The 69,934-nt window shown below is 49.3% G+C and overlaps 4 protein-coding genes and 1 non-coding gene across 7 annotated transcripts in view; 1 reads left to right on the top strand and 4 right to left on the bottom strand.

The window, feature by feature from the left end:
• Positions 1–9,844: 9,844 nt before the first annotated feature.
• LOC128102782 (small Cajal body-specific RNA 2) lies at positions 9,845–10,098 on the bottom strand. Its single transcript, XR_008215539.1, has one exon. It is a non-coding gene; the product is annotated as a small Cajal body-specific RNA 2 (non-coding RNA).
• A 13,307-nt stretch (positions 10,099–23,405) lies between these two features.
• On the bottom strand, positions 23,406–25,347 carry LOC128102159 (protein FAM209-like). Its single transcript, XM_052725710.1, has 2 exons — positions 24,863–25,347; positions 23,406–23,706 (listed from the first exon to the last, which is right to left on the bottom strand). The coding sequence occupies exons 1-2, from the start codon at positions 25,109–25,111 to the stop codon at positions 23,443–23,445; spliced, it is 513 nt and encodes a 170-aa protein (XP_052581670.1). The 5' UTR covers positions 25,112–25,347; the 3' UTR covers positions 23,406–23,442.
• Positions 25,348–29,303: 3,956 nt separating this feature from the next.
• On the bottom strand, positions 29,304–59,055 carry Rtf2 (replication termination factor 2). 2 transcript variants are annotated; one of them, XM_052723838.1, is made up of 9 exons: positions 58,915–59,055; positions 55,357–55,451; positions 54,392–54,485; positions 52,929–53,068; positions 52,053–52,131; positions 35,202–35,315; positions 31,862–31,916; positions 31,664–31,759; positions 29,304–29,943 (listed from the first exon to the last, which is right to left on the bottom strand). In XM_052723838.1, exons 1-9 carry the CDS (start codon positions 58,981–58,983, stop codon positions 29,765–29,767), a joined length of 921 nt encoding a protein of 306 aa, XP_052579798.1. In that variant the 5' UTR covers positions 58,984–59,055; the 3' UTR covers positions 29,304–29,764. The 2 variants fall into 2 exon arrangements, with proteins under 2 accessions (XP_052579798.1, XP_052579799.1); XM_052723839.1 differs by having other exon boundaries at positions 29,304–29,940.
• Positions 35,322–52,046, top strand: LOC128101064 (beta-1,3-galactosyl-O-glycosyl-glycoprotein beta-1,6-N-acetylglucosaminyltransferase 7-like). Its single transcript, XM_052723837.1, has 3 exons — positions 35,322–45,395; positions 46,441–46,536; positions 47,715–52,046. The coding sequence occupies exons 1-3, from the start codon at positions 44,426–44,428 to the stop codon at positions 47,936–47,938; spliced, it is 1,290 nt and encodes a 429-aa protein (XP_052579797.1). The 5' UTR covers positions 35,322–44,425; the 3' UTR covers positions 47,939–52,046.
• Positions 59,056–66,099: 7,044 nt separating the features above from the next.
• Cass4 (Cas scaffold protein family member 4) overlaps positions 66,100–69,934 on the bottom strand; it is a 40,504-nt gene continuing 36,669 nt past the window's right edge. For both annotated transcript variants that reach the window (XM_052725731.1, XM_052725732.1), the window contains one exon: positions 66,100–67,683. In XM_052725731.1, the coding sequence (XP_052581691.1) occupies positions 67,291–67,683 (393 nt within the window). In that variant the 3' untranslated portion in view covers positions 66,100–67,290. The remainder of the gene's footprint in view (positions 67,684–69,934) is intronic.

The raw sequence follows: 69,934 nt of genomic DNA, 5'->3' as shown, positions 1-69,934 counted from the left end.
TGCCCCATCTCTATCCATACGCCACACCAGGATAAGGCTTGGATGTGTCCCTTAAAAGTCTATGTGCTGCAGATTTGACCCCCAAATTATATGTTAATGAGATTTCCAGGTGCAACTTTGGGAGGCAATTGGGATTCCATGAGGTAAGGGCAGGGTCCCAGGGTGGCACTGAAGACTTCATTGTATTTTTGGTTTTTCGGGACAGGGTTTCTCTGTGTAGCCTTGGCTGTCCTGGAACTCACTCTCTAGAGCAGGCTGGCCTTGAACTCAGAGATCTGCCTGTCTTTGTCTTCCGTTCGCTGGGATTAAAGGTGTGTGCCACCACTGCCTGGCTGTTGGTGACTATAAAACGAAAGAGAAACCTGCAGTGGCATATTTATTCTGCCCCACTGTGGTCCCCTCTACCACATCACAACACAGGAGGAAGACCCTGGTCAGAACCAGGCAGAGGTGTAGGTGGATCCGGATCTTTCTCTCTCCCACCTGCCAGCTCCCAAAGCACAACACAGAGACCTACTACTTACAAAAGCTCAGCCAACAGCTTAGGCTTGTTTCTAACTAGTTCTTCTAACTTAAATTGACCTGTATCTTTTAATCTACATCCTTTTATGTGACTTGGTTACTTTACTTTGTAAAGCCCATGCTGCTTGCTCTGCATCCCTGGAGTCTCCTCATGACTCCGCCCTTCTTCTTCCCAGCATCCTTTCTGCCCTGAAAATCCTACCTATGTATTGGCCATTGAGCTTTTTATTAAACCAATCATGGTGACATAGATTTATACAAGGGTAATCATATATCTTGCAACACAGAGGTCAGCCTCTTGCTCATATATATCCCAGATCTCAGAGGTAGAACACATGCTTACCATGGCCCAGGCCTTGGCTTCCATTCCCAGCACCACAAAAAAACACAACATAAATAAACGTAACAACATAGATGCTTTTCTGTTTTCTGTTAGTTACCTGATTTCAGGGATTCTGTTTTAGCCGTGTGAGATGGACTAAGACAGAAGCCAAACCAGACGAGCACGTGTGATGGTTCAAATGTCCCCGCAGGCTCTGGGTTGAGTACTTTGTCTCCAGTTGGTGGGGCTGTTTGGAGAGGACTGGCAGGCTTGCTGGAGATGCGTCACTGGGGCAGCTTGAGGTTTAAAGACTCCACACAGCTCAACAGTTAAGATCATTGGCTGCTCTTCCATAGGATTGGGGTTTGTTTTCCAGCACCTTCGAGCTCACAACCACCTGTAACTTCAGTTCCAAGGAATCCAACACCTCTTCTGACCTTTGTAGGTTCCTATATACACATAGTGCACATACACACCTGGCACACATACACACAACATACACACGCTCAGTGCACATTCACACACTTAGTGCACATATGCACATTCAGTCAAATATAAAAACAAACAAACAAAAAAGACTCCATTTCCAGGCTGCTCACTCTGCTTCTCACTTGTAATTCACTCAGCCTGCTATCCCCACTCTGCCATCATGGACTCTAACTGTCGGGGACCGGAAGTTCAAATAAACCTTTGTCTAGCCGTGCGGTGGTGGTGCACACCTTTAATCCCAGCACTCGGGAGCCAGAGCCAGGAGGATTTCTGTGAGTTCCAGGCCAGCCTGGGCTACAGAGTGAGTTCTAGGACAGGCTCCAAAGCTACACAGAGAAACCCTGTCTCAAAAAAACAAAACAAAACAAAACAAAAAACCTTTGTCTATAAGTTGGTGGTGGTGCTTTATCTCTATAACGGACATGCAAACTAATACAGCATACAATTTAATGTGGGTTTTTGGTTTTTATTCTTTGCTTGTTTTGGCTTTTGTTTTTTATTTTAAAGATTTATTTATTTATTATGTATACAGAAGAGGGCGCCAGATCTCATTACAGATGATTGTGAGCCACCATGTGGTTGCTGGGAATTGAACTCAGGACCTCTGGAAGAGCAGTCGGTGCTCTTAACCTCTGAGCCATCTCTCCAGCCCCCTTGTTCTGTTTTTTTGAGGCAGGGTTTCTCTATGGCTCTGCTGTAACTCACTATGGAGAACAGGCTCACAGAGATCTGCCTGCCTCTGCCTTCAGAGTGCTGGTATTAAAGGTGTGCCCCACCATGCCTGGCATGGGTTTCTTTTATTTGTTTGTTTATTTATTTGTGTGTGTGTGTGTGTGTGTGTGTGTGTGTGTGTGTGTGTGTGTAAGCACGTGTATGGAGGTCAGAGGACAACTCTCAGGAGTCAGTTCTCTCCTTCCACTCTGTAGGATCCAGGGATGAAGCTCAGGTGGCCAGTCCTGCATGCAGGTGTTTCTGTCCACTGAGTCATCTTGCTTGGCCTTCGTTTTGTGGTTGTTTGAGACAGCTCTTATGTAGTAACGTTAGTTTCTTTTCTGTTGCTGCATTAGTTAAAGCGCCATGACCAAACACAACTGTAGGAAGAGCTTCCTTTGACTTACAGTTCCAGAGGGTGAGTCCCTGTGGGGAGAACACAGGTGTGGCAGTGGGCCACTGGCATCCTGGCAGGAGCAGGAAGCTGAGAGCTCACATCTTGACCCACAGCACAAAGCAGACAGTGGCACAAAGTCTTTAAACTCCAAGCTCACCTCCAGGGACATGCTTTCTTTAAGACTGCACCTCCTAAGCCTCCAAACAACGCCACCAACTGGGGACCGATTATTCAAGTATTTGAGCCAATGGGGGACATTCCCATTCAAACTACCACATTCCACTCCCTGGCTCACAAAGGCTCATGGCCATATCATGATACAACATGCATTTAGTCCAGCTTCAAACGTCCCCTTAGTCTTCCACAGTCCCAACACTGTTGAAAAGTCCAAAGTCTCTTCTGAGACTCAAGACAGTCTCTTAACTGTAACCCCCTGTAAAATCAAAAGCAAATCATATACTTCCAACATAAAGTGACACAGAATATACGTTACCATTCCAAAAGGGAGGAAGGGGGCACAGTGGGCAAACACTCGATCAAGCAGGACAAACTCCAAAACCCTGTAGCTCCGTGTCTGATGTCAAAGGCTTATCCCCTCCGTCTCCGCTGCCTGCAGCACATTTCTCTCTCTTAGGCTGGTTCCACTCCCTGCCTGTCTGCAGCTCTTCTTGGTGGACATGCCATGGCTCTGGCATCGGCAACATTTGAAGGTCTCCAATGTAACCCAGGCTTTCACAGTGTCACACAAAGGCCTTCTACCTTCTTGGGGACTTCGCACAGGGACTCCCCTGCCACATACTGCCTTGCTTAAATGGCTCTTTAAAGCCATGGAAGAAAACTCAGTGACACTTTTACATCTTTTACGTCTCTAAAGTCAGCCCCAAGTGGATGACATGACCAGCCTGGATTCTCACCTCGTTGAACCACATTGGCAGTCGATTTTGTTTGCAGTTTCTCTGTAGGGGCAGAAAATGCCTTGGTCTTTCCCTTTCACAGGTTGGAAATGTAGCTGTCTGGCACTCTTCGAGACCTGTCTTGGCCATTACAGCCTCTTTTCTGCCTTGGCAGGAACATTAAGACCTTCTTGCTACTTTTCTCCCCAAACTGTACATGTTGTACTTTTTTCTGCCCCGGTTGCACTTTTTCATTGAGAACCGAATAAGGGTTGTTAATAATGACCATGCCTCAGATTCAATGCTATGTTTCCAAGTTCCCTCTGCCAGGGAAATTGGTCAATTAGCAATAGGTTTTTCTTTTCCTTCCTTCCTTCCTTCCTTCCTTCCTTCCTTCCTTCCTTCCTTCCTTCCTTCCTTCCTTCTTTCCTTCCTTCCTTTTATTTTAAGATTCTTTCTTGGAATAGAAAATGCTTTAGGCCTTTCCTTTCACAAATGGATGTGTTATGTGGGGTCTTGGCCTGGGAGAACTGTTCCATTTGATCCAATCAGATCATTAAAGTCACTAATCTTAACAATTATAGCCTGTGCTCCAGCACATACCTGGGATGTAACATTAAGTTTGTAACATTTTTTAAAACTTAGCTACAGGCAGGTTCTCAGGTCATGGGCAGAAGGCAGCCAGATTCTTTGACAAAACATCACCTAAATGGCCTCTAGCTCAGTTGCTAATTCTCCCGCTCTGAAATGTGCCTCCCTGGTCCACACGGCTCTCAGCACTACTGTCTTCTGGGATATGTAAATAAAGTAGTAGTCCAACTACTTTTCTAGTCCAAGTTCCAAAGTCTCTCTGTCTCTGTCTCTGTCTCTGTTGTAGTGGGTAGCCATTCCAACCTTGATCTGGAAGTTCCAACCCCCAATGAGGCTTCGGCAACTGTCACGCCTACAAGGCAAGGCCAAGAGAGGACCCTGAAGATCCGAGATCCAGATGTGTCGTCTCTCTTGGTTCCTGGACCCTGGACGCTGGAGGTAGACCAAGCAGAGTTCTCCAGAGAACACTACTGGACTGCACTACGTCTTTCCCAGACCCTGGGACCTACCTATCCCTTCACTTGTAAGTTACCCCACTAAATAAACCTCCCTTTTAACTATGTGGAGTGGCCTTAATAATTTTGCCACTATCTGGCACTCACGTGGGGCAAATTCCAAAGGCCTGGGCAAGCAGGACACAAGGAAAAGTGACTTCTGAACTCTGCTAAGACAGGGTAAGATGGTCTTTCAGAATTCCTGCTTCTGAAAATGGTCTGTCAGATACTTTAGGCCTGTAGCCAATTTGAATGCACCAACAATGCTGAGAAACATTAGGTGACTGTCCAGGCTGCCAGCTGTCTCTGTCTACTCTTGCAAGACTCCCAAAAGTTGCTTGCATCCATCTTCCATTTCTCAGGTACCATTATATTCCTTCTCAGGTCTTTGATGGGATTGAAGACTAGCAGTTATAGTTACAACTTAGTAGATAGAACATATTAAGTATTAGATTCAGGTTCTTTAGGATAGGACACCTTTTGGAATGATCTTTGTAACATACCATTTACCTATGCTCTAGACTTCTCTGGATTTTAGTATGTGTTTCTTGCTTAATAGTGTTCACATTGGTTGTAGTTCCATCTTATCTAGGTCATTAACCCTCTTTACCCCTGGACAATATTTGATAACCTTTCCTTGTATATAGTCTTGTATTAGGTTAGAACTTTCTTATTTAGACAAAAAGGGGGAGATGTAGTGGGTAGCCATTCCAACCTTCATCTGGAAGTTCCAACCCCCGTTAAGGCTTCGGTAACTGTCACGCCATCAAGGCAGGGCCAAGAGAGAACCCTGAAGACCCGAGATCCAGATGTGTCGTCTCTCTTAGTTCCTGGACCTTGGATGCTGGAGGTAGACGGAGCAGAGTTCTCCAGAGAACACTGCTGGACTGCGCTACGTTTTTCCCAGACCCTGGGACTTACCTATCCCTTCACTTGTAAGTTACACCACTAAATAAACCTCCCTTTTAACTATGTGGAGTGGCCTTAATAATTTCGCCAATACTCTCTCTCTCTCTCTCTCTCTGTGTGTGTGTGTGTGTGTGTGTGTGTGTGTGTGTGTGTGTGTGTGTGTGTTGTGTTTGAGACAGGGTTCCTCTGTGTAGCCTTGGTTGTCTTGGAACTCACTCTGTAGACCAGGCTGGCCTCAAACTGACAGACCCACCTGCTTCTGCCTCTCCAGTGCTGGGATTAAAAGCATGTGCCACCACCATCTAGCATTTTTCCAAAAGCTAACATGGTTAGCTTCTTTACAGCAATGCCCACGCCTGTTCTCTACAGCAACACTGGAGTTTGCCAGGTGGTAATGGTGCACACCTTTGATCCCAGCTGAGAGGCAGAGGGAGGTGGATCTATGTGGATCTCAGCATGTTGAAGGCCAGCCTTGTCTACAAGGTGAGTTCTAGGACAGCCAGAGATATTACTCAGAGAAACTCTATCTCAAAACACAAAACAAAAAGACAAACAATCAAAAAAAATAGAGGAGGGAGTTTATTTTGGCTTACAGTTCTAGAGGTTCAAGTCCATGATGGAGACATGATGACAAGCCCTAGGCATGATGAAGGAACAAGAAGCTGAGAGCTTCTGTCTTGGACCACAAGCACTACACAGAGAGAATGGGCTGGAAGGGCACAGAGTCTTTAGATTTTCAAAGCCCACCTCCAATGACACACCTCCTCCAACAAATCTTCACTGTTAAAATCTCCCCAAATAGTTCCACCAACTGGGGACCAAGTATTCAAACATCTGAGCCTATGGGGGACATTCTCATTCAAACCACTAACTACATTAGTCCAGGCTGGCCTCAGACTCACTAAGTAGCTGTGGCTGGCCTTGAATTCCTGATCCACTTACTGGGCTTTCTGAGTGTTGTGATTACGGGTGTTTGCCACTACTGGGTACGAGTGTGCTCTTTAAGACACATCTTCATGGCAATGCTCTATCCTCTACATGTGATTGCTATCCCTGGATTGTGGAGATGGTTCAATCACCAAAGTGCCTGCTAGGCAAGCACAAGGACCTGAGTTCAAATCCCCAGAACTCACATTGAAAAACTGAATTTGGCAGTGCATATCTGTAATCTCATTGCTTCAAGGAGGAAACAGGAAATGTGCCGGCCACCAGGGCTGGGAGAATCAAGGAGCTTATGGTTCAGTGACAGATTTTGTCTCGAACAGTAAAGATGGTGATTGATAAGGACACTCAAGGTCAACTCAGACCTCTACCTCCACCCACATGCTCATGTGCACACACAGATGTAAGCAAGCACACCCCACCCTCACACTAACTTTTTTGTATTTTTGGTTTTTCGGGACAGGGTTTCTCTGTGTAGTCCTGGCTGTCCTGGAACTCACTCTCTAGACCAGGCTGGCCTCGAACTCACAGAGATCCACCTGGCTCTGCCTCCCGAGTGCTGGGATTAAAGGTGTGCGCCACCACCACCCGGCTAGGCTCAACTCTTAATGGCCACACCCCAGTGGCAACACAAGCTGGTGACTGCTCCTTCACCATTGCCTTTAGGGTCCAAACCCTAACATTTAGGCAGGACTACCTTCTGTCACTTAAAATGACAGGTCACGGGCTGGGGAGAGGGCTCAGTCAATGTAGTGCTTGCTTTGTAAGCATAAGGACCTGATTTTGTCCCCAGATCCTAGATCCAAAAGCTGGGAGTGTTGCCATGCCCCTGTGACTCCAGTGTTGGGGAAGCAATGACAGTTGGATTCCTGGGGCTCACTGGATTCCTGGGGCTCACTGGCTAGCTAGCCTAGCTGAACTGGTGAGTTCCAGGCCAGAGATCCTGTCTCAAAAGAAAGGGCTAGATGGCTCCCAAGGGATGAGACCTGAGGTTGTCCTCTGGCCTCCACACACACGCACGCGCACACACACACACACACACACACACACACACACACACACACACACACGTGCTCCTGGACACATGAGTGTGTGCAAGCATGTGCACACACACACAGAGACAGATTCACACATAGAGAGAAACCCACATGTGGCAGACTGTGTTTTCCGAAGATAGTCACATCAATGACACCTGCCCTGGATGCTCTCTGAGGAAGAGGTTTGTCACTATATCAAGGGAACGATGTGATGTCCCACCTGTCCTTACAACTCCAGCTTCAGCCAATGTGGAGGACATTTTGTTTGTTTGCTTGTGTTTTGTTTGCTTTGAGACAGGGTTTCTCTGTGTAGCCCTGGCTGTCTTGGAATTCGCTCCATAGACCCAGCTGGCCTCAAACTCAGAGGTCCTCCAGGCTCTGCCTCCCTAGTGCTGGGTTTAAAGGTGTGCTGCTGTGGGATGGTCTGTATGGCAAATGTGTTGCTGATTAGTAAATAAATAAAACACTGATTGGCCATTGGCTAGGCAGGAAGTGTAGGCGGGACAAGGAGGAGAATAAAGCTGGGAAGTGGAAGGCTGAGTCAGAGAGACACTGCCAGCTGCCATGATGAGAAACAGCATGTGAAGATGCTGGTAAGCCACGAGCCATGTGGCAAGGTATAGATTAATGGAAATGGATTAATTTAAGCTGTAAGAAGAGTTAGCAAGAAGCCTGCCACGGCCATACAGTTTGTAACCAATATAAGTCTCTGTGTTTACTTGGTCGGGTCTGAGCGGCTGTGGGACTGGCAGGTGTCAGAGATTTGTCCTGACTGTGGGCAAGGCAGGAAAACTCCAGCTACAATGTGCACTACCACACCCGGCTTGTGGAGAACATTTTTTACCTCTTCCATCAACAGAGAAAATTAGAACGAGCAAGTTATGATTCCAAGGTGATGTTATAAATGTACCATGGGCCTCTGCCGTCTTCTCTGTGGGGTCTTATTCTTAGGACCTGGGTCATGCTGTGAGGGAGTCAAATGGTCTGTGCAGAGGCAATTGCTCTTTCTGTTTTAACTCAGAGGAGGTGGTACAGCCCCTGTTCTGTCCTCTGTTCTGTCCCATAGGTATACAAGCCTTTGTGGTATTCATATTCTTTATACAGAGTGCCCAGGGCAGCTAGGAGGCTGGCTCAGGAACCTGGGCGTAACTCACTCACTCCGGGCTGGTCAGGTATGTCACTCAGCCACCCCCCGCCCCCACCTTTCTCTGATCTTTGGAACATCAGTAGTCACCATGTTCTCACATGCCTGTGAGTTTGTCTCTTGGGAAGCTCTGAGCATGATCTGTGTTTAGTCACGCTTGTGTGAATTCACATACGTTTCTATGTTGTAGGTCACTCCTGCATGTGGGACAGAAATCAAGCAACCACCACAGAGTCTATCAGGAGGTTCTCCTGACTCCCGGTCCTCCTGCCTCCCAAACTGAGGAGGTTACCTCATCCTTTAGTGTAGTGATTTTTGGAAACAGTTTCCCCCATTCCAGAACATACTCCTAAATGCTAGGGACACATCTGGATGTTGAGCCATGGGAGGATGATGCTAGCTGGTGAGTACCAGTCAGGGATCACACTAAAAAGCTCCTAATGCGCAGGATGCTGTCTGCCGACAGGTAGGTCATCTATTGCCTGGTTCCAGGTGTTTATGGTGCTGAGCTGGAGCAACTTTATTCTAAAGGGAAGTTACACACGTGAAAACATGTGAGTACCTTCATTCATTATTTATTTTTGTCTTGCTAAGCATCAAGCACACAAGCTTGTGCCTACTGGCAAGTACTCTACCACTGAACCATAGCCACTCCTGCGGCCTTCAGAGGCAGGGCCTCACTGTGTAGCCCAGGCTGGCCTTGCTATCCTCCTGCTTCAGCCCAGAGTCCTGGCATTAGGGGTATGCCTAGTCTGGGAGGACTGTGAGGTTTTGGTTTGGAACTCCTTTTCTCCATCTTCCCCTCCTCCTTTGGATGCCAGGGAGGGAACCCAAGGCTCTGTGCCAACTAGGCTGGAAGTGGCAAGAGACTCCCTGCCACTGAGCAATCCTCTAGCCAAACTTTGCTCTTGAAACACAGATGCCGGGGACTGGAGAGACGACTCATCGGTTAAGAGCACTGACTGCTCTTCCAGAAAACTCAGGTTCGAATCCCAGCATCCATTTGACAGCTACAATGGTCTTCACTCTAGTTCCAGGGGATCTGGCACTCTTTTCTGGTCTCCTCAGGCACTGCATACATATGGTGCATGGTCACGTATATGCAGGCAAAGCATGTGCATAAAATAAAAATAAAATACAGATGTTAAATCAAGTATGGTGCTACACACCTGTGCTTCTAGAACTCAGGAGATGGAGGCAGAAAGACCAGAAGTCCAAGGCCATCCTCATGGATGTATTGAGGCCAGTCTGAGCTACAGGAAACCGTGTCTCTAGGCAGATGAGATACAATAGAAGAACATAAAATAGGATGGAATACAGATAAATATGAATTTTTTTATTTTCCTGTTGATACTGCCCTGGGGTCTCACTGCACAGTACTCAAGAAGGGGAGTCAGAGAAATTTGGTTTTTCACTTTAGGATGGTCCTGTGGGCTGGGGGTAGGGGACACAGGACTTACCTGATCAAGTAGGATCAAGGTGTAGGCACAGGGAAAGACATGGGTATAGACACACACTCACCTTCACACTACACACACACACACACACACACACACGTTCACTGGTCTATCCAGCCCACACTCCTTTCATGCTGTATTGCAGCTGTCCACGCCATCTATCACTCCAGCCGAGCTTCCTCCCACTAAACAGAAGATATTCTCTGACTTCAGAGGGTGCGGCTTGACCTTCTCACTCTACAAGCCGTGTGAAAGTGTCCACACAGTCACAGTTTTGCACTTTGAGGAAATTCAATGAACAACAGGAGTATCAACCACTCTACTCTGAAACAGCTGCAGTTCGACGGCCTGGCCCCTCCGTGGCTGGCTAAGACGAGATGCTCCATGGCTTTGCTGTGTCCAGGGCATTCCAGGAGGGACTCTGTCTGACGTGGAGTTGTCCCAGGAAGAGTGAGCTAGAAGTCCCACAGATCAGAAAACTCGGTGTGCACTGTGAGAAGGAAAGCAGGCAGAACTGAGACATGCTCAGAGAGGCCTGAGGGGAGGTGACAGGGACAAGAGATAGCAGGCCTGACTCTGGCAGGGAAGAGGAAGTGAGGTGAAGGGACCATCGGGTCCACGCTGGTGACGAGGCGGAGCAGGTGAAGGGCTCTGCAGTGCTTGGTGTGCAGAGTTAAGGACAGGGAACATCAGCTGGAGCTTCTCTGCAGAGTCGACAGACTTTCCTGAAATCTAATTCAAAGAGTAAGCTGCCAGCACTCCGGAGGCAGAGGCAAGTGGGTCTCTCTGAGTTCGGGGCCAGCCTAGTCTACATAGTGGGTTTTAGGCCAGCCATGACTGCACAGTAAGACCCTGGGTCAAAATAAAAAATGAAAGAACAAATGCCCCCCTCTCTGCCCCATTTCTATCTACTCTTTGGAGCCCATCCAAAGCCCTGAGTATATTTGTCCTGACTTTCCACAGAGGAGGCAAAACGGTGTTTTGATTTCTTTTAATTACCTTCTGGAGAAGATGCATCTCTGTCCTATTACATACAGAACAGATGGACCAAAACCCATTTATTTATTTGTTTGCTTGCTTGTTTATCAAGATAGGGTCTCACATAGCCTCAAGCTGTTCCAGACCTCGAACTCCTGATCCTTCTGCCTCTACTTCCCCCGTACTAGCATTACACCTGGTTTGTGCAGTGTGGGGATCGAACCTAGGGTCTTCTGCACACAAGGTAGGCTTTCGACCGATGGAGTTACACCCCAGCCCAGGCCACTCTGGTCTGTTCTGGTTACCACGCATGTAGTGAGTGTAAAAACCCGCCTTGCTCACAGCCAGAAGAGGCGAAGGGTCTTGCTGACTCCGCTAGATGGCTTTCCTAGCCGACATTATGCTCTGAGAAGTTTACAGCTGACCAGGAGCATGGGTAAGCACCCCTGCCTCAGCTACACCCCCAGCTTGGTTTTGTTTTTAGACAGGATCTCTACATAGCCCAGGCTGGCTTGGAACTTGCACCAACCCTCCTGTCTCAGCCTCCCAGATACTGGAATTAGAAACGTGTGACACCAGGCTTGGCCGAGGCAGGGACTAGTTCCGGGCTTCCATGACCCTCTTGTTTCAGTTCCCTGGGTAGTGGGGACTCCAGACGGCTTGTGTCCCCATACCTGGCTTGTCCAACTTCTTTCCCATGTTCATTAACTACTGGTTCCTGCTTCCTTCGCCCTGACACACAAAGTCCATTGCCTGCTGTCCCAGCTAAGCGGCTCTCGGGGCTTCTATCTGAGGACAGCTATAGAACCTGCCCCGGACAGTTCTGCCTGTGTTCCCCCGTAGGAGCACCCCCAGCAGGCTTGGTTGGTGGGCCCCGACAATATCACACACCAGCACCTTTTCAAATTCGGAGAACTTAGAAATAACAATTGTAGCTTTATTCTCCAGTCCCCACCAATGCATCTGAAAGTGAGTGGGGAGGTGGTGTTTGCATTTGGGGTGTCTCAAGAAAAATGAAGACTAGAACCACGCTGGAAACTCCCATTGTTGGTATGAGAGGCCCCTCGGGGTCAGGGGAAAGCGCTGGTGACAGTAGCATTAAGACAACTTGGCAGAAGTCCAAGATGACGGGTGCAAAGCGTCTAACTCCTCTCTAGTAAAGAAAGAGAGGAAGGCCGCCGAAGAGGCCAATACTTTCCAAAGACCGGCTTCTCCACGGGCCCCAGGGGAGCCGGTGCCACCTGCAAATTCCTGTGGGGCTGCTACCTAAGAAAGGCAAACTGAGGGAAATCGGCTGATAGAGCCCAGGAACCAGAAAAACTGGCCCCAGCTCGGGGTTGGAACTGTTTCCTGGATTCTGCCACCTGCCCCCTCCCCACCTCCCCCAGCCCAGCTGGATCTATAATGGCCTCCGGCAAGACAGAAATTCTTTACCGCCAGTAAACCACTGCAAACTGTAATTACGGGGGAGGGATGATCTCAGGGAGTTCTTGGTGCACAGCTGCTTAGAGCTACAGCCTCATAAGCAGGGGACTCAGTCACAGGGAACGGGAGACCACCCTGCACGCCAGTGTGGGGGCCAACGGGGCTCACTCCATGGAAGAACTGATGTACAACTTGCAATTCCTGTTTCCTTGCCTGCCAGAGCGCAGACATCAAGGGCTTGGTGGCAGGTCACACAGGGCTTGGAGATACTGGGGGAGCTGCCATGAAGGGAAGCAGCATGCAGCCCTTAAAAGTGGGGGTGGGGGTGGGTTATTTACAGATTTGGAAGATGTTCTCCAGCTGTGTCTGAGGCTCAGTGGTAGGGCACTTGCCTGGCATGCTCAAGGCCCTGGGTTCGATTCTCAGTACTGGGAAGAGCATATGTGCTCAGTGGATGGGAGTGTTGGCGGACCGCCGCTGTGAAGAACCAGACAGAAAACTTGGGTTTCGCAGCCCAGATGGTCCCAAGAACAGTGACAAACAGTATGTAAACAGTACAGCGGAGTGATAGTGACAGACACAGATGGTCGGCAGAGCCTAAAATATTTACTGTTTCTGGCAGATCGGAGACCAAGTGTGAGGAACTCTCAGTGGTTCTGGGTGGATGGCAAGCCACAGGAGCGCTAGGTTCTGCCGGTGCCACCAGGATGAAGGAACTGACTGTCCCTGAAGATGGCCCACAGGGCTGAGCCTCTCATGTTCTCCCGTGAAAACCGGCCTGCACTAGGGAGTCCTGACAAGGGGCCTGTTGCGAGAGGCGCTAGATTTGGGCCCGTGTGACACCCTGGATCTTGAGCCTGTGACACCCTGGATCTTGAGCCTGTGGCTTGCTCTGTCTGGGGCTTTGGCTAGGTATTCGATCAGATTGTGGTCCCCACCTGCACTCACCTGTGAGCGTGTGTCCCCTGAGGACCTGGGGAGGTTGGCCAGAGTGGACCAGCCCCACTGCACTCCCAGGCTTCTGCTTGTTCCCTTAAGACAGTGCCTGGTGTTAGCCTCACTCTCCGAACTGGGGTTCCAGATGCCTGTGAGCCCCCACGTGGGTGCTGGGAATTCCTCTGCAAGGTCAGCCAGTGTTCTTAACTGCTGAGCCATCTCTCTTGCCCCTTTGTGCCCCGCTCGCCCCAATATTAACCTTTCATGACACTGAAAAACTATATGACAGGAACATCTTAGGAGGAAAAGGTGCATTTTGGCTCCACGTTTCAGAAAGACAGAGTGAGTGGTGAAGGTTCCTCATGAGCCAGGAAGCAGAAAGGGCCATGGAAACCGGAGTGGGAATAACCTTCAAAGGCTTACCCTAGAACCTGCTTCCATCAGTCAGACCCCACCTCCTATAAGCCTCACATCCTTCAAAATATCTGGAGATGGAGCATTCAAAACTCAAAATGTGAGCCTATGAGGGTCATTCTAGACTGAAACCATAGGCTGGGGTTATAGTTCTGTGGTAGAGGACATTCCTGCCATGCACAGGACTCCAAGATCAACTCCCCTGTGCCACCCTGAGGGTGGGCAGACTCACAATCCAACATGAATGACATTCTTAGAGGGAGAGACACGGACAGACCAACACCATGAAGAGAGTGCTTGTTGAGGGGAAGCCCACGTGGCCATCAAAGCAGAGGTGGTTGGTGGCCATCTTCCAACGGACACCAAGCGTTGCCAGACACTAGGAGAAAAAGGCAGAGAACATCCTAGAACCTTCAGGGGCTGGGACTGTGGCTCAGTTGGTAGAGGGCTCATCTAGCATGCGTTTAGTTAGCTCTGAGTTCCATCCTCAGCACCCCATAAACCAGATGTGGTGGCACAATCCTCTAATCCCAGCGCTCGAGAGGTGGAGGCAGGAGGATCAGAAATTCAAGATCAGCCTCAGCTACAAAGTGAGCTCAAGGTTAGCCTGGGTTAAATGAGACCCTGTTTCCCAAAAAAGTGTATGGAGACCATACACGGACTCTATGTAAAACAGTGGATCATTTTATATAAAAGACTTAAGTATTAGAAATGCTACCTTCCTGGGTTTGAGGTGTGTGTGTGTGTGTGTGTGTGTGTGTGTGTGTGTGTGTGTGTGTACCATTCTCTCCAAAAATGGGGGAGGACTCTACTTGGCAAATGCTTTCCAAGAAGTAACAACACAGTAGAAAGAAAAGAAAGGAGTTGAGCATCTGGGTTCAACTTGCTCACATAAAAGCTTTGCACTGCTGCACACTGGGGCCCAGTGGATGGAGCAGGACTTCTGTTCCAGAGGGACGACAGCTTCTTCCTTAGCCACCCTCCCAAGCACCGCTGTCACCCAATGTAGCCATTGCCGGTCCAGGTGCCTCACTCCCCCTTGCAGACTCAGAGGACAACTGAGCTGTGGGTCTGCCTTTCTGACCTGGTCACCCCAGAGGATTCTCAGAGGCCTGAGTTAGGGGACTGGGGGCTCCCGGCATTCTACACTGGAATACGGCCGGGAGAATCAGGCAGGGCTTTTGGTGCCTGTGTGGAACCTACTGCACAGAGAGGAGGGGAGTGAGGCTTTGACACAAGAAGAAGATCCGTGTCATCATGTGACATCATCATATGACCCCTGTGGAGGAAGCAGGGTGATTCACTCAAGAATGAGTTCAGCAGCTGGGCAGGAGAAGATGCCTGTAATTCTGGAGTCCAGGAGGCTAGGATTACATGGTCATGATTTGGAAGCTAGCCTGGGCTACATAGGGTGCTTGCCAAAAGACCATCAGTGAACACAGATAACTAAAATGTAATTTATCTATACCATGGAATATTATCTATCCCTGAAAAGGACGGCCCCTTCCTCCACACTAACATACTATAGACATAAAGGGCCATGTACTGTGAGAGTCCATGTGTGTGAAATGTCAGGAGGACGGTCCAAGGGACAGGAAGTAACCAGTGGCTGGGAGAGAGGATGGAGGAGGGGCTACTAAGGGGTCAGAGCTTCTTCTCTTTTTCCTAAGACTCCACACAAGGTGTTTTTTCAGAGAGATGGTGTCTCATATAACACCCCACACCTAGGTCAGAAAGGAAAGACAAGGAAACAAGGACCCTGGGGGCAGTGGGGCAGGCAGGAGGGGTACATGTAAAGAATGCAGCGTCTTCCAGGGCAAGACACACGGTTCCAAAGGACGGGGCAGCATGAGTCACCCCTTCTAGGAGGGGAGAGGCTCCACCATCAGGTTCGTCTGTTTTATAAAAAAAAAAACAGGATGGAATCAGCAGTGTTCCTACATCAGGCAGCTCTTACAACTAAACCCTTGTAAGTCTAAGTCCAGGGAACCGAACGACTGCTCCTGGTCTCTTCAGGAGCATAGGCCTCCATACTCAGATACACGGAGAGACAGACACACAGACATACACACCCAGAGAGGCACACGCACACACACACACACACACACACACACACACACACACACACACACACACAGAAATACGGATACACACACACACACAGAGACAGACACACAGATACATACATAGGCATAGACAGACACATAAACACATACACAGACACAGAGAGAGACACACACAGACATAGATAGACAGACACATACACACAGACAGACAAATAATAAAAACAGGCCAGGCATGGTGGTACAAGCTCTTAATCCCAGCACTTGGGAGGCAGAGGCAGGGCAATCTCTGTGAGTTCGAGGTCAGCCTGGTCAGTGAGTTCCGGGCCAGCCAGGGCTACAAAGAAAGAGTTTGTCTCCATAAAAAGTAATAACAAGCCCGACTCCGTGGTGCACACCTTTAATCACAGCACTTGGAAAGCAGAGGCAGGCGATCTCTGTGTGTTTAAGGCTAGCGTGGTCTACACAGTGATTTTCAGGACAGCCAGAGCTACACAGAGAAACCCTGTCTCAAACAACCATTTTTTTGTTTTTGTTTTTCAGTCCACCTGCCTTTACCTCCCCAGTGCTGGTGTTAAAGGTGTCTGTCACCACACTCCTCCAACTTATATCTACCTGCCCTCCTTTAAGTGCCCTTTGCCCCTCTCTGATGGTCCCTTCTATCTTCCCGGCCTCCCAGGGTTCAAGGGCCCTCGAAGAGAAACAGGATGTAAGAGGTTCGTGCGATGCTTGGTTTAGCTTTCTGATCGGCCCTTTGAATCTGCGAGGGCTCTCCACACTGCCTTACAAGATGGTCAGGTTGTTTCCTGCTCCTAGTGAGAGTCACCAGGGTTCCTGTGTCTTACCTCCTGCACTTGTGGCTGCACCCTTAGCAGCAGCCTCAGCCCTTCCTCCCTGTCTGTCTGTCTGTCTGTCTGTCCCGTCGACAGCAGGCAGCACCCCCACCCTTCCTGGCTTCTGTCCTCCTGATCTTCTCAGCTAAGTCCTCAGTTTATATACTGAGGCGCTCACAGACTCTTGTTTTACTTTATACTCAGACTGGCTTCAAACTCATAATGCTCCTGCCTCAGCCTCCCTGGTGTCGACAGGGTTTCTCTGTGCAGCTTTGTGCCTTTCCTGGATCTCACTTCGTAGACCAGGCTGGCCTCGAACTCACAGAGATCCACCTGCCTCTGTCCCTGGAGTGCTGGGATTAAAGGCGTGAGTCACCACCATCGCCCGGCTTGACAACAAATAGGCAAAGGACTGTCTGATTGGAGAATGAGAGAATCCATGAGAGTTGGTGACTGTCCAGACAAGATCACGTGAGGCTGCTGGGCGTGCTGAGGGGTCCAAGTCAGAGTCCCCCATCCCAGAGTGGCTGTACATCAAGCAGCTCCCCTGGCCTCCTGGAATTCAAAGGTTTCTAAAGTGTTTGTTCTGTGGACCCAGTGACTCTGCCTTGATTTGCAAGTCCAGTCCTGGTGTTCCCCGCCCCGGCAGGCTCCTTCCTCACACCATGTGTAGGCTTTGTAGAGGAGCTCTTCACCAGAGCTCAGAGCCCCAGAAGGCAAGGCAGTGGGCGTGGTCAAGGAGCTTAGGTGGCCATGCAGGAAGAAATGGGGCTTTAGGCTTAAGGCCACCAGCCCTGAGACCCATCTGTACATCAGGCCCTGTGATGTGGCCCTGCCCCAGGGGCTGTCTCCTGTGTGCACCAGAGTCCTGGCCTCCAAACTCTGTCCAACTCATCTGCTCCTCCATACCCCCTTCCACTCTCCTAGGTAAGTTTCCCCAGGTTTTATTTGGCCTGTGACACCCCAGGGAACTAAAACCCCAAAGGCCTGATCCAGCGCCAGCCACCATTCCTTCCTCCGTTCAGGCTTTCTCAGTGGGGTCTGGGATGGGAGTGAGTGAGTCTCTTGGAACATGCCTCATGTCTTTATTTCCACAGTCGACCAGTCCAGAAAAACTTGAAAGAGGAGCAGTTTTTAAAGGCATATAGACTCCCAGTCCTTGTCCGCAGATATAGGTTCCAGCAGCCTGACTTACCCAGTTCACTGTTGGGGAAGGGGCAGTTAGTCATTGCACATGGGACAAAGAGCAAACCTGGGCCAGGTGGAGCTGTGTGGTTCAGAGGCAGGTGCAAACGTTCAGACACATGCCACTTGGGCATTTTTGGAAAATATTTTTATTTAAATTTTTAAACTAATTTTTTGTTGTTTCTGGTGGGGTTGGAACCCAGGACCTCAAGCAAGTTAGGCAAGCGTTCTATCACTGATCTACATACACGGTCAGCCGAGAATTCAGTTGAGAGTGTGTGTGTGTGTGTGTGTGTGTGTGTGTGTGTGTGTGTGTGTGTGTGTGTGTTTATAAACTGAACTCAGGGTCTGAGGACCACCAGGCAAGTGCTGTCCACTCAGCTTGGACCCTCTTCTTGTGATTTTTTTTTGGCTGCAGTCAGTGGCACCCAGGACCTCGTGTGTAGGTAGGCTCACCATGGAGTGACACTCCAGTCTTTAGGTATTTGCTTACGGTCTCTCTTCCCCACAGCAGAATGACAGTTTTCTGCAATGATTCGTCTTCTTTTTTTCTTGTTCACAGTACCTAGAACAGATCTGTGTCTGTGGAGTAAATGAGAAGACCGTGACTGTGGGTTGTTAATGAAAACCCCAAAGCCTGGCTGGTGGTATGCCCATAACTCCAGCACTTGGGAGCTGAAGGCAGGAGGGTCAAGAGTTCAAGGCCATCCTCAGCTATACAGCCAGGTAGTTTGAGATCCTCCATCTCCAACAAATGTGGAAGCCAGGTATGGTGATCCACACCTATAATATTACTATTCAAGAGGCTGAGGCAGGAGATCACAGGTCCAGGGGCAATCTGAGCTATAAAGTGAGTTTCAGTCCAGCCTTGTCTCAAAACAAAACAAAACAAAACGAAAGTCAAGATTTCTATGCACTTTAAATGCTGGCTCCTATGTTCCGTTTACATACCACATGATTGTAGTTGAAAGGCCTCCCCTCAAAGCCCCAGCATAGGTTTTGGAAACGGCTCACTGTTCCAGTGGGCTTTGTCTGCCACCTAGTGGCTGTATAGTAACTGCAAGCCACGTGCGCTGGCTCTAAAGTAATGGACTTTGCTGTGTGAAACGTACTTGCCTTCAGACACACACTGCTGCCATACTTGATCAGACAACTGTTCCCGTGCTCCTGGCGAGAATGCAGATGGGTACAACTCCCCCTAGAGCAGCGGCTCTGGTTCTCAACTTGTGGGTCGCTACCCCTTTGGCAAACCTCTATCTTCAAAATATTTGCATTACAATTCGCAAATGTAGCGAAATTACAGTTATGAAGTAGCAACAGAAATAATTTTATGGTTGGGGGTCACCACAATATGAGGAACTGTATTAAAGGGTCTCAGCATTAGGAGAGTTGAGAACCACCGCTCTAGAGGTAATGTGGAAACGCCTGTCAGAGTTTCCTCTCCCCCAGCAGCGCACCTGCAAGAGACTACCTGGCCATCACACCCTCAACCACCCAGACACGTACGAGGTGTTTGTGGTTACAAACGACTAGAAACTCCCTGAGAGTCCCCGTAGACGGGTGTGGCAGGATATTCAGAGGTAACCTGCACACACATGGGCGGTCCCGAAGCTGGTTGGAAAACTGAGATGTGTTCTTAGGAAAGCTGTGAAGGGAAAGAAAATGGCATCCAACAGAGGGTGAAGCATGAGAAATACCCAGTGATCAGAGCAAAAGGAAAAGACACCGGATGGAAAATGTAGCACAAACTGCAGAGACCGACTGCCCTCAGGGCTGTGCCTGGGAAGCCATGGAGAGAGAGAGAGAGAGAGAGAGAGAGAGAGAGAGAGAGAGAGAGAGAGAGAGAGAGAGAGAGAGAGAGAGACGGCATCACAGGAGGAAAGAGAGGTGCTTCCTCGGGACACTTTCTCCAAAGCTTCGACTCTTGGAGCCTTGGAAACAGCTCACAGGACCTCATGTGACTTCAAGTACATAGACGATCATCAGAGCCAGACAGAAGTGGGGGTCCGGGATGGACTGGAAATACTGCCACAGGGAGGCCACCGCACCGCACACACATCTCGGGGTTTTGTGGCAGCTTCTCTCTAGTGTGGCCGTTGACCATCTCCCACAACTCCGCGCTCCCCGGATGATCCCACCCACAGATGATCCCAGCTCATTTTGGGAGTCCCAGCCATGCCAACCCACCCACAGATGATCCTTGGTCATGTTGGGAGTCCCAGCCATGCCAACCCACCCACAGATGATCCTTGGTCACGTTGGGAGTCCCGTGAGTTTCTGGAGCTGGGTGCTAAGGGGAAGATGATCCTCGTTACGTTATAAGTCATAACATTTCCACACTTGCTTGTAGAGGGACTGGGCAAACAGGAAGAGGTCCTAATGAAACTTCTGCCTGCACAAAAAGTAAGAGGCAATGTAGTGAGCAAGCATACTAGTGTGCTGAGGCGCAGAGGGTCTCCTTTCTGGCATGCCAGGAAGGCCTCACTGGGACTGGCTGCTGAGTGGAGAAACTGGAGGGCGGTGGGGGGGGGGGTGCAAGGCAGTGCAAAGGTCGGAGGCAGAAATGAGTTTGGCTAATAAGCATAGTTGGGAGGAGACTGGTCTCAGAGCCAGGAGATCGAGCCCCTCAGGGTCTCTCAGGCAGGGATATGGGATGATATCTGCAGCCCTGTGGGAGAAACCTGAGAGAACTGAACCCAGATGGGAAACCTCCCACACTATAATAATTTGCATATTGTAATTTGAATATTATATTTACTCTTTTTTATTTTTTTTTATTATTTATTTATTTTAGTATTTTGAGACAGGGTTCCTCTGTGTAACAGTCCTGGCTGTCCTGGAACTCACTTTGTAGACCAGTCTGACCTCGAATTCACAGAGATCCACCTGCTTTTGCCTCCCAAGTGCTGGGATTTAAGGCATGTACCACCATGGCCGGCTTTGTTTGCTGTTTTATTGTCTGTTTCCCAGAGAATACACTATAGCATAATGTGAAATTGCTTTGAAAATGCTCACCATTAACTCAAAGGTTTTAAAAAATTGTACAGGCCAGGTGTGGTGGTGCACATCATTAATCCCATCACTTGGGAAGCAGGTAGGCACATCACTGTGAGTTCAAGGCTAGCCTGGTCTACATAGTGAGACGTTGTCTCAAAAAACAAGAAGCAAAAAATTATACTGGACTAAAGAGTATTCCAGTCATGTGACCCAGCCAGTGCCCTTGAGCATTTCTGCCAAGGAATGAGAACGTATGTCCACACAGAACCTGCCCGTGCACAGCCCTCTGTGGCACCTGTCTGTAAGAGTCAGCACCTGGAAGTGACCACAGTGTCCCTCCACATATGGGAGGCCACATAAAGCAGGGGCCTGGGTGATTAGCCTGTTCTCTCCACGCTCTCTTCTGCAGCTCTCAGGAGGTGCTGCAGCTAGCATATGGGTGGTTCAGAGTGCAGGCTGGAACGATCCAGAGCCTGGCATGGGCATCCAGGAGAGGCTCTGTGCTAGCTATCCATGCTGGAAAGCAAAAGGGCAGAGAGCATAGGACACAGACCCCTTAATCATGACCTTGGCAATTGTCCAGCCCACCTCTTCACATGGTGGCAACAGCCTTTAAGTTTCAGCCTAAGTATTAGAAGACACTGTCAAGCTGGGCAGTGGTGGCGCACGCCTTTAATCCCAGCAGAAGCAGGTGGATCTCTGTGAGTTCGAGGCCAGCCTGGTCTATAGAGCGAGATCCAGGACAGGCACCAAAACTACACAGAGAAACCTTGTCTTGAAAAACAAAACAAAACAAGACACACACACACACACACACACACACACACACACACACACACACACACACAAAGCAGTTTCTCATACTTGATCCTCAGCTCTTTAATTCTTTGCCCCATTTCTATGTCTCAAGGCCCAGTAGAAGGCGGGGTTGGATGTGACGTATCAGAAGCAGCCTGTTGCATTACCGACACAGTCGACTTCTTTTCTATTGCTAAGAAAGAAAACTACCGGAAACCTCATGGCTTCAAATGACACAGTCCCTCTGGGGCCAGGGGCTACCCCCAGGCCAGAGATTCCCTGTTAAAGGTCCCCCAAGTCTGCAGCAGGTACCAGCTTCAGCATGTCACTCAAAGCTCTGTTCCTCCTTCTGGGTCCTGACTGTGGCGAATCCATCCTTGTTGGATGGTAAGAGCCCCGTTTTCTTTCTGTTAACTGGGGACTCCTCTTGGATCCTAGAGGCTGTCCTCCACCTGCCACTTGACGTCTCTCAGTATTTCAATCTCCTTCCCAAGGGCCACCAGGGGGAAGACTATTGATGAAGTGTGTCACCATCATCAACGGAGCTCAGATGAGAGCAAGCTTTCTCCGCGGTCGCTCAGGAAACTCTGAGAAGCATTCCACTCTGTTGCAGCTACTCTGCCTGCCCTGGTGGCATTGAAGCAGCCACCAATGGCATTTAAGTTAACCAGTGTGGCTAGGCTCTGGGGAAAACTTGGACACTGACATGTCATTTTGTGTCATAAGGGATTATTTGCTTTGATTTTTTTCCAACCACTTAAAAATATAAAAACAATGAATAGCTTGCAAAGCCACAGAAAACCAGACGCGGGCCAGGTTTGGCCAAAGAGCTTGTGTACCTTGGCAGCTGCAGGTATGGCGACTGGCTGGAGAACATCAAAAATCTACCCGTAAGGAAACATGGAAGCCACCCTTAGCCCTCCCAATATTACCATTATTCCTTTGCCTGGCTGGATTCTTCAGTGTGTGCTGTGAAAATAGCCTCACGTCATCAGCTCCTCCCATTTTTTCCACCCTCTAGGCTAAAGCAAGCTCAGTTAACAATCACAAGGAGGCTCACAGGCACCTGCAAGTCCAGTTTCGGGGATCCGGCGCCCTCTTGTGCCCTCTGAGGTCACCTGCATGCTTGTGGTGTACATACAGACAAGCAGGTACACACATATACATAGAAACACATTTTAAAAAGACTAATTTGAGAACTCTCCCTTAGTTCATCTATTTCTTAAACCCACAGTCACAGAAGGCATCTCCCCCCCATCCCTAAGTCCACGCAGCCGACCTTGAACTTGGGATCCTTGTGCAAGTGCTGGCCCCCACCCCAGTGCTGGGACTGCAGACACAGGCTGCCACACCCAGCTGTTTGTCTGCTCTTCAATCCAACTACAGCATGTGGAATTGCTAGTTTGCTAGAAGAAAACAAAAGTTTGCAACACCTCAGGTCTGTGGGATGGAATGAATAAAAAGATTTTCCTGGTTGTGAGAGAAGCAAATGATTCTAGAACTCTCTCTCTTGACTAATCACCGTCATTTTAAATCCACAAAGTTAGACTGTGGAATGGAATTAATCATTTTGAATTGGGTATTTGCAGATAGTATATAGAAACCAACTGTGTCCAGGAAAATGATGTCTGCACCTGCCGCCAGACTCGAGCCTGGCAAACCCCAGGCCCAGGGATCTGCGTTCAGGAGTGTCCTTGTGCACATCCGTGGATAACTGGGAAATGGAACACAGTAATGGCTCCCAGGGCTACTGGGACTTGTCATCTTAAACTCCAATTAAAAACAAAAGGGGTGAGGGGAAAAGATCTCACATGGGGGACTCTTTCTTCAGAATAGTCTTTATTAGTTTGGATACTGTCTGTCAACACTCGACTTATCTTCTCTCATACTTTGGTAGAAGCCCATTCACTCAGACTCCTCCTCTCCCCATATCTCATATATTGTGACATTATTATGCGGGTCCATGGGTATATCTGGGATCTGCAGCCTGGGGTTACTGCCAGTTGCCATGGAGACTTTAAGATTCCGCACCTTGGACACAAATTTCACCAGTTCCATCTCGAGCTGGGTTAAAGTATTGAAAGTGAAGTCTTTGCTGGGGGAAACATTTTGAATTTTCTTTGGTGGAGAGCGAAATTGACAGCTGCGAAGGCCAGTAGGAGTCTGCTCCTGTCAAGAAAGACATTAGGGTGAATCGCTCCATTGGCCTCACTAGTTCCGACACAGTTCCCAAAGTTAGGCTCATCTAAGAGGTAACACAATGATAAACCTAGTTTGGATGCTGGCAAACTGAGTTCAAATTGGCCTGCGACTTGTTTTTGTAAATGAAGTTTTATTGGCACACAGCCAAGCTCAGTTATGTGTGCACCAGCTGTGGTGGTTCTCCGGCTCAAATGGCAGCGATGAAGTAGCTGCCACTGAGACGATGTGGGCTGCAGAGCTGAAAATGATTTCCAGCGGATCCTTTAGAGGCAGCCTCTGCTCTAGCCAGAATGGCATGTGCTGTGTATAGCAGACGCATATATGGGTATACATGTGCACGAGTACACGTGTGTGGAGGGTGGTACTGGGTTTCTTCCTCCACCACTTCGCTTTATTTTCTGAGACAAGGTCTCTCACTGAATCTGGAACTCCAGAACTCTGCTAGACCAGCTGTTTAACAGGGTCCTTCTGTCCCCCGCCCTGCCCCCGGCTCCAGGGTTACAGGTGTGTGCCACCTGTTGACTCTTAGGTGGGTACTGTGGATTGAACTTGGGTTCTCAAGGTTGCACATCGAGCACTTTTGAGACTGAGCCATCTCCCAGTCCCTGGCCAGGGTCTTGAAATGCCGGGTTTGTCTATGACTGAACCTCTGTCCCTCTGCTCCCTGAAGAGCTGCTGAGACACTGTGGGGACATTGGTCACTGCTCTTTACCCTAGGACAGGCCTCGAAGTTCCTTTACTAGAAATAAAATTTCCTTTGGTTCAGAAATTTGTGATGAGTCAAAAGCAATGAAAACAAACACGCAGGGTGTGTGCGAGCCTGGCTCTGTGAGCAGGTCCGACATGAAGCACACCATGAGCTCTTGCATCTACTCTCAATTTGGAAAAAGAAACAAAAGTTACTTCAGCGAAAAACTGTGAGCTGTTTAGTGGCCCGTCTCAAGCTGTCCCATCCGCTATGGATGTGGAGACTACTGTTGTCACCGGGGAGCAAATTCACCCAGCTTTCCCCAGGAGCGTGACGGGGTTTTCTGGTCGGACACTAGTCGTCCTTCCTGCCTCTAGGAACAGAAGCTGCATTTCTGAGACCCAGTGGCTGTGGTGTGACCACGACACCCCTTACCTTATTCTTCTCACCGTCTCCTCGAAACTTCAGTACCACATATATCACAACGACGAAAAATAGCCAGAGCCATTTACTCCCAAGCCAGCTTTGGGTGTGCTCTGGAAGATTCTGTCTAATCCGGAAATGTCCTCCACAAGGCACCTTCCCTGGGCTTTCTTTGGTTTTCTCCCTCAGCGAAGAAAACATGAAGGCGCAGGCGCAAGAGATGCACAGAGGCAGGAACAGGAACCATCTCAGCGTCCGCATGGTGAGCAGAGGTGGGGCGGGAAACTGCTCATGGTGGGTCTGTCTGCCGCCGTGCCAGAGAGACTGGGGACCTAGTGTTGGGCCCTGGTGATGTCACAGAGGGCCCTGAGCTGACAGCCCCAGCCATTGTGATGCCTTTGGCTTGAGAAGACTGAGGTTCATGGCAAGCAGCCTGCCTAGCAGGACTTCCAGGGAGGAGAAACTCCCAGAAGACGAGAGAGGAGGGAGTTGTCTCCTTGCCAGAAGGTTCTTCCTGAGCTTGGCACACTGTTGGAAGAGGCTATCATCTATTTCTGATTTTATTTTTGATTCAGACATTGTGGTGAACAGCTAATGTGCCCCCTGGAGCTGGGTCCAGTAAGAAACAAGGTTACCAGCCACAGGTTGCTGGTTAAGGGTCATGGATCTTTCCTTTGGCCTGCACCAAAAACTGTGACTCATCAGCATTGTGGGGACTGTCACCCAAGGGGCTGGGGAGATAGCTCAGTAGGTAAAGTGTTCGCTACGCAAACGTAAGGGCCCACTTTTAGTACCCAGAACATGTATAAAAAAGCTGGGTGTGGTGGTGTGCTCTCACAATTGCAGCACCGGGGAGGCAGAGACAGGCCAGCTTGGGTTTGCCGGCCACTCAGCCTAGGGACTTGTAGAGTTCTGGGCCAGTGAAAGATGATACAAGTGGACAGCATCTGAGGAACACTACCCAAGGCTGACCTCTGGTCTCCACATGCACACACACACACACACACACACACACACACACACACACACACACACACACGAACACACAAACACGCAGTTGGTAGAGGTGACAAGAAACAAGACATGCTAACATGCAGCCTAAGGCCCACACTTGTCGCTCCTGGTCACAAGGAGGGACCTTGCTCAGACCCACCGAGGGTGACTTTCTACTGACCTCCTCACGCTGCCCCCAACCGCATTGCCCTCTGACAGTGGCAGGTTCCACAGACTCATCTGTCAAGGGGCCGGTGGCCAAGTGAGCCACAGGGACACTCCCCTAGGGCACAGCTGCTGCTGCTGTGGGCTCCTACCAGGCCCTGGTTCAGGCTTGGAGGAATACAAGCTTTACTGCTGCTTTAGAAATTAGGCTTCATGTTACCGAAGCTTCCTATCCTCAGAGCTGCAAAGCCTCCAGAGGCAAGTGGCCCTGGTGGTCATGGCTGTGGCCGGGGTCGGCACGGCCTGTTTGGAGGTTCATCCTTGGCAGGCCCTGAGCCAGATCTTGAAAATTGACACGGTGAAGGTCTTGCAGGGGTCGGGTGTCCATGTCTGTAGGGCTTGCTTTTGATGTCAGCTCTGGAATTGAGTAGCTGTTTGGTGACACCATATAGGAAGATAGGCTCGATTTGCAGAGATGGTTCCATACAACACAGCCCACCACGCCTGGCACACTAGATTTCGGCTATCTGGAAACATTCATGGGTACCTAAGGGTAGGAATCCCAGAATCCCTTTCCTTCAGTGTGTCCACTGAACAGGACTGGGGAAGGCCGGCCACTTTTCTTTGGTGCAGGCCATAGATCCCTATCAAACAGCAACCTGTGGCTGGTAACCTTGTTTCTTACTGGACCCAGCTCCAGGGGGCACATTTGCTGCTCACCACAATGTCTGAATCAAATAAATGAAATCAGAAATAGATGATGGCCTCTCCCAACAGTGTGCCAAGCTCAGAAAGAACAGAAAGGTCCTGGACTCGGGTGGTGGGTGCAGCTGAGGGTGGAGCTCAGCTCCAGGGCCCTAGGAAGGGACTCGTGTCAGTCTGATGCAGCAGGGCTTCTCACAGACACCCAGGGAAGCTCAAAAGCTGGTCCTCCGCCCTCAGGGAGGCCATGCCTTTCCTAACCACACAGGCTGGAGAGGGTTCTCAGAACAAACGCTGTTCCGTTATCGGGGTTCCCTTTAGGGGCATGGCAAGGAAGGAGTCACAGAGCCCAGGAGGCAGACATCTGTGGAAGTTTCTGAGGCTGGAGGCCTGAAGATACTGAAGTTTCAAGACTGAGAAATGTGAAAGTGGTTAAAAAAAAGTCATAACAAAATTTGAAAGTTGTAATTATTAAAATACAGCTTAAGAGGACTGTTTTCTCTGTAAAGATACAATAAAACAGAGCAGCCTTGAGTTTTACTGTTTGCTTCCTCTTGCCCCCAATAAAGTCCTCTTGATAAAACAAACGAAAAACTATTCAAATAAAGTAACTGTTATAATTTTTTTTTTTTTTTTTTTTTTGGTTTTTCGAGACAGGGTTTCTCTGTGTAGCTTTGCGCCTTTCCTGGAACAAAAAAAAAAAAATTTTTTTTAGCACTCGGGAGGCAGAGCCAGGCGGATCTCTGTGAGTTCGAGGCCAGCCTGGGCTACCAAGTGAGTCCCAGGAAAGGCGCAAAGCTACACAGAGAAACCCTGTCTCGAAAAACCAAAAAAAAAAAAAAAAAAAAAAAAGATTTTTTTATTATGTATACTTTGTCCTGTCTGCATGTACACCTGCAGGCCAGAAGAGGGCGCCAGATCTCATTACAGATGGCTGTGAGCTACCATGTGGTTGCTGGGAATTGAACTCAGGACCTCTGGAAGAGCAGCCAGTGCTCTTAACTGCTGAGCCATCTCTCCAGCCCCCATTATGAGAATTTAACAGGAAAAAACCCCTCTAAAACAGCTAATTCAGCTTTGTTTTGGAAAAGTACACAATAAAAATTCATTTTTTTTTTTTTTTTTTGGTTTTTCGAGACAGGGTTTCTCTGTGTAGCTTTGCGCCTTTCCTGGGACTCACTGTTAGTCCAGGGTGGCCTCGAACTCACAGAGATCCGCCTGGCTCTGCCTCCCGAGTGCTGGGATTAAAGGCGTGCGCCACCACCGCCCGGCGTGACAAAATTCATTATTTTTTAAGACGGGGCCTCATGTATTCTCAGGATTGCCTAAAACTTGCTAGGTATCCCAGGATAGTTCTGCACTTCTTATCCAGCTGCCTCCACCTCCCAAATGCTGGGGCAACAGGTGCCTGTCACATCTAGATTATTATGCAGTGCTGGGGACAGAACCCAGGGCTTTGTGTGTGCCAAGCAGGCACTCAACCCCATGAGCCACATCCTCAGCCCTGGTTAATTTTCATTGAAAAACTCATATATATGCTGTAATTCCAGCACTTGGGAGGTTGAGTCAGGAAGATCTTGAGTTTGGGGCCAGCCATGCCTAAGGTGAGGCCCCGTGTCAAAAACAAAAACAAAAAACTCCCAGATATTTCTACAATCTTTATTTTGGTTTCTAAGTACAAAGATCAGACATCCCAGGTCTCTTGGACAATGCTCATTTCACAGCTTATCCTGTTTGCCCACGCCTACACTCCCCCTAACATACTGTCTAAGAACTTACTTCAAGTGTCCTTGGGGCTTAGCTCCATCACTTGCAAGCAGAGAACCTGAGGGTTGTTTTCTTTTTTTTTTTTTGTTTTTTTGAGACAGGGTTTCTCTGTGTAGCTTTGCGCCTTTCCTGAAACTCACTTAGTAGCCCAGGCTGGCCTCGAACTCACAGAGATCCGCCTGGCTCTGCCTCCCGAGTGCTGGGATTAAAGGCGTGCGCCACCACCGCCCGGCCTGAGGGTTGTTTTCTAAGGCAAGGTCTTGCTATGTAACCTAGGCCAGCTTTGACATCTCAGTGATCTTCCTGCCTCAGCCTGAGGGCTTTGATTACAGACATGCCACCATGCTTGGGGTAGAAGCAGGGGCTTTAGTGTTTATGTATGTTTGCACGCTCATAGGCTTGTGTGGAGGCCCGGAGCTGGCACTGGGCATCTTTCTCGGTTGTACTCCATTCTAGTTACTGAGACAGGTTCTCCAAGAACCTTGAGCTTGTGAGCACCTTGCCTGGGAATCCCACCTCTGCCTTACAAGGGTTGGAACCACAGGCCACAGTGCTCACCTGGCTTAAGGCTCTGGGGATCCAGACTCTGGTCCACAAGTGTGCGTGCCGAGGGCTTATCTGCTGAGCGAGCCATCCAGCCAAACCAGGAGCAGGGTTTTAGAACTGGCCCATGGAGACAGTTCTACCCTGCTCCCATGAGCAGTCTTACAGAGGTTCCAATTATAACTGTGAGGATGGAAAAGGTGTCACTCCTGTCTGCCCCTGTCACCTTGATGGCTGCCATTTTCTTACCAAGCTGTAAGAGGAAGAAAGAAGAAAGAAGAGATGAGAGAAAAGGGTTTTATTCTGTATCACTCAGGCGTCTGATTCCTCTATGATGATGTCCTTGTATCGGGCAAGAACCCCAGAGCAAGGTCTGACAGCTGGAACTCTGTCCCTAAGCTGAACTCAGGGTCAGTGCTTCCCTAACCCATTACAGCTTTAGAAAATGAGCCAAGTGTGCAGTGAGGAACCCAGAATCTTTCTGTTACCTAAACGTGAGCAGGAGACTCACCAGGCTACCAGGCTAACCCAGAGGTGCAGCCTGGGGGAGAGGCCGCCAGTCATGTGAAGCCACCTCACCCTCCCCGGGACCCACGCTCCTCACAGCAAGTGACCACACAGGTCCAGTATCGGAGAGGACAGCTTTATAGCACATTGCCACATCAGGCAAGTGGCCTAGAAGGCCACAGGGGAGGGGCCCTGCGGGGAGGGGCCCTGAGGGGAGGGGCCGTGCGTGGCCCTGCTTCAGAAGCAGTAGGACGTGTGGGTGACCCAGTGGGCAGACTCCTCCTTGGAGCGCTTGGCAGAGCTGTGGCTTGTGAAGATGGACTTGTAGGTTTCAGACTCTTCACTGTCTGCAATGGACCTCTTCAGGGCCCCACACGGCGGCTTCCCAGCTTTCCCAGAAGCATTCCCGTTAGCTGCTAGAAAACAAAGACAAAATCTGTAAGGCTGGGACTAAAGACCACTCCAAATGTCCAATTGTTTGTTTTCCAAGACAGGGTTTCTCTGTGTAGCCCTGGCTGTCCTGGCACTCACTCTGTAGACCAGGCTGGCCTTGAACTAGTGCTGGGATTAAAGGTGGGAGCCACCACCGCCCAGACAAATGTTGAGTTTTTAAAGGAACCAAGTCACATATGCCATTTCCCCAACCTTGCAGCATTTTGCTACCATTTGCAAAGAAAGCTGAAGCACAGGGCAGGGCCTCCTGCAGCCCAGACATCTTCGACCTCACTATGAAGCCAAGACTGGCCTTGACTTCTGGTCCTTCGGCCTCCATCTCCTGAGGGTGGGGCTACGGGAATGTGCTGCCATACCATTTTATACCGTGCTGGTGAGAGGACCCAGGGATCTGTGCGTACTCTCCAAGTGTTCTGCCAACTGAGCTACACTCCCTGCCCACAACAGATTGAATTAAATTAATGATTTGAGACAGAGCCTCACTATGTAGCCCTGATTGACCCAGAACTCTGTATGTAGACCAGTCTGGCCTTGAACTTGGGGTGATTCTCCTGCCTCTGCCTCCCAAGCAGGCACATGCTACTACAGACTCTCAACGGTGTCTCCTGAAAGCCAGACAGAGCGCTAACCACTAAGGTCTTACTGAACACCGTGTGCTGGCACCAAGCTGCCCCAGCTTCTCAGCATTCAGGTGAGGGACTGGTCCTCTCAGGGTGGCACTGCACAAGGACAAAGTGCCCAGAAGTCTCAGTGGCCTGTCCTGATGGGAGGCCAGGGTGGGGGCTGCTGCCACCGTTTATGTGGGATGTAACACCACACTTCCTCTTACCTGACAAAACTGTGTTTTTCTTCTTGTAAAAGAATTGTGACCTTGGCTTTTCTTTGCAGTGCTGGGCAATGAACCCAGGACCTCAGACATGCTAAACAGGTTCTCTACCACTAAGCTACAGCCCCGGCTCCCTTTCTAGTTTTATTTTGAGATAGGGTTTTAGTAAGTTGCCCAGGCTGGCCTCAAACTTTTCATCTTTCTGCCTCAGCTCCTGAGCAGCTGGAATGGCAGGGCCTGTGCCACCAGACATGGCATAAATATTTATTTTCCTTTTTGGTTTTCTTTTTTCTCTGTATGTGTGTGTGTGTGTGTGACTGTATGCCATGTATGTGTACGTGCCTGTGGAGGCCAGAAGAAGGCGTCAGGTCTGGAGATGGAGTCACAAGCGGTTGTTAGCTGTCAGACTGGTGCTGGGAACAGAACTCGGGTACTGGCTCTCTCCTGCTGAGCCAGCCCTCCTGCCCCTGCTCTTTCCTTTCTGAGACAGAGGCTAGCCTGGAACTCACCACATGACCCAGGCCAGTCTGGCACCACGGCTGACCCTGCCTCTCCACTGGCCTGCCATAAATGCTATTTTCTTTGAGGTAAAGACACAGAGTTTCCCACCTGGCCAAGCCCTCACACAGTGGCTGCCTGCTGTGGCACCATAATCTTGCTCAGCAGTAAGAAGGAATCGGGATTTGTGTCCAGAATCTTTTGGGCCAACGGGGCTCCAGGCTGGAATGTGAGGCTCTATTTTAATTCACAGGACACAGGGAACCACCTATGAATTACTGGGAAACGTCCAAGTTTTCTCATCCCTTTGCTCTGGCTTCCCAACTTTCTCAGTTCTCTGCTGCCTCAGTAAGTCCCACCTGTGCCCTTGGAAACCAAGGTGCTTTTCTTCTCTCTGGGATCAGGGTCTGCTTCTTCCGGCTTGCCAGCCTTCACTTTTGATGGCCCTGCAGAGTCTGTAAAAGACACAGAGTCAGCAAAACACACCTCGAGCCAAAGCAGAGCAAGGCCCTGGTGACTCGGGACACAGCCTGCACCCCAATCTCTTGGCATCTTACCGTCTGTGGCACCCGCCTTTGACACACACTCGGCTGTCTTCGGTTTCTTTGTTTTCTGGAAGAAGAAAGAAGCCACTGAAGGCTGTGGTGGCTTCAGTGAGAACGTCCCCCAGAGGCTCAGTGACTGAACACTTGGTCCCTAGTGGGTGGTGCTGTTTGCAAGTTTGTGGAACCTTCAGTAAGTGGAGGTACATGAGTGGGGTGGGCTTTGAGGGTGTACAGCCTCACCCCACTTCCACTTCACTTTGCTTCCTGAGTGTGGATGGGGTGTGAGCTCTCAGTTTCCTGCTCTGCCGACACGCCTCCAGCTTGCTTGCCAAGCCTCCCAGCCATGATGGACTCTCCCTCTGGAGCTGTGCGCCACAATAAACCCTTCCTTCTGTAAGTTGCCTGGGTCACGGTGTTTTAGGACAGTGACAGAAGAGTAACTAACACAGAGGGCATGCTCTGAGGACACAGTGGCAGTGGGCCTGCCTAGGGCCCAGGGTCCTCTCTGAGGATGACCTGTCTGCAGGCAAGCAGCTCTGTCCCCACAAAGGGCTGAGTCCATTTAGAGCTACTGATCAATTTAGCTTCATATTCTCAAAAGTTTTAAATGCAGACAGGATACTTCAATGATGAGTCAATGTCAGAGGTTGGAGATGTTGCCCAGTGACAGAGCACTCACCTGGTGTTCATGAGGTCCTGAGTTTGGAGTCTGATTCCCAAATAGCACATACCACACAGAAAAGGTCAGTATTTCCAGTGACCATTGTATACAAAAGAGCAGTTAAATAGTAACATAGACTCTATGCACGAACATATACAGAAGCTCATTCACTCTGGGAACGCCATTTCAAAGCTGTCAGACTATGATGTTTGTTTAGCTACAAGGCTTGGGGGCTCGCACTGAGGAATGCTAGCTGATTTAAACTTTAGATTATTCTTGTTAGAGTTTTAGATGCTGGATTAGTATGATAGTTATTGGTCAGTCCAAAAGGCTGACCATTCTGAAATTCTATTCAATTACACAAATGATCAGAAGGACTGTTCACAACTTTCTTTAAAATGTCATTTCCATAAAAATCCAAAAAGGGGCACCAAAGAGATACAGCTGAGTCAGCAGAACACCTCATGTTTCAGCACAGGGTGGGCAAAGACTAGACCAACAAGTTCAAGGCCAGCCTGGGCTTCACGAGACCCTGTCTCTAAAAAGCAAAACAAAATAATGATTTTGGAAGGTCCTCGTCTCTTACAAACACCAAACAGAAGACCTTTCTTGGTGGTGGCCTTGAATGTGTGACATACACACAATCTGACTTAAAGCATCTGAAAAACACACACAGGAAACTGTTGCACACATGAAATCCACACGTGCAAATCTGTGAAGGCTGGCTGTCAGGACTAAGGCGACGTCTCGGTGCAGAAGCACCAGTTGCAGTAAGCCGGGCATGGCTGCACACGGCTGTCCCAGCACCGGCAGGTAGAGACTGGGATCCTGGGAAATTGCTAGTCAGTAAGCCAAGGCAAAATGGTGGTCTTCTGGCTTGTCTAACTGTAACAGAGCAGGGAGCAACGGAGGAGGGCACTTGACATTGTGCTCTTGCTTCTGAGTGTGTGCACACACTAAGTGTTCACACACCCCAACAGAACCGAGGCAGATGCTAGTTCTTAGCCCTCTGTTGCGGCTGAGCTGTGTCAAAAGCTGGAGGCATGCAGAGGCACTAAGCCTTGTGTGCAGGTAAGAATATTTGGGAAATATTTTGTATCTTGGTAGCAGTAGCTAAGCATGTTCAGGGCCTCTGCTGAGGAGGTGGCAGAGGGGATCTAGTCCCACTGGGCTCTGCAGGACTTGGCAGGAAGCCTATGCCGGGACAGTCACTCAGGGAGAACAGCCAGGGCTCCGTGCGGCTCTGTGGCTGCTGCTTTCAGTACACAATGCCCCTCTTTGTGTTTGAAAAAGACCGACCGAGGACAGCAAGGATGAGCAAGCATGTCTTTCAGTTGCTGTCTCTTGTCAAAGACACTCCAGGCTTCACTATGCTCTGATGATGGTAAGTGCAGAGTGATTTAGAAAAAAGTAATTTACTGAATTTAAAATTTAGTAATTTAGAATTAACATATACACACATACACATGCACACGCACATATAAATGTTTGATTTTTTTAACCTCCATACTCAGCTTAAATGACCCAGTGACCCTCAGTATTTCTCAGGAATGCTGTTACCATCTTGTAAACAGTTGCACAGAGCATTTCTGTGGCATCTACTTTCAGAGTTGCCCACAATTCCTAACGTTAGGGAACATTACACGCACCATTTTCTAAGACAATAAAGGAGGAAATGAGAATGCATTTGGCTTCTCCTGAGAGTCTGTCCCATGTGTGACCATCAGCCTTTTAAGCCTCACAACAGTGAAGGACTATCACACGTAGGTGATGTGATTCTGCCCGCTCTTCTATGACTAAATTGCATGAGCAAAGCTCGGAAGCCCCTTCCATCACCGCGGCCCTATCCCGTGGACGATGCCAGCAGCTGTGGGCAGCTTACAGCCAGCACTCCCCTCCTGTGCGTCCTTACACTGCCCACTGTCACAGTCCAACACGCCAGCATTCACCCTTGTTTCGGTTTCAGTGCTGGGATCAAACCCAGGACTCTGCACAAGAGGCAGGTGTTCACCACCGGGCCACACCTGGCCCTTGGGTCTCCAAACTGGCCTCCAACTCTCCCTCCTGACTCTACCTTAGGAGGATGGAATTACAGGTGTGCCACATCTAGATTTCCACTTCAGTAAAAACAAAGGTTAGGCCCAAGTTTTCCTTGAGCCTAAACTTTCCATTAAAAAAAAAATTACAGCCCCAATGAATGCCATTGCTTTGTATGCCAACTAAAAAACCCTTCAGCACCTCCTTCCGCAAGCCTCACCGCAGGTGCCGAGGACGGGGATCTTCAGATTTGCTGGGATGATGGTGGCTTCGCCTTTGCAATTACGGAAACGGAGTATGAGTCCTCCTATTTCTGTTTCTTTACTGGGGACAGAACCTAGGGCTCCAGGCTCTACTACTGAGTCACAGCTGCAGTCCATGCGTACTCTTTTAAAACCAACGACTCTCCTTTCCTGAGGGTTCACTAATGCCAAACTCTGTGCAAGTGCTTGACAGGTGCCATTTTAAAATCTCCCCTACACCATCATGCCCTGAGCAGATGAAGGCCAACGGAGCCAAGCCCCGAATCTGTTTCTAGAGGCTAGGCCTCCTGGGTTGACAAAACTCAGGCATGGACCCCGTCCCCCCAAGCTCTGCTAAGGCAGTAGAATAGCTTGCAATGGGCCCTGGGGCAGAGGTGAAGCCCCTCATTACCTTCTCCAGCTTGGCCCGCAGCCGCCTTTCCTCCATCCTCTTCTTCAGCAACTCCACGTCCTCCTTGGTGCCATTGAGCACAATGACGTCATCCTCCTGGAAGGCAGCCCCACACTGGAAGGCAAAAAGGAAAGTCGGTTAGCTCGGGAGGGGAGGTATGGGGGCCCTGCTCTTCACTCAGCGCTGGCCTCCAGCCCCTGCTGCTCCTGCTGCGTCTCAGACCAGCCGCTCTCAGTGCTGGCCTGAGAGGTCCATGTGCCCAGAACATCATAGCCTGGCTGCCCCACCCTGGAGGGTTCCAACACAGGTAACGGATAGGGTGGCTCACAGACCAGACTTTGTACACACTGGTCCGTGCTGGACATCTGTGATCTCTGACTAACCGGCCTGGGCAGAGACCCTGAGCGTGGGACCACCCGAGGTTGTTGCACTGTGTTGCTGGGGGCGGTGGTCACTCTGTGTGAGCCCTCCCATCCTTCCCCTACCACACTGCTGTGTACCCACAGCACACCACGGCAACAGGCCTAGCTGGGAGCACAGGTATCTGCTAACTTCCAACAGTCTTTCCAGAACATTCTAAGTGTAAGGTTGACTCCAGACACATCTTGCAGGACAAGACGGAGCCGTGTCCTAGTGTCTCGATGGCGTCCTGGAGGCAGGGACAGACACTTGTTGGTGTCCACACTCAGCTCTGCCTGATGCACACATGCTCACATTCACAGACCATAACCAAGCGAGCTACCTCCTCAGAGGGGCCGGGCCGCCTGCAAGCACCCCATCAAGGCTCCTGTGGAGGTCCTAGGCTCAGTGTCAGCACACGGCAGGAAGAGGGATTGCAGAGAGAGCAAGGCTCTCCTCCGTGAACTGAGGTTTTGCTCCAGGGTCTCCAGGTCCCCTTGATTTAGGCTCCACCTCTCCTCAGTCCTCCTCAGGGGTGGAGGTCTAACCCCAGGAAAGAGACCCTCAGGGACACCACACAGTCTGGAGACAATCTGGCTGTCACATCTGGGAAGAGATGTCACTGCCAAGCTCTGTAAAAAAGCTAATAAACATCCTGCCCCAGGTCTCTGGCACCCCACCTTTCAGGTCAGGGTCTGCTCCTTTTACAGGGTTTCCCTGAGGACTGCTGCTGATTGAAGACATTTGCTTTGACTCACAGAGCTCTGAGGAATGACCTGAGGGAGGAGAGGTACCCTCTGAAGTGAAGGGCTTTCATTCTCAGCCACCATGACAGGCAGGGAGGAGGGGAGGAACAGCCTCTGGGCAGGTGGTCCCATGGGAGTCCTGGGCCAGGGGACACTTGGTGGACAATCCCTCCATGGGGGAGGGAGGCCTTTTCCTTGGAGAGGAATGGAAAGGGATCTTTCTGGAACTGAGTGAGGTGGGAAGGAAAGCCCAAGGGACATGGAGGTGCACTCCGGTGTAAATAAGCCTCCTGAGGGCCTCGCTGCAGAGTGCAGGAGGCGGGACCCTTAGAGCAGGATCATGCCTCCCTGCTGGGATCTCAGCTGCTGTTTCTTTCCTGAGGCACCTTGACATCCCTGCTTCTTATTCTTGTTTTTAACACCAGAGGAGACACTGCCAATGTATTTCACAATTGAAAAGCTTGGCAAAAACTTGTCAATTAAAAAAGATTGAACTTGAATTTTGTGACGATGGAATTTGCAGTCAAGGAATAAGACTGCCATGCCTTAGGGTTTCTACTGCCATGATAAACAGCATGTCCAAGAGCAACCTGTGAGCAAAGAGGTTATTTCTACTCACAACATTCAGGTTGCACTCCACCACTGAGGGAAGTTAGGGCAGGACCCTGCAGGCAGGAACTGAAGCAGAGGTGGTGGAGGAAGCTGCTTCTTGCTGCTCAGCCTGCTTCCTTCTACCACCCAGGACCACCTGCGGGGGTGGGGGACACACACAGGGACAGGGACATTACCCCCAGGGAACTGGGCCCTTCCACAGCAAACACCAATCAAGAAAAAGCCTCCCAGGCTCGGGCCAATCTTACCGAGGCACTGTGTCAACTGAGGTCTCCTCCTCTCCGGTGAGCCTAGGTTTGTGTCAAGGGGACACAACCCAATCATCAGCACAGGTGGCTTGATACCCTGACCAGAGGACCCCAGAATCCACCAGGAGTGAATGTCACCACCAGGGGTCAGGGCACTGCTCTCCTGACCACTCTGTGCACTCGGGATGGGTGTAGAGAAAAGGAGCCCAGAACTGGAAAGAGGCTGAGCCTTAAAACCTGGGTAGTTTTTGCCCCTTGAAACAGGATGTCACTAAGTAGCTCTGACTAGGCTTGAACTCTCTGTGTAGACCAGGCTCGGCCTCAAGCTTGTGCTCATCCTCCTGGGAACTCAGGGTGACTTTCCTTGCCTATCCCTGCACCCCTGCTCTTTCCTCTATGGTGCTGGTAGCAACATCCTTTGGATAGAATCATGGCTGTGGCCTGATTCAGCATACACGCATACCCAGCACTGATATATTTTGATAACTAAATAAGTCACTGACTAGGAATTTGGGGCTGGAGAATATGCTGTATAAACTAGATGTGCAGGACCCATAAGAAGGTGACCACTGAACTTTGTAAGGCGAGATGGTACTTCAGGTTCCTGATTCACAGAAGAAACTGCCAGACATTCTACAGGACATGGGGAGAAGTGACTGACAAACTTTACCAGAATGGGTGGAACAGTCCTTAAAATTTCCTGCTTCACTGAAAGTTATGCCAGAGACTCTAGGCCTGTAGGCTGAAGATGGATGCCCCAATGTTACAGAAGAACTTTGGGTGACTGTCCAGGCAGTCAGGTGTCTCTGTCATTTCTAGAGTTTTGGAAGTTACTTGCAATGCACTTTTTATTTACTTAAATAATATTTACATCCCTCTGGGGTCTTTGATGGAGCTGAAGACTAGATAGTTATAATTATAGTTTTCTTTAGTTATGATAAAAGATAAATTAGATATGAAACTTTAGACTCACTAAGATAGGATAGAATATTTTCTTTAATTTTGCCAAATACAAATAGACTATAATTCTTACTTGATAACTGTTTTGTTATATATAATTTTACTATATTAAAGTTATAACCTTACTTTTTGATTAGACAGAAAAGGGGGAGTGCTGTGGGATGTCTTTCTGTATGCTGTGAATATGTGTGGCTCCCATTAGATAATAAATAAAGCTGTTTCGGCCTATGGCAAGAAAGCTTACAACCAGGCAGGAAATCCAAGCAGAGATACAGAGAGAAGGGCGGAGTCGGGAGAGACACCAGGCTGCTACTGAAGGAGTAACAAGATGCCAGCAGACTGGCAGTGCCATGGCCACACAGCAAAATATAGATGAATAGGAATAAGTTAGCTTAAGATGAAAGTTAGCTAGCCAGAAGCTGAAGCCACAGGCCATACAGTTTATAATTAATATAAGGCTTAGAGTGATTATTTTATAAGCATCTGTGGGACTATGGGGCTGGGTAGAACTGGGGAAATTTCCGGCTACAAATGGCTCAGTGGTTAAGGGTGCTTACTGCTCTTGCTAAAGACCCAGGTTTAGTCCCCAGCACCCATATGGTGGCTCATCACCTGTAACTCCAATCCAGGGAGTCTGACAGTCTCTTCTGACCTTGTGGGTACCTGCATGCAAGTGGTACACACAAACTCATTCAGGGGCGCGCGCACACACACACACACACACACGCGCGCGCGCCGCGGAAGTAATAAACCCTTTTTTAAAAAATGAGCTATCTTAACCCTATCATCCCAGCACTAAGGAGACTGAGACAGAACTACCATGAGTTGAGTTCAGGGCCAGTCTGGGCCACACAGAGCATTTTAGGCCAATGCAGACACAGCAAAACCAGCCTCAGAAGTAAAAACAAACAAAATGAAGCACTTTTCCTCCAAAACACTCCAAAGACCCATTAACTGACATTAACTGCTTGGGCCTAAACTAGGTAGGACGGTCCCTCAAGACTTGGAGGTCCCCTCTAGGCCACATGACCAAGTCTGGCTTGGGGGTGGGGGGGTGTCCTTACACCTGACCCTGGGATGTTGGGGATTGGTTCATCCTAAGGGGCAAGTAAGACAAACCAAGGAAGCAGCCAGCCATGGCAGCACCAGCTCCTCTCCATGGAGGAAGATCTAGGGACACCTTTGGTGGAGGAAGAGCATACTGATGCACAGGCAGAGATGGCTCATGGGAACTGATCCACATTTTGTTATTAACAACTTTTTCTCATTTCCTTTCATTCAGACAGGCTCTCACTCTAGGCCAGGTTAGTTGAGAACTACATAATTTAAGCTGGCCTGAACTCATGGAAATTCTCCTACCTCGGTCTTCCAAGTGCTGGGATGACAGGCAAGAACTACTGTGCTCAGATCTTAAATCTCACTTGTAGCCCAGGCTAGCCTTCACCATTAAGTTGTGTGCACCATTTCTGGCTGCTCTTTCAAGATTCTTGCTAGATAGAAGCAGAAACTCAACAAGTGGAAGCCGAGACCCCTACACGCACAAGCTGGACTTGCTCTCCCTCCTCAAAGGCTTGATGGGAGCTAGGCCTGAAGTTCACAGAGACTCTGCTAGCTACCCCACCTAGACCTCTTTCTATAGTAGCTGTGACAGCTGTTCCACAAAACACTCTTGTGCCTCAGGGTCGCTTCTCCAGCAGGTGAAGACACCACCCACCCACCCTGCCATCGTAGGAATCTAGAAACAGGGGGGACAAGTCTCCTGTGCTGCCCTTTCCCCTCCCATGTTCTGTTCTGTGGTGGAAGCCTGCACCTGATGCACCACATGAGCACTCTATCCAGGTATGTGTGGAGTGTGGTGACCCAATCCTCTGCACTGCTCTCCTGAAAACAGGTATGTCAGGCCAGTGAGATGGCTCAGCAGGTAGACACTTGCTGCCAAACCCTCATGGCCTGAGCATAATCCCTGGAACCACAAGGTGGAAGAACTGACCTTTGCAAACTGTCCTCTGCCCTCCACTCATGCTCAGTGGCAGGTGGGCGCACACACACACACACACACACGTGTGTACATGTGTACACACACACACACACACACACACACACACACAGACACGTAGTAATAAACAAGTTAATGAATGAATGGGACAAATTAGATCTATCCAGAGTAAACCTAAATATAGGCAAGTGTCAGAAAAACCAGCCTCCTGTCTTACAGAGAATATTTTGTTGTTTTGTTTTTGTTTTTGTTTTTGGGACAGTGTCTATGTAGCCTTGGCTGGCCTGGAGTTAACTATGTATGTTAACTGGGAATTCAGAGATCCACCTGCCTCAGTCTCCCACGTGCAGAATCTGGGATTAAAGCTCGTGCTACCACGCCTGGTTTTGAAGAGCATTTTAGGACTTGCCCCATCTCACAAAAACATCAGCCCAGGTAGCAGCTTTCCGAGTTTGAGGGTTGACGATCTCTGCCTGGTACAGAGCGTGATGTCCAGAGTGAGAGGGCCAGCCGCTGCTTCAGAGTCCAGAGGCTGCACACTGCTCTGGGCTGCGGCTCTGTCAGCACCTTGTATTGCTTTACGTCTACTCCCCCGGCCCTTTTTTCTTTTCCTGGCAGGTGTACAATCCTGAATAATTCTCAGGGATCAAATACAGAAGCTATTTTTTTTTGTTTTTGTTTTTAACCAACGTGTCAGAATCAACAAGAATACAAGTCCCTAGGGATGCAAAGGCAAGCCAGCCTGCCAGGTAACTCTGAGAAGCAGGAGCGGCAGCCATCGGAGTCGGTCAGAAGAAAGGTGGCTGGACCGGCACCTGCCCGGGTTCCCTCCAGAAACAGAACTGCACCTGGTGAGTGTGTCTCTAACAGCATGGGAGGGACGGTGGACAGCAGGGCAAGCAGGTGCAAGCTCTGAAGGAAGCAGGGCTTTCTCAGCTGCCTGTGACTGTAAACACAGTAACAGTGATGGATGGCAGGCAGGCATCGTTTTCCCCCCTCAAAAAACAGTTCCATGGTTTCTGGCTGCAAGCCAAAGAAAATCATGGTGGGCTATTTCCACAGCAAGTGACAGATGACATTTCACAGGTGTTAACAAGCCACCGGGTACGAACCCTGATTTAGGTAAGTCAGCCTGGAGGCCACGGCCACAGCCTCCGTTCTTACTGGTGGCAGTACTGAAAATGAACTGGTAGCTGTGCTTGTTCTGAGTGGACACCTCAACAGGAGCACACCTCTGCTGACACATGGCTGAACCAGTACACAGGGCTTAGGTGTAAGAACACTGTGAACGAGACACCCACTTTATGGGCAGTTGAACAGTCTGTGGGTTCAAAAAGCCCAACTAACACATGTGACTATAAAAACTGATGTTCAGGGTGTTGTGGACACTGTCCTGAGCCCAAGGACGACAAAGGCAACAGAAGAGAATCTACCCTGTTATGGTCACAGGGACTTGAGTCACCATGCTTAGAAAGTAGCTCCGAGGGAACTCTGTCACACCGGGTCTGGGACCAATCAAGTACCAGGCTGGCAACCATCACAGAGTGTGGAGAAGGAGAATGGACACTTGTAGCACTCAGCTACCCTGGCTCTGCAGCGTATCCTCAGCCTTCAGGTTGAGCACCAGGCTCTCAGTGTGAGACATGAAATAATGAGCTGGGCTTGGAAGTAAAGCTTGAGGAAACTCTCTGAATGCTGCTGATCAAAAGAATAGACTTCTCAAAAGCAGCAACAAAATACTAAATGGAAGCAGTGGACAGGCTGGGGCTGAGACAGGGGCATCTGGGCAGGTTGCAGTCAGGCCCCAGTGTCAGCTGGGCTGAGGACAAGGGGGAAGGCGAAAAGAAAAGCCAGCTTGCTCTCGCTCACCTACAAAAGGCAGAAAACCACTTAGGCCAGGGAGCACACTGAAGGACCCCGGGCTATCCCGGGGCCTGTCTGCATTTAATTCTGTAAATGGCTGAAAGAGCAGTCCCTGGGGCTTGGCTACAGCAAGAGGTTTATGGGGCACACTTGCCAACACAGGCAGCGGAGAACCAAACAGTTCCTCAGCCGCCTTCCTGGCAAAGGCTACCATACCAGTAGCAGCACACCAAGGTGTATTGTGGACCTTGTTCAAAATTCCTAAGCTTTAGCTGGGTGTGGTGACAATGCCCTTAATCCCACCCAGTACAGATCTCTGTGAGTTCAAGGCCAGCCTGGTCTACATTGTAAGTTCCAGGACAGCCAGAGCTACATGGTAAGACTATGTCTCCAAAACACCAAACCAAAGTGAAAAATAAGTAAAAGTCTAAAATGACAAAACTAAGAGTTCTAAGTGTTGCGAGGCTTGCCCTGCGTCTCCTTCAGCAGGGACCTCCTTCCTGGTCGATTTCTATGCTGGGGCGGGGCTATTTATTTTGGGGAGCAGACATGAAATGATGAGGCATCAGAGTGCCATGCTTAGGAAGGTAGACCTTGCATGCTTTATAAATTCTTGCAAAAGAGACCCTAAGGTTTGATGCTTTGTGGCAATTAGATGTTGACTGGGTCTGTGACCCAGCATCCAGAGCAGTGGCTGCTTTGTATTTCAAAGCATGTTAGGTGGTAAGAAACTACAGTGAAAATGTGGTATTTAAAATGTCCCCAACAGACAGAGCTCTCAAGGCTGTGAAACTTGAGAGCCCGAGAGTAGCTCAAAGCTGGTCTGCCTGCTCCCAAGTCACAACCCAGGAAAATAGCTATGCAAGTCCATTCGCCATGAGAATATGACTTCTGTGGCACTCAAGTATCAGGATTCACAAACAGCAAGACCTCCTGACGGCACAGCCTGACACCTTGCCTGGACAGCTTGCCTCTCTAGCAGTCCTCCATTAATGCGCCTTCACGTCTGCTGCAGCTGCTCACGTACCTACTGTGGCTCTAGACAAGTCACCACGTTGGCATCCAGAGACATCACTACCCACCTTGATTTAATCCCTAAAAACAATTCATCAGCTCATTCAACAGGCTTACCTTTGTAACCACAAACTCTCTTAATTTGTCCTTTAAATCCTTTATGGGAAGATTCGGACTCAGTGTAATGGGGAAAGGCGTAAATACAGGGGAATAACTCATGAGTGTGTGCTCAGCAGTGACAGTCATCAGGGACACACAGTGAGACCGCAGGGAATTGCCCCTTGCAAGCCAATTAGGATGGTTACCATGGAAATGGAGTACTGACAACGTGCAGTGTGGCCAACTCTCCTACCTGCAGCTGTACTGACATGGAAAAGCCCAGGGTGCAGCTATACACCCAACATGCGAGGCAGTCATTTCACTATCCCACATTCATTTGAGACAGACAAAAACACCTGTCTTCTCAAAGACTGACTCGTGCACAATGCTTACAGCATCTTTGTAATAATGAGAAGCTGAAAATGGCATAGGAGTCCATCAACAGCTGAACAAATAAATTGTGCACAACTATGGGATGGAGTGTCACTCAGCAATGAACAAGAACGAATGAAAACCACAATGAGGAGGCAGACTCTCCGTCCGGATCATTATCTTAACTAGGAAAAGCCCCCCCCCCCCACAAGAATCCATTGCACGAGTCCACTTACAGCACCTCACAGACTCCAGGGACATAGAAACACACAAATGGGGTAGAAAGACAGATGGCTTTCTGGGGCATACGGAAACATAGGGGTGAAACTTGCCCTGATGTGGTAATAGTTTCAGAGTGCACACCCATAAAAAAATGATCAGATTACACACAGGTGTGCTGCAGGCACCTGAAGGTCAGTGACTTGGGAGCCTGAGGCAGGAGGATGGCTTAAATCCATGAGTTCAAGGTCATCTTGGATAACATAACAAACCCATCAAAAAGACAGAAAGAAGGAACCCAATAAACCAAGGTCTGTTCAAATGGCATTCTCCATCTGTCCATCTACCTACCTAGCCATCTATGGATCATTTGAACTTGCTGTGTAGCCAAGGATGACCCTGAACTTCTGCCCTCCCTGTCCCCACCCTTCAGTGCAGAGATAACAGACATGTAACACCACACCTGGTGCTGTGCTGCGGATGAAGCCCTGGGCCTCATGTATGCCAGGCAGACACTCTGCCCACTGAGCGGCATCCCTAGCCCCAAGTGTTGGACTTAGGAACATTCGGTTAATGTGCTTCAGGAGAGTTGGGGGGAGCATTCCCTGACTCAAATGTCCTCTGTTGTTCCTGTAGGAAACTGAAAGGAAACCATTTCAAGCTATGGTGGTGAGAAGACACTGAGAGCTCAAAAGCATGAGCCAGCTCCGGACCACAAAGGCTGGACTTGTGGCATGTGGAGTGATCTGCGCCTTCATCTTTCTTTACTCCCGGAACCCCGGTTCCGAGGAGGCTGAGGAGGAGCCCATCCACCTGGCTGTGGTGGAATGTGGCTTCTATCCAGATGAATTGTGCTCAGCTTTATTTGAAGGGAAAAAGGCAGCCCCCCAAATTGCACAATTCTGCAAACCCCCTTACAATTCTGAAATACTCGCTCTTTTGCGCACATCCAGAAACTGTTCCAGGATGGCCCGGGGGCTGCATTTCATAACCAGACCCCTGTCTGCAGAAGAGGGGAACTTCTCTTTGGCCTTTGTTATAAGTGTTCATAAGGAGCTGGCCATGTTTGTACGGCTTCTCAGAGCGATTTACGCTCCTCAGAATGTCTACTGTGTCCACATTGATGAAAAGGCCCCAAAGAAGTTTAAGAGTGCCATGCAAACCTTCGTAAACTGTTTTGAAAACGTCTTTATTTCATCAAAGACACAGAAGACGGCTCATGATGGCCCTAAGAGGCTGCAGGCAGAGATTAACTGCATGAGAGACCTCGTCCACTCCACACTTGAGTGGCAATATGTTATGAATCTCTGTGGACAGGAATTCCCAATCAAAACCAACAAAGAGCTCATCCAGTACATCAGAACCAAGTGGAGGGGTAAAAACATCACTCCTATGATGACCCCACTCCCAAACACCAAACCCAAGACAGGCCAAAGGCCCCCTGAGCCTAACCCTGAAGAAAATACCTACGTATCTCCAAGTACAAGGTTCAAACAAAAACCACCCCATAACCTAACGGTTTACTCAGGAAGTGCTTACTATGCACTTACGAGAAAGTTTGTAGGGTTCATCCTGACTGATCCCCGTGCAAAAGACATGCTCCAGTGGTCCAAAGACATCCACAGCCCAGAGCAGCACTACTGGGCGACCCTGAACCAGCTGAAAGGTAGGCTAACCCTGCAGTGTGGGTGCCGCTCAGGGAAGAAGGCAGCAGGGCTGACTCTTTCCTGTCTTGCTGTGGCTTCCTACAGGGCCTGCATCTCACAAGGCCTCCACCCGGAGACCAGGGCGGCCTCCACCCGGAGACCAGGGCGGCCTCCACCCGGAGACCAGGGCGGCCTCCACCCGGAGACCAGGGCGGCCTCCACCCGGAGACCAGGGCGGCCTCTGGTTCTAGGGGTGGAGTTAGGGAGACAGTCCTGTCATGCTCCCATCGACATGGCTCATTTTGTGTCCTCCAGTAGAACCTTCTGGATATCTTGGGCATAAATGTTTGGAAAAATCTGCACTGTTTTTCATTCACTTGGTAATGTTACTGGATAGTCACTACAGCCCAGTGTTGTGCTAAGGGCTCACATCTGTCAGTCACAGTTCTTGGGAGGCTGAGGCAGGGGGCTGCTGCACAATACAGCCTGGGCTACAGAGTGAGTTCGTAACTAGAAAATAGAAAAAGAACCCTTCCACCCCCCGCCAAATGTGAAGACTAATGTCTGTGGCAACCCTACCACTTATGAGGGAACTCTGGTGACATCCTTTAACTGGATTTATTAAATCACATTCGAGAAAGGCCAGCTGGTTCCTTCAAAGAGTGCTACTTCAAGCATGGCTGCCTACGTCCATCAGTAGATAACACTCTTGCAAACAGGGACCTGGCAGAAATGGTCTTGGACCATTCTATGATCTTTCATACCTACTGCAGCAAGCTCTGTTCTCACATCACCTACAAGGGCTGTTAGAGGAAAACGGCCCAGAGCCACAGCACAGTCCTGAGGGCACTTTACACACATCCAGTGAGTTCTGAGAGACACTCTCAAAGGGCGGAAAATGCAGTGCAGGGACACTGGCCCTGGTCAGCACAATGCCCTGACGTGCACTGCACAGGTTTTTCCTCACAGTGACCTCATCCCAGGAAGGGCAGAGGCAGTGCAGAGCTGATACCACACAGCTGGAGGTGCGCTCTGCAGTGTACCCTGATTTTGTCTCTCCCTCAGACGCTCCGGGTGCCACACCAGATGCTGTCTGGGAAGGAAACATTCGAGCCACTAAACGGAGAATGGAGGAAGGAGATGGTCACAAGGGATGTACAGGTAAAGACTCAAACAGCAGCCTGCATCTGGAGTGCTGGAATTAAAGATTTGTGCCATCATGTCTGGTTCACGCAGGGCACAGGGCACCCAAGCTCTGGGGTAGTTCTTGCTGCAGAAGTGCCTTTCTAGTTTGCTCTGGTAGATTCTCCCCCAGGAACCACGAATTCTCCCTCTTTCTGGTGTCCCAGAGGTCTGAGTCTCAGAAGGAAAGGAGTGTGGACAGCTTTGAGGGAATCATTACTTACTGCATAATGCTAAGGAGTGCACAGATGTCAGTGAACAGTTAGTGCAGAGTCCACAGAAGTGGGGTGTGTGCTCATCTTGGGGTACAAGAACACTTTTTTGTAAAGGTAGATACTGTAATTCAGTAAGGAGCTAGTGACAGCCACCATGGCCCTTCTCCCTTTCTCTCTCTCTCACACACAGACCCCCATCCTCCTGAGCTACACCACCAGACCCTTGTTCATCTTTTTCTTTTGACACAGTGGTTTGCTGTGTAGCTAGACTAGCCTTAAACTCATGATTCTCCTGCCTCAGCCTCCAAGTGCTGTGATGATAGGTGTGAGTGGCCACACTCTGCAGCTTTCAGATTCTGACGCCATGACCTTTCAGGCTTCTCCTTGGCTGTGGGTAGTTCCACAGGAAGGTCTAATATAGGAAGTCATCAACTATCTTTATTAGTTCTTCCGAGTAAAGCTTGGTACAAGTGTAAGTAATTAAAATAGGAGTTAGATCCAGGGCCCAGTAGGTCCAGACTGGCCTGGTACTAACTCTGTCCTCAAACTCATGGCAATCCTCCTGCCTCAGCCCCCCAAGTGTTATGACTTACAGGCAGGAGCCTCCATGCTCCTGGGCACTATTTATTCTAAATAGCAGCACTATTTAGTGGCTCTTGCCATTTAGAAAGTCCCCCAAATACTAGCCCAAAGGTGAAATTCCCTTCCTTATAAACTCAAAATCCAGCCTTGGAGAACAAAGCCCCACCCATAAGGAAGCCATGCTTCTCTAGAGCTGTCCCTGTGGGGTTAAGAAGACTGCTAACGGTTACGGGATGCTACTTATCTTGAACTCTGTGCAGGAGCCCCCCAGCCGACACTTGTGGAAGCATGCACCACTTACTTGCACCGGGATTGAACTGGTTGGGGAGTGGGCAGCTAAATTTCTGTTTCTTTCCGCAGGTCACGATGCCCAAGACACCTGTGTCTACGGCCTGGGAGACCTGCCTTGGCTCATCCAATCGCCGGCTCTGTTTGCCAAGTTTGAGCCGTCGACAGACCCACTGGTGGTGGCATGCCTCGAGAGGCAGCACAGACTCAAAGCCCTACGGCAGGCGGAAGTCCCCACAGAGCCACACTGGCAATTTCCCCGGGAAACCCGCTTCAGCAGTCAACCCCACCACTAAGGGACACTTTCGCCAGGCACCGTTTCAACTCCTGGATGCGAATTAGTTCCAACAGGAACGCAGACACGTGCTCCTGGCCAGACTTTACTCCTGACCCTAGGCAAGAGAGATCACAAGAGGAAAATGACGGGGCTGTGGCTGGGGACCGGAAATCAACACCCGGAAGGCCCAGTGCTTCAGTGAGCAACTGCTTAAGGCCGGATCTCTCCACCCGATGAACCCAGTTCACGGTGGAGTAACCACCAGGCGGCCTTGTTCTGAGGGCCTGGAGACCCTGTGTAAGAGGCACTAGGACAGAACAAAGCCCCACCCACAAGGAAGCCATGCTTCTCTAGAGCTGTCCCTGTGGGGTTAAGAAAAGCACAACTTCGTTCTAGAAAATTCCAGGAAAACATCTAGGGGATTCCTTCTCTGGGTAAAATGAATTATGCCACAGTAGGAACACAGCTTAAGAGGGCTGCCTGAAGTCTGTGTAGTCTTGGTCTGTCATCTTCTTCTTCTTCCTGCCATGTTGGATGGCCCACACCGGCACATACCATCACCACAGAAGAATGTGGAGAGATGGAGAAAGCCACTCTTGACTTTTAGTTAGTTTTTAAAGTTAGTTAATTCGTGTGACAAACAGCCAAAAACCTGGCTTAGCCATCCTGGTGGCAGATGCAGATCCTCCCGTCCAAGTCCCCAACTCTTCTTCTGTCACTGTTAGGCGACACTTATATATACACTCCTCCTCACATATATACAGCGTCCTCGGCGGCGGCGGCATAAAGACTGACATGCTCCACTACTTTATGTGTCTGAATGCTTGGCCTGTATGTGTAGGTGTGTACTACATGTCCATGGAAGTCAGCAGGTGTTGGCTCCCCTGGAACTGGAGTTACAAATGGTTGCCAGACACCACGTGGTGCAGGGAATTGAACTCAGGTCCTCTGCAAGAACAACCAATGCTTTTAACCACTGAGCCTTCTCTCCAGCCTGGAAATACTTTTTTTTTTTTTTTAAGTAGGAGCCCAGGAAAGGAAACTAACACACACTATAAAAGTCAAATTTCAGCACCGTAAGTCAACTAAGGCTTTCCCCACATAGACATGAGATCACATCCGGTGATGTGGCCTGGAAAGCTGAGAATAGAATGAGAGATCTTTTTATTTATGTACTTATTTATGTATTTATTTATTACATATACAGTGTTCTGTCTGCATGTATGTCTGCAGGCCAGAAGAGGGCGCGCGAGATCTCATTACAGATGTTTGTGAGCTACCATGGTGGTTGCTGGGAATTGAACTCAGGACCTCTGGAAGAGCAACTAGTGCTTTTAACCACTGAGCCATCTCTCCAGCCCAGAATGAGAGATCTTAAAGGCAGATACTATAAATCAACTTTAAGTAACATATGTAAGATTAAAGTAGTCTTGGTTTAGGCCAACATTTCCCTTTACTGTACACTGAAAATGTTAAGCTATCCTTGACCTCTTAGATGACAATGTGCTTATTACAAGACATGAAACACACTGTAGGAATACAACTGGTATTCTGGCTAGTCATCTGGTTACTGGATAAACCAAACCACAGCCCCTGCTCTTCTCTGGGTGCTATTCTCTGAAGGCAAAGTGAACACCATGTTATGCAGTGTGACCAAAGTGAGTTGGAACTTCTGAGTGTTTATTTTAGTATTACTGTGTGTGTGTCAGACTCCTTTTTCGCAGGCTCCTTGAAGTGAGGTGTCATCGTGTGACTGGGTTCTAACCAGTGGAATATGAGATGCTCCAGGGACAATTTGCAGGCTGATCCATAAAAACTTCCCAAGGGAGACTCTCTTTCCTTCTCTCAAGTCAAGGAAGGATAGGAGGGGAGAACTGCCTAGCTAGGATTCTCTGCTGGGCACTTGGTACCTAAGAATGGTTCCCGCAGTGATCCAGCCTTCTACCAATGTACTCATTAGCAAACTTGAGAAACTTCACACTTGAAGTTTGGTCCCTGTTAACAACCTGACTCCATTTACTGCCTTACTTACTTCTTGTCTGGAATGTTTGGATCTAAAGGAAAGGCTCCGAGCTCTTCTAACTTCTTCACTTTACACATTGGACGTTGGGGCCCAGAGAGATGCTGTTTTCCCAGGCCAAACTGATACATGCCAGGCTCCCAATACTAACACACCACAGGGATGTTCCTCAAAGTTCCCCAGTTGGCAAATCAGTCCCCAGTGTGGCAGCGCCAGGAGGCAGGACCTGGTGGCAGGTGTTTGGTCACAGAGCCTCAGGAAGTAATTAATGCTAATGTCATGGGTGAGTGTTCCTTATAAAGGACAAGGTCTTTCCACACACTGGAGCATAGCCTTGTTTCAAACAGAGGATCTGGTAGAGTGTCCAAGGGGGAGGGGTCCTGGCTGAGAAGCACTGAGCGGGGGAGGGGCAGGATTTCTGTCGGCAGGAAAGGAGCTTTGCTGACACCTGATGCTCAAGACATTTGAACCCAGGCTTGTTCATGATGCTCACCCTGACCCTCACCATCACACACATACCCAGGTCAACACCCTCCACATTAAGACACGGAGTACTGCGCCCTTGTGGGCACTGGCACCTTGCCTGGACTTCCCAGCCTCCAGAATGTCGAGCGGATTTTTATTCTTTATGAAGAGCCAGGTCTCAGTGTCAGTCTCTAACAGCACAAGGCAGACGAGGGTAGGGGGGATAAACGGGAGTCCCGCCTCATGGGCGTGGCCTGTCCAGCGCTGTGATGTTCTATCATCTACAGTCTTGCAGATTAAACTGTGCCCCACCCCACTGTTGAAGTCCAAGCCAGAAGCACATGATGCACCTTCTCCAGACACTGTCACTCATACATACCACCAGCTGCATTAGGCAGGTAACTCCCAAGGACGTCACTTTTAAAAAAGAAAGCCTGATGTGACACTTGTACATGCCATGAAGACGAGTCAGCCACAGTCTAGCACCCCTGACTTCATCACCCATCAGCTCCCGGAATGCTGCACAGGAGGGATCACTCAGGGCTTTTGCGGAGAGTGCACTTTAATCCGAAGAACATCTGGACCCACTTCAAGGTGGCTTTCTACCATCTTAGACTAAGATCCACGAACGCCAAGGTGCCACCCCTCCCCCAGTTCCATCTATGCTCCTGTCCTTCCCTGGCCACACTTACTGCCCCTGGAGTCAGCAGAGTCCCCTGCTCCTGTCCAAGCTTTGCAAGCGCCTTTGTGCCCATTAGCTCTGAATTCAAAGCTTCAAGATGCCTTCACTGCCCACTGCTAAGGTCAACACTCTCCCTTGACTACAGAGCCTTGTGTTCTCCCTTCTAAGCATGTCACACCGATACACTCACTTCTGTGATGGTCTCCCTGGCAGGAGGGGGATCCCTGAGGGCAGGACTTGGGTGGGTCTTTTCCTTTAGGACATCCTACCAGTAAAGGGTAGGACAGGAGCTGCCATGACAATTGCTCACGAAAAGCCACCGACAGAGGGCGCAACCCATGACAGGCCTAAGCACACCGACATTCACTGCATACAGTCATGCGTGGCTTCTATCTACATTACACTAAATACCATGCAAGGAAGCACCAGAGGAATTCAAAGAAGGCATGGCTTGGGGCAGCACCACCTGCAAGTGCCAAGTCATCACACTTGCCTTCGGATGGGCCAGGACAGTCTGCAGGAACACTCCTCATGTGATCACTTACTCAAGGCATGGCCTAGAGATCAAGGGACAATACACCTGGTCCCCTGCCCTCAAAAGCACACAGTCCAGTGGGGAGACTGACACAGAGACACAATTCTGTGATGATGAGATCAGAGGGGTAACGAGGTACTCAGTGATGAGGAAGGACCAGCAAAAAGGATCTGCAGAGCAAGTGAGGCAGAGGAGGAACAAGGCCCTCAGGCCGGCAGTTTGGAGTAGGAAGAACCCGGCCCGGAAGAAAGCGGCCAGGGTGTGAAGTGTTCGAGTCTGTCCCTGCAATAGTGAAGAGTCATGGAAGAAGAGGTGACTTGCTAGATGGATGCTTTCACAAATAACTTAGGATTTAAATGACAGAGGGAAAGATGCTGAAGCCACTTCCTCAGCTGCCAAGAAGGAACAAATGGAGTGTGGTGGGAACTCACCGTGTGGCAAACTTCAGCTTTTATCTCTTTCAAGGCGCGTTCAGAAAACACACAACCGCAGCATCGAAGGAAGCAAAACCTGGAGAGGGACCAAGGGAGAGCAGCTTGAGCCAGACTGAGACCAGCGTGCATGCAGCACGCAGCCACAGCACAGAGCGGGGTTACAGTACAGAGTGGGGCCACGGCATAGAGCGGGGTTACAGCACAGAGCAGGGCCACGGAGCTGAGCAGGCCACGGAGCTGAGCAGGGCCACAGCACAGAGTGGGGCTACAGCACAGAACAGGGCCACAGAGCTGAGCAGGGCCACAGCACAAAACAGGGCCACGTAGCTGAGCAGGGCCATAGCACGGAGCAGGGCCACAGCACAGAGCAGGGTTACAGCACACAGCAGGGCCACAGCCAGAGCAGGGTTACAGCACACAGCAGGGCCACGGAGCTGAGCAGGCCATGGAGCTGAGCAGGGCCACAGCACAGAGCGGGGCTACAGCACAGAACAGGGCCACGGAGCTGAGCAGGCCACGGAGCTGAGCAGGGCCACAGTCAGAACAGGGCCACAGAGCTGAGCAGGGCCACAGCACAAAACAGGGCCACGGAGCTGAGCAGGGCCACAGCACAAAACAGGGCCACAGAGCTGAGCAGGGCCACAGCCAGAGCAGGGCCACGTAGCTGAGCAGGGCCACAGCACAGAGCAGAGCCACAGATATGAGCAGGACCACTGTTCTGAGTGACTGAGGAGGGTGGGCAGAGTGCACAGATGGTTTCTGGAGGAGGCCACCGTGACCAGGCATTATTTCACACAAGGCCTACCACAGCCCTAGGACAACACAGAGGATCCCAGTGAGACCAGGGTCATGTCAGCCATTGTCACCACTCACCTGTGCCGGCCATTCATCTCCAGGCCCACCACAGGGCAGATGAACCGCGCTCGCTGGAGATCGTCATGCTTGTCGCCCTTGGTGTTTCCTTTATCCCCTTCCCAGGCAGGGTTGTCAGAAAGCCTGAGTTCTGTCACAGTCTGTGGAGAACCATTAACTATGCTGATGGGGAATGAACTCGGTGCACCCGGCCCACAGGGCTCTGCAGGTCAGCAGCACGGCCACCCTGGCCTGGGAGGAGTGTGCACCCGGCCCACAGGGCTCTGCAGGTCAGCAGCATGGCCACCCTGGCCTGGGAGGAGTGTGTACCAGACCCACAGGGCTCTGCAGGTCAGCAGCACGGCCACCCTGGCCTGGGAGGAGAGTGTACCCGACCCACAGGGCTCTGCAGGTCAGCAGCACGGCCACCCTGGCCTGGGAGGAGAGTGTATCCGACCCACAGGGCTCTGCAGGTCAGCAGCATGGCCACCCTGGCCTGGGAGGAGTGTGCACCCGGCCCACAGGGCTCTGCAGGTCAGCAGCACGGCCACCCTGGCCTGGGAGGAGTGTGTACCCGACCCACAGGGCTCTGCAGGTCAGCAGCACAGCCACCCTGGCCTGGGAGGAGAGTGTATCCGACCCACAGGGCTCTGCAGGTCAGCAGCACGGCCACCCTGGCCTGGGAGGAGTGTGTACCTGACCCACAGGGCTCTGCAGGTCAGCAGCACGGCCACCCTGGCCTGGGAGGAGGAGTGACTTCTACGAAATGCCCATCGTTTTGGCATCCCCAGAGAAAGAATGTAAGCTGAACGAATCTAAGACAGACCACTTCAACATTAGGCATGTGATCTTTTCACGTTTGTGTATGCGTGTGCTCATGTGTATGCGTGTGAGGCTCTGGCCTGATCAATGTCAGCTGTCTTCCTTGTGACCCTCCTTCCTCCCCCTCTTCCGCATATCCCACCGGCGTGAGCCACTGCAACCAGCTCAGCTGTCTTCCTCTCTCTCTCTAACGTACTTTCTCAGAGAGTCTCAGCGGGCCTCCGAGAGCCTCCTGTCACATTTCCCCAGCGCCGAGGGCCAGGCACACGCCACCACACCTCGCCTTTCACCTGGGTGCTGGAGATTTGCACTCCAGTCCTCAGGCTTGCCTATCAAGCTTTTTATCCAATAATCAATCTCCCCAGCCCCTGAATCCAACTTTAAAAAAAGAATTTCATGTTATTTGTGTATTTACTTTAGTGTATTATGTATTTACACCACACCTGTGGAGGTCAGAGACCAAACTCTTGGGTTGCTTCTCTCCTTCCACCACGTGGGCCCCAGGGAAGGAGCTCAGGTTTGCACCACCGGGCAGGCGCCAAGTGCTTCCACCCCCTGAGCCATCCTGCCAGTGCTGAATTCAGTCTCTAACACACACAAATCCTATTACAGTGACCTCACTCACCGAGGCCCCCGGAGCTCACCCACATCCCTTGTCCTACCTTGATGCTTCGAATGTGTGAGGCTGCCTTCCCCAGAGCCTTTTCAGCAGATTTGTCCAACAGAAACTCGATGACAGCATCTTTGTTATACAGTCTACGAGAGTAAGGACCAGTTTATACAACAGCAATGATTTCAGATAACAAAACGGAGGGCGGGGGGAGAACTGTACATGACTGAAGTTACCCGCATGTGCTAACAACATCCTGTGCTGCTAAAAGCAGGTGTAACCCCGCCCCAACTGCTGCAGAGCACGCAGAGCAGGTGTAACCCCACCTCAACTGCTGCAGAGCACACAGAGCAGATGTAACCCCGCCTCAACTGCTGCAGAGCACAGAGCAGGTGTAAGCCCGCCTCAACTGCTGCAGAGCACAGAGCAGGTGTAACCCCGCCTCAACTGCTGCAGAGCACAGAGCAGGTGTAACCCCACCCCAACTGCTGCAGAGCACACAGAGTAGGTGTAACCCCACCTCAACTGCCACAGAGTACATAACACAGCAACTTAAGTCAAGGTGGCAGACTGCCAGGATCAACTACACCTGAACAAGTACTTTAAGACTTGGAAAAATCAGTGTGAAAGTACTTACTTTGCCCTGTTCTTCAAAAATAAAGATCAGAAAATTTATAAGCACCAGGCCCACATGTTTCAGTTGTAAGAACCGGCTAGAACTGAGTAGTAGCCCCACCTCCTCCCCGCTTCAGGCAGGTCATGCTCTCTCCAGTTCTCCAACTCCCTGCTGCTCTACAGTACTCATGGCTGCTTCATGCTTCAGGTTTATATCTCAGCAGTTACTACTGCTCCTGAGTATAACCAAACTGAGGGAGAAGGTGTAGAGCAAGGTCCAGACACAGGGTCATCTTCCCCATAAATCTGCTTAGGAGAGCTCCTAGGTATCAATCAAGTACCTCAACATTTCCTTCAAAATCAACAGAATCAATTTGTCTTGACTAAGTAAAGGATCCGTACCTGCCAAGTTCACAGGCAACGATTGGGCGCCTCAGGATTTCCTGACTTAGAGTACAGTAGTTCCACTGGGCCACCAGTTCAGCATCTTTGTCAACCTAAAGAAGAAAAGACACACAGTCCTTCTGGTCCTTTCATATGTGAAATGTATCTAATGCCACACTGTGGTGGTCTGAATGAGAAATGTCCCTCACAGGCTCATGTGTGTGAACACTTGGTCCCACTGGGTGGCACTGTTTGAGGAAATTAGGAAACCTCGGAGGTGTAGCCTTACTGGAGGAAGCACAGCCCTAAAGCTGGGCTTGGAGGGTTTGTAACCTTTGCCCCACTTCTTGTTCACTCTTTCTGCTTCCTGTGTGTGGATGAAAATGTCATCAGTCAACTTCCTGCTCTGCCACTGGCTCCCACAGTGGAATGAGAGAGCCAGCTTCCAAAAGTTATTCTCTGACCTCCACATATACAGCACATAACACAAATTTTAAAAATGTTTTAAACTAACACTTTGTTAAATAAAGACCCACCAACACCTGACACACACAAAGCAATCATATCACACCATTAAACTGTGTGTGTAAGCATTATAAAAACAGAATTGGGGAGTGGAGGGAGTGAACCACTTTGCACACACTAAGAGGTGCTCTATCTCTGATCTAGCTCCAGCCACACACATCAACACAAATGTATTTTACAGTAAATTAACGCCTTATAGAACACAACATTTCTCCCTGGAATATGAAGAGAGACGTGACAAATTTCAGGTCCGGAGGGGTGGCTCAATGTTTAAGAGCATTACTGCTCTTGAAGAAGACCGGTTTTGGTTCCCAATAACCATGTTAGGCAGCTTACAATTCCAGTCCAGGGGATTCTAATTCCCTCTTCTGGCCTGCTTGGGTTCCTGCACACACATGGTGCATGTAAACTCATGCATATACACATAAAATAATAAATAAATATTAAAAAAGAAAAGCAAGTGTAAAGCTTCTAAGCATGATTTTGTCACTCTGATGATTAGTCCTCAACTAGGAGCTCATCAAGTCACCAGGAGCTGGGTGTGATGGTATACAACTTTAATCCCAGCATTTGAGGCAGAGGCAGGGGGATTTCTATTAGTTTGAGGCCAGCCTGATCTACAGAGAGTTCTAGACAGTCAGGACTACACAGTGAGACCTTATTTCAAATTAAAAAGGAAAAAGTCATCATCACACATCTCACTTAGAACAAGTGGTACTTCCATGGGGCTTAGGAGCTGTGTGTCAAGACGGGGCAGACCCCCATAGCTGTATTATTACTTCATAATGGGCATTGGAGACGGAAGCTCTAGAAGGGATAGACTACTCTATTCTCTGCTTTGCCCTCGGGGCCGAACAGCATACACAAGGGGCATTTAATAAGTACTTGTATGAATGGGGTTAATAAAAACCACCCTTCCTGATCAACCTTTCTTTTCTTTACCCTTCTGAGATCAGTTTTTTTTTTTTTTTTTTTTTTTGCCAAGTCCTTCGTTACACTACTCCTTATCAGTCCTGGGCACAAGGCAACAAAAGTAAGATGAACACTTTATTTACACTGGAATGTGACATGTTGGCATGGTCTGAGGGCACTCTAGCCTCACTTTCAACACATGCTCAGTGGATGTCTATTACATGCAGAAACATCATAGAGGCTACACAAATTAGACATGCAAGGACCCCAGTTCACATGGGAAAGAGATATACAGTCAACAATCACAATGACAGGCATCATTAAAAAAAATAATAAAGCAGCAGGGCGGTGGTGGTGCACGCCTTTAATCCCAGCACTCGGGAGGCAGAGGCAGAGGCAGGCAGATCTCTCTGAGTTCGAGGCCCACCTAGTCTACAGAGTGAGTTCCAGGAAAGGCACAAAGCTACACAGAGAAACCGTGTCTCGAAAAACAAAAACAAAAAAACAAAACAAAAAAAGCAAAAAAAAAAAAAGGAAAAGAAATAGTAATAATAATAAAGCAGCAGAGGGAGAGAGGGACTAGAGAGTGACTTCAAGGGAAGAGCCCCAGCTGCAGCTGAGTGGGATGATGGCTGAGTGAAGACATGAGGGAAAGAGCCAAGCAGCGCACACTGTAATCCTGGCACGCGGATGGCTGGGGCAGGAGAACCACATAGTCTTGGGCAAGCCTAAGCTACCTAACAGCAAAAGCTTCTCTCAAGCAGCTCCCTCCCCCCTAATAAGGACTGAATGAAAAAGTAATGATGTCACTGCTTTTGAGTGAGGACTGTTCAGGATGATAGGACAAGGCCTACATCATCGAGAACAGAATGTAAGAGCTAAGGAGGGGCAGACGCAGGCAGAGAGGAGAGCAGGGGTCTATTCATACAGGATCCAGAGGAGTTTATTAGGAATGTGACAGGAAGCTACTGCAGTGTCTCAAATATTAACACTGGATGGGACTCACCTCCCACCCCAAAGTTCTCTGAATGCTAGATCAGAAAACATGACCCTCTCTGTACTGGGAACTGTATCAAGGGCGGTTCACAACTACAGACTATATGACTTCAGTCGTGTTAATTCACTTTCCTGGACTCAATTTCCTGGCCATTAGTATAGAACTATACACTTTGCTCAATGTTTTGTAAGATTTAGAGACCCAGCTGGGCAGTGTTGGCGCACGCCTTTAATCCCAGCACTTGGGAGGAAGAGGCAGGAGGATCTCTGTGAGTTCGAGCCCAGCCTGGTCTACAGAGCAAGTTTCAGGACAGCCAAGAATGTTGCACAGAGAAACCCTGTCTCAAAAAAAAAAAAAAAAGAAAAAAAAGAAAAAAAAAGATTTAGAGACTGTTCACTCATTTACTCAAAATATTCACTGTGCCAGAAACTGTGCTCGCACCACTAGGGGCTCCAGTCTGGGGGGGATCCCAACTGGGACCAACCACCAATTCTGTGTGCTCAGTGCTGAAAAAGTTTAATAAGGGTCTGACTTCACAAAATAAGGGAACGGTCCAGGAAGACTTCTTTAATATACACAATGCTCACTGGAGAGACAGGCTCAGTGGTTAAGCCTTTGTTCTTTTCTTCCAAAAGACCAGAGTTTGGTTTCTAACGGCCAAGTTTGAGGGTTCACAAAAATCTGTAACTCTAGCTCCAGAGGATCCGATTCCTTGTTCTGGGTACCACACTCACGTGTACACACACAAACATAACTAAAAATAAAAACATTTCTTAAGTACGTAAAGTACCAGGCATGGAGGCCCACGCCTTTAATCCCAGCACTCAGCAGGCAGTCGCAGGATTTCCAGCCAGCCAGGACCACCTAGTGAGAGCCTGTCTCAAAAACAAAACAAAAACACACGAGCACCTATTAATACGATCGTTGCTAACTGCAGATATGGTCCCAGTCCTGGCTGGACCACTCACCAGCTCTCCAGCCTCTGCCTTTTTGAGAATTAATGTTTACACATCATCAACACCGTGTCTGTTGGGAGGATACCCCAGTCTAAAAGTACTGTCCAGTGACTGCAAACACTAAACCCTTCTTAAGCACCGGTGGACACTTTATCCCGCGCCCTGCCGCCCGCGGTCTCCACTGACCTTCTCGACCTTCTTCGGCCCCTTCACCAGCTCGTGCCTCTTGGGGATCGTTCCTCCGTCGCAACCCATCCCAAGGCCGGAGTCAGAAGCCGCAGCAAAAACTGGAGGCCGCCGCTTCCGGGGTCTCTGCCAAAACCCTAGCCACTTCCGGCGCTCCTTGATGACGCATACGACAGTCGCGCCGCAAATGGGGGCGGGGCCACTCGGTGAGGTTCGCGGAGACCTTGCTCAGCGGCGGTTGCTATGGGAACGCTGCCCGGAGTTGGGCGTGGCTTCAGGGCCGTAGGCTGGCTCATCCCCGGGAGTGCGTCCACTTCCGGCTGTACAGTCCCTTCTTTTTCCTAGTGGGTCTGGGGACTTCCTGGATATGGGAAGGTGGGGCATGCTAAGTGAGGCCAGAGCACTAGGGAACACCTGCATGCTGGCCCCGAGGCCTGCGTTCCCTGGGAGCATTTTGCAGACCGGGGCGAGCTCTGCTGTAAGACTAAGGATGAGATGGACGGAACGTGTCACTTAGCTAGCTTTCGTGTATTTTAAGTACAGACTTAAAAAAAAAAAAAGAATTGTGTGGGTCTGCATGTGGGTATGTACACCACGTGAGACAGGTGCGGTGGAGGCCAGAAGAAGGTGTTGGATCTCCCCAGGACTGGAGTTGTGGATGGCTGTGAGCTGCTGGGGTGCTGGGAACCAAACCAGTGTCCACTCAAAGAACAGCAAGCACTCTTAGCCACTGAACCATCCCTCCATCCTGTATCCAGATTTTTAAGTGCAAAACCCCGGGACTCCAGTGTCACCCACAACCTAAGCTTAGCTACCCAGTCCATTGTGCCAGTTAAAGAGATTAGTGACGGTAAAGGCAGAGGAAGGGATATATTCAGGGTGGCCATATTGAGAAGAGGACAAACAGGGGTTCAGTGACAACCCAGTCTGTCTTTGGGGTGCTGACATGAGCTGTAGGCCTAGAGGAACAGCAGGGCAAAAGGCACGTATAAAGAAGCAGTCCTGGGCTAGGGGTGGTCTCCTTGACTTCTGTCAGCTCCAGTTCTGCAAAGTGGCCAGTCCCAAGTCCCCACTGCTGGAGTGAACAGGTAGTCTCAGAAGACCATTTCTTCTGCACTTCTCACTTAGGGGAGCACCCTGTCCTCTGGGGCTCTGCTGTTCCTGGCATCCTAAGGGGTAGTTGTAGGCCCAGAACAATGCCTTATGTCTGTGCCTTCAACCTTATGAATTATGTTGAGTTCAACGCTAACCTGGGCCTACATGGTATGTACTAGGACCAGCCTAGGCTACAGAATGAGACCTTGTCATGTCATGTCATAAATGCATATGTACATACATATAAACAAAATAGAAAGGGACAATACTAAACACCCAGGATTTGGGTACGGGCTTTTCAAGGTGGGGGAGTCATGCTTAGGTGTCTATACATCTGATTTTGTGGTTTCTGATGTTACATAACTCAAAGGATGCAACTGGCAACCAAGTTCTGAGATCAAGCAAAGTTACAGATTAAGTACAAAATGATGAGCTGATTTTTAGTTTCCCATCACGGGGTGCTTTGTCCAGGCTCAGGGATGAGAGTGGCTTGCTGATACAGAGAAACCCAAGACTCACAAGCGTTCCGTACTTAAGGAAGCATAGTCTAGTGGTGGTGGTTTGCAGAACTCCCTGTGTAGCCAAGGGTGACCTTGAACTTTGATCCTCCTGCCTCCATCTCTTTGGTGCTGGTATTGCAGGTGTGCACAACCACACCCAGTTTATGCAGTGCTGGGGATGGCACTCAAGGCTTTGTGTGTGATAGTCAGGCACTGTACCCAATTCAGCATATCATCAACACTTTTATTGTTTTTAACACCCCAGTGGTTTTGTTTGTTTGAGACAAAGTCTGCTTATGTAGCCTTGGTTATCCTAGAACTCATTAGGTAAACTTGGCTGGCCTGGAACCCAGGGAGATCTGCCTGCCTCTGCACACTGAGTCCTGGGATTTAAGGCTTGTGCCATTATGCCTGGCTTAATGTACTTATTTAACGTACCTCTTTAAAAAGGAATTTAGTTTCTGTAGGCCTTCTCCTCCTCCTCCTCCTCCTCCTCCTCCTCCTCCTCCTCCTCCTCCTCCTCCTCCTCCTCCTCTTCTTCCTCCTCCTCTTTTTCCTCTTCTTCTCCTTACTCCTCCTCCTCTTCTTGAGACAGGAAGTAGCCCTGGCTGACCTTGAACTCACAGAGATCTATCTGCAAGCAATCATAATTTAGTCAGTTATGTTGTGTTTCTCTCAGTCTGTGGAAAATGCAAACTGACCCTAGGTAAGGGTTTCCTCTACTTCCTGTGTCCCTTTAAATTTTCCTTTCTAGCCAGGCAGTGGTGGTGCTTTCATTTAATTCCAGCATTTGGGAGGCAGAGGCAGGTGGATCTCTTGAGTTTGAGGCCAGCCTGGTCTACGAGCGAGTTCTAGGACAGCTAAAGCCACACAGAGAAACCTTTCTCGAAAAATAAATTTTTTTTCCATTCTATCCTGCCTTAAAAAGTATATATTAGAAATTTCAAAGGTTTTTAAAATTTCTTTTTACTTTATGTGTATGAATGTTTTGCCAGCACGTATGTGTGTGGCCTACAGCTCATGTGTGGAGGTCAGAGAACAATTTACAGGAGATGGTTCTATCCTCCTACCATATGGATCCTGTGGATTGGGCTCAGGCTTGGCAGTAAGCGACTTTATCCACTGATCCATCTCACTCACTGGCCCAAGAAGATGTTTTATAAATATTATTTGTTTGGGGAGTGGTCCATGCCTGCAGTCCTAGCATTTGGGAAGATGGTAGTGTTGAAGCTAGCCTGGGCTACACAGCAAGATACTCTCTCTCAAAAAAAAAAAAGAAAAAAGAATGTATTTGCACCAAAGTAGATCCATGACCCTCCAGTGCTTGTCACACTGGAAGATCTCTCAGGTGGGCCCTCACCACTTCCAGCCTCTCGGTGAATTGACCTTAATTGAGGCCAAGCTGCTGTTACCACCACCCACCATTTCCTCTTCCTTTTTGTGGAGGAAACGGTGCAGAATGTTGGATATTAGACATGCTTATTTAACAAGAAGTTGCCAAAAGCTGACAAAGTGCATTTGGTTCTAAAGCTCCTGGGCGAGCCTCTGAAATCAGTCTGGGGAGACCCACTCCCACGATAGCCACTGTCTGTGCAAAAAGGGAAGGGGGCACTCGCAGCTGAGAGCAACATTTTTCACGATTTCGCACATAGTGGGTTTGCTCTTTGTTGACAAGGATTCTCTTTGTTTGCTTACTTTGCAGGGTCTCATGTAGTCCAGGCTGGCCTCCAAATCCATATGTAGTTGAAAATGACCTTGAAATCCTGACCGCCCCTCCCCATCTGAAGGCTGGGATAACAGGAGTGTGCCAGCACGCTGGTCTATGAGGTGCTGGGGATGAAACCCAGGGCTTCCTTCCTAAGCACATACTCTACCAACTGACCCACATCCCTTGACAACAGTTCTTGGTTTGAACACAACTCAAAAATTTAAAAATATGAGCCAGGTGGTGGTGGTGGTGGTGGTGGTGGTGGTGGTGGTGGCACACGTCTTTAATCCCAGCACTCAGGAGGCAGATCTCTGTGAGTTTGAGGCCAGCCTGGTCTACAGAGCGAGTTCCAGGACAGGCTCCAAAGCTACACAGAAAAACCCTGTCTCAAAAACCCAAAAAAATGTTTAAAAATATGAAAAGCAGCACCGGGCCACAAGCTGCTCGACTGTCTGTCACTGGGTTCAAGTTTGTGAGGCATTGGGACAGCGCTGTGTCAAGGGAGTGGTGCAAGTAGATGCTCTCATATCATGGGGTAAACAAACCAGTATTTCTGCAGCAAGAAGATTCTACCCTTTGATTCCCTGCAGCAGTCTGCTTCCAGCTGCATCCATCCCTGATTCCAACTGCATCCCTGACCTTACTGGAAGATACTTCCCAATGAGTGTCTTCCATTTCTGCACATCTGAGCAGACCACGTGGCATTTTGTTCTGAGTTATCTTCTCAAGGATGCTATGTCCAACTCTCTCCAGGGTGCAGGACAGGTATTATTTTGGCTAACAATGCATCTGTCTCTATCTATCTATCTATCTATCTATCTATCTATCTATCTATCTATCTATCTATCTATCCATCTATCTATCTATCTATCTATCTATCTATCTAGATCTCTGTCTAGATACCTATCTAGATATCTATTGGTAAGTAGATACCTGTTATTATTTTTTGAGACGAGGTCACTGTGTAGCCCTGGCTGACCTGTAACTTGCTATATTTACACTTGCTATTTATACCAGGCTGATCTAATTCATAGAAATATCTATCAGATATATCTATAGATAGATGTATCTGTATCTATATATACTTATATAGATAGATATAGGTTTATTTTTTTAAATTGAGACAGAGTCTAAGTATATTGCCCTGGCTGCACTCAACTTGTAGCAATCCTCCTGCTTCTGCCTCCCAAGTGCCAGCTGCTGAAAATCAGATAAATATGGTGTCTCAGTTAGAGACACAGCTCCATTGGCTATGCTTAGGATCTCTGAGAGTTGAGGCATTCCTAAGCTAAGAGCTTCCTAGCTCTGATACAAACCTGTGTGTGTCCAGCCTTCACCTGAGCCCATCTCAGCATCATGCCCTGGGGCTGGAGGGACAGGGATCCATCAGTGCTATGAAAGTGAGTGCAGTTGCGTTTGGTGCTGCCAATTCTTGGCTCTGTGCAGATGTCGCTCTATACAGATGTTGCTCTATACAGCATGTCGGACTGCCATGCTTAGGAGAGACAGCTTGAAGTGTGGCCCTTGATTGGCACATGGGAAGTTGAAAAGGATGGCTTTTTACCATCCCCGGAATGGCTAAGCATAGCTTTCTGCACCTAAACTATACACACAGTGTGATTTAGGCTAACTATCTTCCCCTGGAAGCCTGGATATATGGAATGTGCCAGGCAAAGGACACTTGTGTCTCCAGCCACCAGTCAGAGTCCTGGGGGCTGGGTTCTCATGAGCCCCTCTGGTTGGCAACACCCATGTGTACTGCTACAGTTGTGGTTGAAGAATGAAGCCTGGTCTTGGCTCTTGGAAGCTTGTTCTTGGTTTCCAACCCTAGAGTCTCTTCCTTGTCACATAAATGGATCATAGCAGTGGGCAGTGGTGGCATACCTTGAATTTGGCACTTGGGAGGCAGGGGTAGGAGGATCTCTGTGAGTTTGATGCCAGCCTGGGCTACAGAGTGAGTTCCAGGACAGCCAAGGCTGCACAGAGAAAACATGTCTTGAAAACCTAAAAAAAAAAAAATGGAAAGAAAAAAGAAGCAAAAGAAATGAATCATAGCTCCGAGTATTACTGTACTGGGTCCTGTAAGTCCCCCTAGTGACTAATTATGCCACAAGTTTACTTGCGGCACACCCACATAGCCTCTTCTTCTAGAACCTCAGCTTCTTTTTTTGTGTCCATAGAACTGGCAGGAGGAATCCTTAGATACATCACAGTGCCACACAGAGCCAGTGGCTAGGGTTATTGGAGTGTGAATATGTGTGGATGTCAGTGTGTGTGTGTGTGTGTGTGTGTGTGTGTGTGTGTGTGTGTGTGTAACAGAGTGGGAATGTAGGAATGAGAAAGAGGAGTATGTGTGTGAGTGTGTGTGTGTGTGTGTGTGTGTGTGTGTGTATGTGTGTCTGTGTGTAGGACTGTGCAGGACTGTCGCTCCTTCTCTGGTCATAAATCAAGGAGGTCATACTTTACTCCAAGGTAGCCACTTTGCCACCATAGGAGTAGACTCACAGAGTGTGGGACCCAGAAACTGCCCCTTGACACCACTGGAGGCCCTGAAGTCGGCCGGTGGCTCCAGGTTGTCTAAGAGCCAAATATTTCCCTGCATTGCTAAGACAGAGTGGCCACAGATTCCCCCACTCACAGCAGGATCCTAGCAGGCGACACCCCGTTGTTCAGAGTGTGACCCTCCTAGGCCGAGACTAAGTCTCACATGTTTTAGAGTCATGAGACTAAGTAAAAACAGGAGCCTGCTAGAGGCAATGACTTTTTGTTTGTTTGCTTGAGACAGAGTCTCAAACTGCTCCCTTCTCCACTCGTTCTCCACACTCCCATTCACTTCCCTCCGTTACTTCTGTTTCGTTCTCTTGAGAGAGGCTATCATGAGCCCAGGCTGACCTTGAACTTCTGATCTTCCTGACTACCTTCCAAGTGTTAGAATTACAGACATGTACCATTATGCCTGGATCTACATGCAACATTAAAAAAAGATTTTATTAGTTATTTATGTCTATGTGTATGTGTGTGCACTCAGGCTAGAGGACATTGGATCTCCTGGAGCTGTGATTACAGGCAATTGTGAGCTGCCTAATGAAGGTGCTAAGATCTGAACTCAGGTCCTCTGGCTACTATATTCGACATTCTAAAAGGAATTAATTTTTATTCTATGTATATGAGTGTTTGCATGTATGAATATGTATGATGTATGTTTGTATGTACATACATATGCATATATGTATTACACCACTTTCATGCTTGCTGCCTGAGGAGGACAGAAGAGGTTGTCAAATCCCTTGGAACTAGAGTTACAGAGGGTTGTGAGCCACCACATGGCTGCTAGAAACCAAACCAGGGTCTTCTGTGAGAGTAGCAAGTGCTCTTAACCACCGAGCCATCTCCGGAGTCCCTGCAGTCACTATTTTAAAAGTGCCCACCACATGCAGAGAAGATAGAAGCTGTCCTTGGCACCCCCGCAGGAGATGCAGCCTGTAGATGCTTTGTGAAGGTGTCGTGTGACATGAGAGACAGGGACCTTCCCATGGAGCGAAGGATAAGGTAACCATAGTGACATGAGTTTCGTGGAGTGAAGGATAAGATCACCATGGTAACATGAGTTGAAAGGCTGAACTTCGAAGAGAAAGAAGGAAGTGGTGGTTAGCATGAGGGGCAACACTTCCATAGCTGTGAGCAGTGTGGGTGTCACCTCAGGCCACATCTTCCTGCCCACCCTCCGGGGACACACAAATGCTGGTTTTGCTTTCCAGTCCAGACTGACATATAGAAACTTGCACACATCCCTGTGGATGCATTCCAACACATGCTTCGCTTTGGTGCCAGGACTTGGGTGACCTGGCTCAGAGATTCTTCCAAAGAAAGGACTGCTGCCAGTGTGTTTCCATGTTTTAATTTCTTAAATTACAGTTTACGTTACCACATGGGTCCCTGGGATAGAACTCAGGTAATTGAGTTTGTTGGTAGGTACATTTACCTCCTGAGCCATCTCTCAGGACCTTGCAGATATGTTTAAACCCATGATTATAGATAAATAATATAACAGATTCGAGGCCAGTGAAGTATAAGCCTAGTCTAACTGAGCAGTAGAACTGACTGATACAGGATTTGTAACATACAAAATAAGGTAGCAGAGAACCCAACAGAACACGTAACAATCACCTTTGGGGTGAGGTAACATAGTCAAAACACATTTTCGGGGGCTAGGGGGTCAATCTTAGTGGCAGAGTACATGCTTAGCATGTGTGAAACCCTGGATTCAGTCTCTAGCAACACACACACACACACACACACACACACACACACACACACACACACACACACACACACACACAATGTATACATCTCACAGTATTAATCCAAAACTAACTGATAAAAAAGGCAAACTATCATTACTTTTTGGGGGGGCATTTTTAAAAAATAAAAAACAAGTTCTCACTATATAGCCCTCTTTGTCTTGGAACTCACTACAGACCGGTCTGGCTTCATTAAGTTCTGCCTGCTTCTGCCTCCTGAGTGCCGGACTTAAAGGCGGCACCACCAATCCCTGCAGGTCACCACATTTTCTAATGAATATGACAGAAATTAATCCTCTGAAAATCAGTTCCTTTCTCCTGTTTCCCCAGCTTTCTTTTCTCATTAGCAGTGGGTGGACTTTGTCCCTTTGTCTGTCTTCCCAGTCAGACTGACTGACAGCAGAGCCTCTGATTCCCCGCGGTCACTTCAGCCCCTTTACCTTAGGTATTGCCCAATAAATACGTGCAGAGTGACTGTAAACCACACACATACATTTGATTGACATGAAACACGGTTTCTACAATGCCACTCCCACTGTTGGTGCTGTGGCACAGTGAGTTCAACATCACAAGGTCCTGACCTGCCTCTCTTTCTTGACCTCTTTGTGGTCAGCCAGTGTCCTTCCGATGCTTAGTCACTTACTAATACCAGCTCCAAGGGCTGTGGCTGTTTCAGCCTATCTGGCTGGCTTTTCCACAGGGCAGAGTGGCACCAGTTGTGGGTGAGGAGCTAGCCAGGAATTGACCTTTATAGGAGGAGTTAGGAAAGGCTTCATTCCAGCGTGTCTCTGAATTTCCGAGCGTGATGTTCTAGCTTTTCCACCTCTGTCTGGAGGCAGCCCAGGGCGCTGGGGCTTGGGTACTTGATCACTGCATTCTTGGTGGCCAGCGCCAGGTCCTTGAGCAGTCCACACAGGTGACTGCTGCCACGCAGGATCTCATTGCGTTCGTCCTTCTCCTGGGTCTCCTTGCACAGCGTGTCCACCAGCTTCTGCCCGACTGTGATGACCAGCTTGCTCTGAGTGATAAAGACCTCGGGGGGCTGGCTGTTGCTGAGGCTGCTGGTAAAGACACCGATGGCTTTGAAGAGTGCTCCAAAGTAGAGCCTGCTGTGCTCAGACAGATGGATCTTCCTGTCTGGGCCCTGCCGACTGGGAGGTGGACTCTAAAGAAGAGAAATGAGAAAGTACGTAAGGGCTAGAACCATCAGCAGGCTGCAGCTGTCATTCCTCTCCCGTCTGGGCTCAATTTTCAAGAACCCTTATAAGGAAGAGCAGATTAGTTAAGGAAATTCAGAACTGGCTGGGACATTTGTCTAACATGAACGCCAATGTTTTCGAAGCACTGTTCGGTATGCAACTGTATGTATTCTTGTGTTACAGACTGTAGTGCATTTGTACATACAGTTTTATTCAACCAGCTCTGTAAACCATAAGAAACACATTCTAAGGAACACATTGATAATAATAAACTCGCAACTTTCAAATGTTCAAGAAGTAGGGGAGTTGAGTGCTGTCCCCACTCTCTGGAGGTGGAGGCAGGAAGATTGCCAGTTCAAGGCTGGCCTGACCTATGTGGTGAACCCTGGTCTCCAGGCAGGGGGGAGAAGCAGTGAGAGACATTGCATCCAGAGCATCTTGGCTTGAAAATATCAACTATAGGTGAATTAAAAATGTACTGATGCAGCTGGGCAGTGGTGGCACATGCCTTTAATCCCAGCACTCAGGAGGCAGAGCCAGGGGGATCTCTGTGAGTTCGAGGCCTGGTCTACAGAGCAAGATCCAGGACAGGCACCAAAACTACACAGAGAGACCTTGTCTCAAAAAAAAAAAAAAAAAAAAAAAAGGTACCGATGCTTTAGCTGGGGCAGGGACAGGGATGGGGGAGGAAGCTGTCATTGTGTCTTAATGACAGACTGCTGCAGGCAGTTAGTGGGCAGGGGTCCTGGGATGCTGAGTGGGGCATCCCATCCATGGATCCCTGTTCCCAGAATGAGGAAGCCCCGTTAGTGTGAAGCAACATTGTCAGATATGGGCCCTGGACCAGCCCATCAACGTCACTTGCCAGAGACACAGGATTTTAGCCTCTGCCCAAACCCAAGAGATCAAAAACAGAGATGTAGGAAGGCCAGCAGGCAATGGTGACACCCTTTTAAGTCTAAGGCACCCCTCACATGGGACAAAACAGCGTGGCCTTCAGCAGGACAGAGCCAAAGTCAAGTGCTAGGGGCTTGGGGAGCTGAGCTCTAAGAGGCTTGGGTTCTTGCCCCGATGTGTCTCTGAGAAGGCAGATTCCCTGTCCAAGTCAATGGACATCTCTGTCCTCCTTTGATCTCCCCAATAGCCCAGTTGTTGATCTGGTTTACCGCAGCTCGACAGTTCCTATAACCTTCATTTCTCTTGCCTCTCTCAACACTGACTGGCTTCTTACTTGGTTTTTAAATAGACTTATTGTGTGTGTGTTGCATGTATGTACATGTACAGATAATGCTTTTGCCCTTACACTCAGAGGCCAAAACATGGTGTCAAGTTTCTTCCCCAATATTTTCCTGACTTACTGCCTTAAGATAGGGTCTTTCACAGAATCAGAAGGTCCCTATCTTGGCTGGGCTGGCTAGCTGGTGAGCTCCCAGAATCTGCCAGTCTCTAACCCTGCTCCCCAATGCTGGGGGTTACAGGCTGGTTACATGGTAGCCAGCAGTGCCTGGCTTTTTCACATGGGAGCTGGGGATCCGAACTCAGGTCCTCATTGTTGCACAGCAAGCAGTCTCACCCACCGAGCCCTCCCCCTAGCCCTGGACTCATTGTTCATACTTTAATCAGTTTAGAGGAAACATTTAAAGTTGGTAAATGGAAAATTGTTCTCTGCCACAGATAGAAGACAGCCAATAAGAACAAACAGTGATAACATCTTTGGTTTAAAAGACACTGACCAGGTGTCAAAGACACTATGAAGAAACATAAACCCCCAAACAAAATGTTTTACTGTGCTCATCATCAGAAACATGAAGGGGTTGCTAGGCTGAGGAGAGTAGAAGGCAGATGGATGCTGCTAATGTGGAGTAGGCTGTAACTGAGTTTTCACAGCCCAAGGAGAGCTCTCCAGGGCAAACACACTCACTCGAGCTCTGGGGAGCACGAGGGGTTACCACGGCGTGGCCATCTGTGTTTTCACCTGACCTTCGTTCCAAGATGGGCTCTCCTTTCTCTTTTAAGTTAGGCGGCTTTTGAAAAACATTGAATCTTCAAATTACTAATTTAAATAGCTTTCACATTACTATGACTGTTTAAGTTCACTTTTTTTGTTTCATTTTTATGGTTGGTGGTTTTTATGCCTGCCTTCCCACCCTCAAGATCTTGCTGTGGAGCCTAGATTGGCCTGGAACTCACCACCCCCTCCCCAACTTCCTGAGTACT

This window comes from Peromyscus californicus, unplaced genomic scaffold (genome assembly GCF_007827085.1).
Source record: "Peromyscus californicus insignis strain IS unplaced genomic scaffold, ASM782708v3 Scaffold_7__1_contigs__length_154581171, whole genome shotgun sequence".
Lineage (NCBI taxonomy): Eukaryota > Metazoa > Chordata > Mammalia > Rodentia > Cricetidae > Peromyscus > Peromyscus californicus.
This window is presented reverse-complemented; position numbering and strand designations above follow the sequence as displayed.

Excerpts from the sequence above, each read along its gene's own strand:
- Rtf2 (XM_052723838.1), bottom strand. The coding sequence starts at position 58,983 with ATGGGTTGCGACGGAGGAACGATCCCCAAGAGGCACGAGCTGGTGAAG. Across the intron at positions 54,486-55,356 it reads GTTGCCTGTGAACTTGGCAG|ACTGTATAACAAAGATGCTG; the intron begins GTACGGATCCTT and ends TTACTCTCGTAG. Across the intron at positions 52,132-52,928 it reads GAGATGAATGGCCGGCACAG|GTTTTGCTTCCTTCGATGCT; the intron begins GTGAGTGGTGAC and ends GTCCCTCTCCAG.
- LOC128102159 (XM_052725710.1), bottom strand. The coding sequence starts at position 25,111 with ATGCGGACGCTGAGATGGTTCCTGTTCCTGCCTCTGTGCATCTCTTGC. Across the intron at positions 23,707-24,862 it reads GAGACGGTGAGAAGAATAAG|GAGCAGACTCCTACTGGCCT; the intron begins GTAAGGGGTGTC and ends CTTTCTTGACAG.
- LOC128101064 (XM_052723837.1), top strand. The coding sequence starts at position 44,426 with ATGAGCCAGCTCCGGACCACAAAGGCTGGACTTGTGGCATGTGGAGTG. Across the intron at positions 45,396-46,440 it reads GACCCTGAACCAGCTGAAAG|ACGCTCCGGGTGCCACACCA; the intron begins GTAGGCTAACCC and ends TCTCTCCCTCAG. Across the intron at positions 46,537-47,714 it reads TGGTCACAAGGGATGTACAG|GTCACGATGCCCAAGACACC; the intron begins GTAAAGACTCAA and ends TTCTTTCCGCAG.